At 37.1% G+C, this 60,948-nt stretch overlaps 5 protein-coding genes and 6 non-coding genes across 12 annotated transcripts; 2 read left to right on the top strand and 9 right to left on the bottom strand.

Moving 5' to 3' along the window:
* Positions 1-368: 368 nt before the first annotated feature.
* map2k1 (mitogen-activated protein kinase kinase 1) lies at positions 369-17,076 on the top strand. The gene is made up of 11 exons (XM_051869727.1): positions 369-777; positions 10,166-10,376; positions 11,153-11,299; positions 14,566-14,643; positions 14,775-14,826; positions 14,925-15,049; positions 15,279-15,486; positions 15,602-15,666; positions 15,785-15,843; positions 16,255-16,300; positions 16,393-17,076. The coding sequence occupies exons 1-11, from the start codon at positions 695-697 to the stop codon at positions 16,504-16,506; spliced, it is 1,188 nt and encodes a 395-aa protein (XP_051725687.1). The 5' UTR covers positions 369-694; the 3' UTR covers positions 16,507-17,076.
* rpl4 (ribosomal protein L4) lies at positions 17,062-20,975 on the bottom strand. The gene is made up of 10 exons (XM_051869728.1): positions 20,823-20,975; positions 19,845-20,016; positions 19,565-19,671; positions 18,903-19,041; positions 18,483-18,607; positions 18,266-18,395; positions 17,917-18,073; positions 17,603-17,686; positions 17,296-17,416; positions 17,062-17,218 (listed from the first exon to the last, which is right to left on the bottom strand). The coding sequence occupies exons 1-10, from the start codon at positions 20,823-20,825 to the stop codon at positions 17,129-17,131; spliced, it is 1,128 nt and encodes a 375-aa protein (XP_051725688.1). The 5' UTR covers positions 20,826-20,975; the 3' UTR covers positions 17,062-17,128.
* On the bottom strand, positions 17,495-17,563 carry LOC127500384 (small nucleolar RNA SNORD18). The gene has a single exon (XR_007926335.1). It is a non-coding gene; the product is annotated as a small nucleolar RNA SNORD18 (small nucleolar RNA).
* Positions 17,795-17,862, bottom strand: LOC127500385 (small nucleolar RNA SNORD18). Its single transcript, XR_007926336.1, has one exon. It is a non-coding gene; the product is annotated as a small nucleolar RNA SNORD18 (small nucleolar RNA).
* Positions 18,146-18,215, bottom strand: LOC127500383 (small nucleolar RNA SNORD18). The gene has a single exon (XR_007926334.1). It is a non-coding gene; the product is annotated as a small nucleolar RNA SNORD18 (small nucleolar RNA).
* LOC127500388 (small nucleolar RNA SNORA35) lies at positions 18,691-18,819 on the bottom strand. Its single transcript, XR_007926339.1, has one exon. It is a non-coding gene; the product is annotated as a small nucleolar RNA SNORA35 (small nucleolar RNA).
* On the bottom strand, positions 19,413-19,511 carry LOC127500386 (small nucleolar RNA SNORD16). Its single transcript, XR_007926337.1, has one exon. It is a non-coding gene; the product is annotated as a small nucleolar RNA SNORD16 (small nucleolar RNA).
* Positions 20,094-20,191, bottom strand: LOC127500387 (small nucleolar RNA SNORD16). The gene has a single exon (XR_007926338.1). It is a non-coding gene; the product is annotated as a small nucleolar RNA SNORD16 (small nucleolar RNA).
* Positions 20,976-21,303: 328 nt separating the features above from the next.
* Positions 21,304-30,205, top strand: zwilch (zwilch kinetochore protein). The gene is made up of 19 exons (XM_051869725.1): positions 21,304-21,481; positions 21,634-21,673; positions 21,763-21,852; positions 21,948-22,066; positions 22,230-22,420; positions 22,516-22,595; positions 22,680-22,835; positions 22,935-23,006; positions 24,014-24,107; positions 24,291-24,343; positions 24,788-24,890; positions 24,973-25,052; positions 25,140-25,296; positions 25,447-25,475; positions 25,572-25,708; positions 25,958-26,053; positions 26,875-26,990; positions 27,092-27,188; positions 30,012-30,205. Exons 1-18 carry the CDS (start codon positions 21,432-21,434, stop codon positions 27,181-27,183), a joined length of 1,755 nt encoding a protein of 584 aa, XP_051725685.1. The 5' UTR covers positions 21,304-21,431; the 3' UTR covers positions 27,184-27,188; positions 30,012-30,205.
* Positions 27,209-35,600, bottom strand: lctlb (lactase-like b). The gene is made up of 14 exons (XM_051869731.1): positions 35,471-35,600; positions 35,123-35,283; positions 34,954-35,041; positions 34,756-34,865; positions 33,128-33,256; positions 32,942-33,037; positions 32,800-32,854; positions 32,569-32,730; positions 32,221-32,495; positions 31,894-32,020; positions 31,335-31,534; positions 29,883-29,946; positions 27,898-27,942; positions 27,209-27,727 (listed from the first exon to the last, which is right to left on the bottom strand). The coding sequence occupies exons 1-14, from the start codon at positions 35,598-35,600 to the stop codon at positions 27,612-27,614; spliced, it is 1,758 nt and encodes a 585-aa protein (XP_051725691.1). The 3' UTR covers positions 27,209-27,611.
* Positions 35,601-38,149: 2,549 nt separating this feature from the next.
* Positions 38,150-43,564, bottom strand: snapc5 (small nuclear RNA activating complex, polypeptide 5). Of its 2 annotated transcripts, none has more exons than XM_051869730.1 (4): positions 43,546-43,564; positions 40,723-40,838; positions 40,572-40,646; positions 38,150-39,025 (listed from the first exon to the last, which is right to left on the bottom strand). In XM_051869730.1, exons 2-4 carry the CDS (start codon positions 40,810-40,812, stop codon positions 38,846-38,848), a joined length of 345 nt encoding a protein of 114 aa, XP_051725690.1. In that variant the 5' UTR covers positions 40,813-40,838; positions 43,546-43,564; the 3' UTR covers positions 38,150-38,845. The 2 variants fall into 2 exon arrangements, with proteins under 2 accessions (XP_051725690.1, XP_051725689.1); XM_051869729.1 differs by lacking the exon at positions 43,546-43,564 and adding an exon at positions 41,345-41,510.
* Between the last annotated feature and the right edge of the window lie 17,384 nt (positions 43,565-60,948).

The following is a 60,948-nucleotide window of genomic DNA, read 5'->3' as shown; positions in this document are numbered from 1 at the left end:
TCAACCAGGGAAAGTACTACAGGGGGTCCACACTTCACAGAGAAGAATTATCATAAACTAATTACATCATCTGAATAAACAATAATTAGATCAGACAAAAAAAACAACGTGACCAAATTTTATAAGCTTTTTATATTCGGGATCTAAAAGTCTGGGTGTGTAAAGGTTGAAAACTCACAACCTAATATTTTAAAAGGTCTATATTCTGATACATGAACACAAAAGACTGGATGCTGGTTAAAGATTGTTGAGTTTCAATTAGCAGGCAGGCCTATTGAATACAATGCTGAGTAATAACGTAATTCCACCAGCAGATGGGGTCATTGTCCACACGCGGTCATGCTGTCCGGAAGACAGATGTAAATATTTTCATGACGTAAAGAGACAATCTCTGTACCCATCCTCTACTGCCGTACACCTCCAGAAATACTCAGTTTCTCCGTGAATAATCTATTCTTCGAAACAAACCTTCATCCTGCCTGTCAGAGGACCATGCGAGGTTGTCGCTGACAGCATTCTGTCTTTATTTATTTATTTATTGTAAAGCAAACAGCGATTGGTAGGGTGTGATAGGCTATTCATAGCTTATGCATCATTGCTCTGTCGGCGAGTGAGTTGGTGTAGTCTGCGGATCAGATTGCTCCTGTTTGATTTTTTCTTTTTACTGCCGAGAAACCAGCTATTAGGAGTCATCATGCAAAAAAGGAGGAAGCCAGAGCCGATCCAACTGAACCCAATTCCAGATGGGAACGCTATAAACGGAACCGGGGCCACAGAGTGAGTGGGCTACGATGTCATTTCATGTCGAATAAGCTGTTAGAAGTCTTTACAAAACCAGATTTGTTTCATTCATAGATTGTTTGGCACCTTAAGAATATTGTTTGACTCTAACAGGGATACTTAATAGATTTGGTATTGTTTAATCTGATTGTATTGGTATTAGTGTGGATATTTTTGAATGTGTGTTGGTGCTTGTAAGTGTGAACAGAATTAAAGCCCACGAATGAATTGTAAGCTAAAGGTGATTATTAGTTGACTTACATAATACCAAATATGGGTCATTCCGCACTCATTTTTTAAGTTTAATCAAGTGATATTAACTGTCAGATTTTAAACATTGTTTCGAAGCAGTCAGTTGAGTATTGATTCAGTTCAGTTCAATAACTGTGTAAAGTTCATCAATTATAAAATGAGTTTAATTAAGCTATAAGCAGCATTATAGAAGGCCATTATTCAGCTCAATTCAGTTCAGTGTTGATTCAATTCAGTTCAGTGTGTCAATCATGAAAGTCGAATCAGCTAAAGCAGCTCTGCAGAAAACAGTGGCGTCATCATTTTTGAAGTGCAGTCAAATTTACTCTCAAGTCTTTACACGTTAATAAATTGCATTGTGCCATCTCAAGCTAGCTTAATACATTGTAATAAATGTTGGAATATATCTATGAGACTTTACAGGTTTGAGGATCCTCAAACAGGTTCGAGGATACTAGGGTAGACAGTTTTAGTTAACAATACTTCTGTTTTCACTGTATTTTTTAACAAATAAATGCAGCCATGAGCATAAAAGACTTCTTTCGGCCCTCAGTATATAGAGTTATTGAATATGTTTTTTGCTGTGCTTAGAAAAATATCTATTTTAACACATTAAAAGTTATTTATTGTTAGTCATTTTAATGAGGAACGCAAAATGCATGCTGTTCATGGAATGACCCATATATTAGTGTTTTTTAGTATCCATCAGGTGCACATGAAAGTGCAGCATCTCCTGCCACTAAGATCAATGAGAATACCTTATCATATTTGGACAGAGCAGCCAACACAACACCGCTGTCCTCTGTTGTATGTTGTTCAACCATAAATTAGGCTCAAAACTCCAGGCAGTGTTTTGTTGATCCTAGATGGATATTTAAATTAATGTGACAGCATTCTCTGAGCCTCAGTATATGATTATGCAGGATTTTAAACTGACTACCATATAGATACAAGTGATGGCGTATTGATTTGTTTGCCGGCTTCACATCTCCACAGACAGATATGGTGACAGTGACGACCACCTCTGTCTGTGCTACCTTCATTTGTCAGGCCTGTGATTTTTCTCCTCTTGATGCCGAGCCAATGACAATCCTCACGGCCTCAGCCAGTGGTGCATGTCATTGCCTCTTGTTTCGATGAGCTCACTTGAGGGCTCAGACACTTTTCCCTCTTGTAGTCTCTCCATTTGGCATTAAGAGACTATTCATTATTTAAGGATAAAGTTTCTGTCTTGTATATAGAAACTGGTTATTATTTCTGCATAAATAAGAAGTATTAGCAGTGCTATAGTGCTACAGAAGTGATGTTTGTGAGAATGACGGTAAAGTAGAATTACAGTATATTCCTTCCTGAAAAGCAGGACAGGCTTAGGCGAGCTCGCTTTGGAATGTGTGTGTGTGTGTGTGGCGGTGATTCAATCGTGTGGAAGTCAGTGTTATAGAGAGAGGCTCAGTGGAATGTTAAATACTGTGACAACACTTTTTTCCTAGAAGTCTCTGCTTTAAATCTGTCGTGGCAAGCCTATCTCAAAGAGTGCAGTTAATATTATTTTATAAGTTCTTGCTTATCGCTTGGGAAGATCTTCATATTAGATATGCACGATTCTGGATAAATTGAGAATAACAATTTTTCTGAATAGACAACTAAACAAAATACCATGTAATTTACTAGAGGTTCTGACAAAATGTTAATTGCTGCAGTCTATTTAAAATGTATTTAATTAATTTGAATAAATTAATTAAAAAAAAAAAAGTTTGAATGAATGATTTAATGACGTGTTTTATTACTGGATGAATCAGCGTTTTTTTTAACAAATCTCTGCGCAGACCGACCAACCAGAGCGATTAGAGAGCAGGCGTATGCTTTCGAATCACTCTCGCGGTACTTTGATGTCATACATCGTCGATCGGCCTGTGCAACACCGCTTCAAGTTGAATATGGCTGTTTAACGATTAATCGTGATTAACTGCATCCAAAATAAAAGTTTGTTTACACATAATATCTGTGTGTGTACTATGCATATTTATTTTGTATTTTTAAACACATACTTATTTAAGAAATATTTAATATTTAAATAATTTAAGAAATATTTACATGTATACATTGATAATTTAAATTATAAATAATTTATATTATATATAATTTATTTAATTTATAATTTATATTTTTATATTTTATATTTTTCTTAAATATATACATGTATGTATCTATTTATAAATACAAAATAAATATACACAGTACACATACATATATTATGTAAACACAAACTTTTATTCTGGATCTGATTAATCGCGATTAATCGTTAAATAGCCCTAAAGTCAAACACACCTACCGATTCAATGACTCACTCATAAAGACTTCATCTGTGTCATTACTGGATGAATCAGTGTTTTTGAACAAATCTCTTGAATACGGAGCCACGCACATGACATGCAAGAAAAAAAATTGAATCGATTTACTAATTCGGGGGAACGAAATAGTAAATCGTGCACACGTTTTAGTAAATCAAGGGAACAAAATAGTAAATCGTGCACACGGTTTAGCCTACTATTTTTTTTTCTACATGTCATGTCCGGGGCTCCGTACTTGAATGAATGATTCAATGACAAATTTTTAACAGCCACTTGTCGCCACCTACTGGTGTAACGATGTAATCGATACAATCTTCATTTGAAGCGTCAAGTCACTTTCAAAAGGGGATTTACTCTATTTTGATCACTACCGTAGACATCAGTCTTTATATCAAAATTATAAACTTATCCCAGTACTTCTGTGATAATTTGAATGATTGTAACACAGAAATAATGATACTGTGTGGTTGAAAAGACTTTTTGTGAAGCCGTTTTATACCTATATATGATAACTGCTAGCGTCAACGCAAATCTGAATATTCGCTGTGGTCATTGTCAAAGGTTTAATAGACATAGCCGAATCATTGTCAATAAGATCACATGGGTGTTTGAATCGATTAATCGATTAATCGTGCAACTCTATTTCAAATGTATCACCTCTTTCATATGTTTACTAATTTTGTAAATTAAAAGTAAGAATGCAATTGTAAGTGCCTCCAATGAGGAGTAAATTGATGTACTGGTCATAAATATTATCTTAACAGCGATGAAACAATTTTTTGAAGACCGGATGTGATTTTCTTCTTCATCATTTTTGTTTTGGTGGCTTAATGCAACCAATATTCTACATTCAGTATGTCACCACGTACATTACCACTCAAAAGTTTGGGGTCTGTAAGGTCTCTTATGCTCACCAAGGCTGCAATTATTTGATCAAAAATGCAGTAAAAACTGTAATAACATTGTGAAATATCATTACAGTTTAAAATAACTTATTTTCTATTTAATATATTTTGAAAATATAATTTATTCCTATAAATTGTTGCATTCTAATAGGCCGATTTGGTGTTCAAGTGACATTTCTTATTATCAATGTTGAAAACAGCTTAATATTTTTGTGGAAATGTAATAGTAATACATTTTGTGTTATTTACATTAGAAAAAAGTGCCTGACTTGCAATATGTTGATGTTTTTAAAAGGCTACTGTCCCAATTACTTGTAACATTGTTTTATTTACTTGCCAAAGCCAGTTTTACTTGCATTTGGCACTTGGCAATGCTAATTTTGTACACTGCCAATATTGTTTCATCTCTCTTCATTGGCAGCAGTACCTCTGCCGCTATTGTTTCCCATGAGCTCTATGCTGCATTGTGTCTTTTCAAGATAATCAGTAGGAAACCACACAGTGTTACAGTGTTGCACAATCACACCACACACACACCATGGCACCATCTGCTGCTCTCCATTTTACTTAAGAGCACTGCTGGGTGTATGAAAGCTGCTATAGTGCATCAAGAAGAGCTTGATCATTCCTATACATTCCCTACCTGTTCCCTAATTCTTTTCCTTTATTGTGCTTATGTCTGAGTTTAAATTGCTGCTTTACAGGATGACAACACAAATGTATCCACAGGAATGATTTATGGAGTGTATAGTTAAATATTGACCACAGAGCACAGTCTCTGGTATTGCGCACCTCCCCAGAGAAAAATGATTTGCTTCCTCAGCTGATCCCGGTGCACCCTAGTGTTTACATTCACATTCCAAGGCACGACATGTGAAGCAGACCACTTATTTCCTGTGTTTGATCATACTGTATCCACACACATCTTCAAAAACGCTTGGGAAAAAATGGGAAATGGAAGTGAAGTTATGATTCTTTCAAGTACTCTTCTTGGGCCTTCAGAGGCTTTTCTGTGTTTGAATCTCAAACCATGAGTAGCTTTTACTCTTCATTTTTATGCAATTTTTGTCTTTTCTCAGAAAGAATCTGCCATTTTTATGTAAACGTGTATCAAAGGGTAGACTAAATAATTGACTGCGTAGTAGTACTGAATTATTTATTACTTTATAACAAGTGGTTGTAGCACAGCATGCTGCGTTGTCACTACATCCTACATCTTGTATGCATGTATGAATGTATGCATGTGTATGTAATGTTTTTTTGTTTTTTTTTTAATTTAAAGATTCCATTTTCAATTAATTGATTTTATTAATTAATTTTATTAGACACTCTTCTTGATGATGAATTTTAAATCACAGAATCCATTACAATTAAAGTGAAAAACCTAGAATTTCGGGGAAAACTATAACAGAAATTGTCTCCTCAAAACTATCTCCTTATCTTAGCCTGATTCACAACGGTAAGCTTGTAGTAATGTTTTATAATAAAATCGGTACTGGTGGGTTTCCGCGTGAAATTTGAGCATGCAGCCGTTCGTCTTTGCATCCCAGCTAGTAGGCTGTATGGCATGTGAGGATGCTGCAGGTGGCGGATCATTTATAGCCTTTTCTCACAGAAGCTGGAATAATTAAACTTATCATTTTGATGGCAGATTGTAATCCAGAAAGGTCCAAATGACAATCATCAGTGACAACTGGAGATTAACCTGTAGTCAAAAGCAAAAGACGTCGGACTGCGGAGTGGCTACAGAAATTAAAATCTACAGGGAAAGCTAATACACACTAAATACACAGTCATGCAATGCTGATGTTGTTAACATTAACATTTTGAGAACAAAGTATAACCGTAATAATAATTTGCAGGGTTTGACGTGATCCGAGCTAAGCGATCGTTAGATTTAATCACCACTGGTAGTGTGAATTATTGTAGGCCTAATGTTTTTTTCCTCAGTTGGTCAGAACAAAAGTGGCAGACATGTTAACTTACTTGTTCAGATGACATTTTCCAGTGAAAATTCTTACTTTGGTCATACTTTTTTAAGATGTAGAATATTTAAGGAATAATTGACTTCGTGCCATTGAATTCTTAGAAAATAATGCACACTCTGCTTCACGTCGTGGCCGCATTACCACCTCGGGTATGCATTATTTTCTAGGAATTCAATGGCCCGGAGTCAATTATTCTGCTTATACTATGGTTACCACACCTCAAGACACTGTTTTGATGGTGTATTTCAGGACGTTAGTCAGGTTTTTGTCCTTAAAACACTCTTGTGTGTGGGACTGATTAATATGCCGGATCTCTCACGGCAGCACTGTCTCTACTAATAGCGAAACGAAACTATAAGTTTATCTACCTCAAGAATCGTACAGTTATTACCTCGCTAGTGAGTCATTTTACTGATTAGCAGTGCTGACAAAACGTTTCTGTGCGAGTGTGTCTGTACTGACGTTTTAAAGTACGTGTGTGCGTTTGAAAGAGAGCGTATGCTCTTTCAGGACACAATAAAACGTATTTTGTGGCAAAAACCATGACACTTATTTGTCGTTTTCATCCTATAGTGTACTATATTTATTTGCTTGGTCAGTGTCATTGTGGGTTTTGTTTCTTTTGCTGTTGTAGGCTGTAAGAACCTTTTGAAATAACTGAAATCATTTGGTGAAGTGATATGGAACTGTAATGCGGTCAAGACCTGCCTAGAATTACTGAAAATAATTGCACACCTTAGAACGTTGATCAACCAAACAGATTCGAGCATTCAACAGCCCTGTAGTATAAGTGATTCCAAAGTACAGTATCCACACCGACTGACAGCAAACATTAGATTCATCCGTGCTAAGGAGCCGTGTCGATGCATACCCCACGTAAAGATAACAATTCCGCAAATAACTGCAATTGCAGGTTTCAAACAGAGATGGCGACAAAGAGGCAAAACTTACGGACTGCAGCTTTAAATGAGACCGCCTTGATGACGTTTGCAGCCTTCAAATGCGACCTCCGGAGGACAGCCTTTGAAATGAGACTAAGCTAATGGCAACAGCTTTTTTACTTGTACGCGACTGCGTTTCACTTCAGGTGGTTGGATGGAACTGACAGAACGGAAGTTTCTTTCAGTTTTTCTCCTCCGTTTGTCCTAAAACAATATGTCCGTGGCCATCCAGTTTGAAATGTTGACTACAAACATGGTTTTTCAGATTGTCCGTCGCTGCGTTCTCTCTGTATTTACAATTTTTTGCAGCCTTTAGCCTTTGCCTACAATGCGCTGGATCCTTCACTAGAAACTGAAAGTAACTCACTCCTGCTAAATGTTTACTCTTTGAATTCTTGTACTAGTTGGAACCGTTATGACTAAAAGTTTGCTAAGAAGTATTTCTAACTAAAGCAAGTGGGTATTTGACTCTGGTTAGCGTATCTTCAGCAGACTGGTGGGAGTGGCCTTGGATGGAAACATGCCCAGTGTATTATGGATGTTGAAGTTTTCCTACCTATTTGGCAAAAGGGGAGACAGCAGCTCTCTTTCTCTGTCCTCAGGTAGAACTGATTTCAATTTTTTTTCTCCGCCTTTTGACTGTATAGGCAGCCAAGTTTTATTTAAACCCATTTTGCCAGCGTTGAAGTATCCTTCTATCATTTGAGTTTTTTGTGATGTATTGATGAACAATGTTGTTGTCAGATTTGCTGTTTTGCATTTTATAAACCAATTTATGTTTTGAATTATATCATGTAGTTGTCATTGTTTCTTAGAAAATAAGTTTTGAATTTATTGTAATATAATACATGAAGATAATTTTCAGATATTACTGTGGAATGAAAAATGAAATGTATCTTTTTTGTGGTGGGGCCAATAAAAATGTTGGCATGGCATCGGCAAGTAAAAATATGAACTAGCTGCTGGTCTGACAATTCCAGCAGAAAAGAAATCTTGCAGTGGAATCACTCTGGATATGGAGTCATTGTTTGCCCTCCTACATGCAACACAAGTTCTTGAGTTGTGAAGTATTTTTCTCCACTCTGGCATCTTCTGCGTCCTTCACCATTATCACGTCTCCACCACAGCATGTCCACGCCACCCACTTACACCCACACAGCAGCCTCGTAACCATGGTTATAACTGGCCTTGCTGTCAAAAATGAAAACACTTCGCCCCATTCTGCATATAGATGAGACAAAGACATCCTGGAGTACTTGTGCTGCTCTCATCCACCTGAGTCGTGCCGTCTGTTCTGGAGCAAAGCTTGTTGCGATATGTTGTGGACTGATCAGCATGCTTTGATGTAAATTTATGTGCAAGTGTCACTTGTTGTGGCCTGAAACATTGTTCAACAGCAGGACAACGTGTTTTCCATCTGAATTGGCTCGATGCTTAAAAGCCCTTGAGGCTCATGGTGTCCGTTGGTTCTGAAACATTAATTTGAAGATACAGCCGCATCACAGATGTTTGCAACATGTGTGGCACCAGAGCGTTGGGGATTTTTTTCCACTGAAACACAAGCTGCAGGAAAGATTAAGTTTAAATAATTCCTAATTGGTATCAACATCTGAATCATAAGACTTTTAATTGGTTCATTTGAAAGCAAAAAAGATCCTGTTTCTGGATTGACCTAAAATCCACCTGGTAAATGCAGTCAAGCCATGGTGAAGAACAGAGTGTTGTTGGAGGAGATGCAGAGGATGGAGAGCAAAGGGTCATGGAAGTTCACTCTTCCAGCAGAAAGCTAAGGAAATACATCACCATGACAACAGGGCCAAGGGAAAGGCTCGCATGCTTAGAGGAACTCCCTGTTTCCTCAAACAGAGCTTTAGGAAGAAGATGTTATAAAGCCCTCATACCACTTACGCACACATTTTACAATAGTGTATTCAATATCCCTACAAGTTTTCTGCCTTAGGGATGGGAATATGTTTCAGCATGCAAGAGTCTGGATTCTTACTGATCACAAGAGAGGAATCCTTGTCTTGGCATATTAATGTATAACAAAAAAGCAGGAATAAGACTGTAGCAGTGTTATTTTAGTATTATTTGTTCATATTTTTAAATGGCTTTCATGTTTATATTTTCAGTTTTTGTTTTAGTATGTTTTAGTAATTTTATGTGTTTTTGTCATTAGGATTTTTTATATTTCTATGTAGCTTTAATTAATTTTTATATAATTTTTAGTGTTTAGTGTAATTTTAGTACTTCAACTTATTTTATTTTAGTTGCACTAAAAAAACCTCTGGGTTAAAAACAACCCAAGTTGGGTTGAAAATGGACAAACCCAGCAATTGGGTTGTTTTAACCCAACGGTTAGGTTAAATGTCTGCCCAAGCTGCTGGGTAGTTTTATTTAACTCAACTATTGTTTAATTACTGTATTGCTTGCTTAAAATGAACCCAAAGTATGTAGGAAATTAACATTTATTAATATGTTTAATAAATTAAAATTAATAAACAATAAACATTTATCAAATTGCTTATTAATACACTCTAAAAATGCTGGGTTAAAAACAACCAAAGTTGGGTTAAATTTGGACAAACCCAGCGGTTGGGTTAAATGTTTGCCCAACATGCTGGGCAGTTTTATTTAACCCAACTATTGTTTAAAAATTACTATATGGATGGCTTAAAATGAACCCCAAAAAAGTTGGAAATTAAAAATCAGACACATAATTACTAGAGGTAACAGTAATAATCAAAAGGTGAACGTTAATTTAATTCTTCTTCTTTAAACTTATCAATAAAAGTTCATTTATTAAACATTAATGTTCTGGGGGCATTATGAAATGAAATCATATAGAGGACCCCTGCACATCCTCATGACTGTGTTGAGTTGTAGATTTAGCCATTTAGCTTTGACATTTTCGAAATTAAATTAATTTCTGTCTGTGTTTGTGTTAGAACAAATCTGGAAGCTTTGCAGAAGAAGCTAGAGGAACTGGAGCTGGATGAGCAGCAGAAGAAACGCCTGGAAGCTTTCCTCACCCAAAAGCAGAAGGTTGGAGAGTTAAAAGATGATGACTTTGAGAAGATTTGTGAGTTGGGTGCAGGCAATGGAGGAGTGGTCTTCAAGGTCTTACACAGACCCTCAGGCTTCATCATGGCCAGGAAGGTAAGTTACGGTAAAGCAAACTTTATATTTCAGTTTCAGCTTCAAGTTGCAAGAAAGGTCTCTGAAGTCCATTGATTGTCATTTCCAGCCTTGAATCGATCGGATGCCGTTTTAGAGCTGCTTGCCCCAGGAGGCATCAGCTATTCATGTCATCATGTCTTTTTATAGATTGGAAGAAGTTAGACATTGCAGCAATAAGCCTTGACATTCTGTTCTTAGCATGCTGAATGGATACTGTGACATTTATTGCACATGTAATGCATATAGTGAAGCTAATTGCAGTTGAGTCAAATGACACTTTTCCTAATAAACTTGTCCAAGAAAAGACATCTGCTTTTTAAGCCAAATTACCAGTAGTCCACTACATACTGCGATGAAAACAAATGGTTCTTAATATAAGAGCTTCCGAAATGCAGTCAGCACACAAACTCCAAACAACTCATTTACAGCATACAAAAAACTGACAGTATGCTTACAGAGAAGGAACTCCTCCTTATCAGCTAACTGTATAATGCAGACATCCTGGCAATTACAGAGAGAAGCTCTGCCTGGTACTGAAAGAAATGATTGAGGCTTCAGAATTATGCTTTGCACTGCACTTATAAAGACAAAATTGCAACATGGTAAACATCAGTATGAATGTAAAACATTAATATAAAAATGTTTCTTCAATTTCAGGGGTTGATTTTTATTAAAACAAACTGATTTCCACTTTTTTTCTTTTTGTAATATAAAGGTCACATTAAAATAGGCCTGTTTTTCTTATTTTCATGCAGTTGATCCACCTAGAGATCAAGCCAGCAATAAGGAATCAGATCATCAGAGAGCTGCAGGTGCTGCATGAATGTAACTCTCCCTACATAGTGGGCTTCTACGGGGCTTTCTACAGTGATGGAGAGATCAGCATCTGTATGGAGAACATGGTACTGTGTCCTCTCTTAGTGTCAAACATTATACAGAGGAATATGAGAGTTTATCTGTCTAATATATACACTACCGTTCAGTAGTTTAGGGTCAGTACGATTTTTTGAAAGAAATTAATACTTTTATTCATCAAGGATGCATCAAATTGATTCAAACTGACAGTAAAGACTCTATTGTAACATAAGATTTCTATTTAATAAATGCTATTGGGTCATTCCATGACAAATCAACCAAATTTCGGAAACTTCCCCTGCTCAAATTTTTGATTTTGTTCATATATATTCTTCAGAAAAACAAACATAAATAGCGATGAAAGCCAATATATTAAATGTCACAGATGTATATTGAGGGCCTTTAAAATGAAGATACCAAAAGGAAATATTAATTTATTATATTTAGATAGGCCTATCTTTAATACAGGGCTTTTCACACTGCGATTAACCCCGGGTTATCGTCGTTCTAAACACTGCGTTTCACACTTGTAATTTAGATGCGGGGTTAGCACCGCTTTTTTACCCCGGGTTATGAAACCCTGCTCTGGTGTTAACTCCGTATATCTGTGCAAAACTTGAAATGATGCTGTGTTAGAATGTTAAAACTAGATGCTTAGCAACCGACAACCAATCGTGTGCTTTATATTCACGCGCTTTGGGCAGTCACGGAAACACCACGCGATGTATAAACAGTCGTTTCTGTGTATGATAAGAAAAATGTCAAACGGCGATGGAAAACGCGACAATTGGAGTAAAGAAGAGATTTCATTCTTACCTTTATAGTTTGAAAAGTTTACTCAGAAAAAAACTTGATATTACAGTCAGCAATGTGTAAAATGAGGACACGCAGTGTCCCTTAAAGGGATAGTTCACCCCAAAAATGAAAATTCTGTCATTATTTACTCACCCTCAGGTTGTTCCAAACATGTATACATTTTTTTGTTATGTTGAACACAAAGGGAGATATTTTAAAGAATGTGGGAAACTGAACAGTTGTGGGGCACCATAGAGTACCTCAGGGATGACGTGTTTTTGTAGGCCAACCCGGAAGTTAGCGGCGCACGGGTTCCCTCGATCGAAAGCCAATGCATTTTTCCCATAGACTTTTGGTAAATCGCAAAAAATAAGCTCTGTGTTATGACACTTACATGTTTTGTCTATCAAGATAATCTTTACAAGTTAACACAACATTTATATATTTTGAAGCCTAAATAAAGTCGTCAGATATAAAAAGCTAACAGTAGGCTATAAACGGACTACAGCACACCATGGTTGCGGATCAATGTCACCACCACCAAGCTTCCTCAAACTTTATTTAGAAAACAACTTTATTTAAAAACATGCTCGCTGATTATGATCTGCGCTGTGTATGAATACTTATCCACTTTTTCATGAGAAATGCTGTCTAAATGTCCTGTTTTCATGATGACGTCTAAAGTCCCCGCCAAAGGAAGTAGTCCCTTTTAGCAATTTGTTAGCAACCGCCATTTTTAAGACACAATAAAGGTTTAAAAAATCACAAGCGGGTTATAACTGGTGTGTTTTATGTCATAGATCAAAACGTGAAAAAATTTAGAGGCTTTGTTAACCACAGACCTTATTTCAGGCGATTTAGCAAAAACCCATTCAAAAAACCCATTGACTTCGGGGCGATGGAACCGGAAGTCCTAAAATGCTATCTCGCTTCCGGGTTTTGCCTACAAAAACACGTCATCCCTGAGGTACTCTATTGACTTCCATAGTATTTTTTTTTTCCGACTTCCTATGGAAGCAATCAATGGTGCAGCCTGGTTACAAACTTTCTTCAAAATATTTTCCTTTGTGTTTAACAGAACAAAGACATTTTTACAGGTTTGGAACAACTTGAGGGTGAGTAAATCATTTTCATTTTTGGGTGAACTATCCCTTTAATGTAAACAGGTCACGTGCTGCGTTTGTCTAGTCAGTGACACTGGCACCGCAAATATGCAGATAAGCACTTTATCCCTGGGTTTAGGAATGTGCAGTGTGAAACGTCAGTTTATGAATACCCAGGATTAACTGTTAACCCTGGGTATACTATTAGCAGTGTGAAACGTGAATAAAGATAACCCAGCCCTTACAAAAGATCATTGCAGTTTTTACATATAGAAAACTGCAGTTTTTTGGACACGAAAAAACGGAAATATTGCAGTATAGCTGCAATACAACTGCAGTTTTACTGCTGTTGAACTTCAATGTACTGCAGTTGTACTGTGATTATACTTCATTATACTGCAAATCTATGGTTGTGCTTAATTATAATGCAGTTATACTACTTTGTACTGCAGTTTTACGGCAGTTGTACTTCAATATACTGCAGTTCTTTTTTTGTAAGGGAGGATTTTGTTTACCAGGGGCTTAAAATGACCCAGGGTTAACTATTTCAAGTGTGAAAAGCCCTTTCCTGATTTACAGGTATGCAAACTTGAGGCAAAAAACACAAGAAGTGCTTTTTTCTATTTTTGAACTGTCACTGTTGGCATATAATGAATCCGAGATTGCTAAAGTCAACAGATTTTACTAACAGGCCTACCAATCTAAAAATAAAATAATGATGCTACCATCTTTCTAAAGTCATTTTTACACCCCTCTAATTTGGCTCCAAATCTCAGGTGAAAATTGTCATTTTGACCCCCTCTACAAAATAGTGGATTATTCAGTAAATACACATCTGTGACATTTAATATCTTGGGTTTCGTCACTATTTATGTTTGTCTTTCTACAGAAAAAATATTAACAAAATCAAAAATTTGAGCTGGGTACCTCTGGTTGAGTTGACACAGAATTACCCTGTTCTTTTTACTTTCTATTCATCAAAGAATCCTGAGAAAAAAAAATGTATCCTGGTTTCCATGATACCAAATATTAAGCAGCCCAACTGTTTTTAACATTGATAATAATAAGAAATGTTTCTTGAGCATTAAATCAGCATATTAGAATGATTTCTGAAGGATCATGTGACACTTAAGACTGGATTAATGATACTGAAAATTCAGCTTTGCCATCACAGGAATAAATTAAATTGTAAAATATATTAAAATAGAAAACAATTATTTTAAATTGGAATAATATTTCACAATGTTACTGTTTTTACTGTATTTTTTGTATCAAATAATGCAGCCTTGGTGAGCAAAAGAGACTATATATATATATAGTTCAATATCCTTTCAGTATCTATACACTGCCTTTGATTTTATAGGTACAATATAAGAGTAACTGCTGAATATATCTCCATCAAAAAAAATTTTTAGGATGGCGGCTCCCTCGATCAGTCCCTGAAGAAAGCAGGCAAGATCCCAGAACAAATACTGGGCAAAGTTAGCATTGCGGTCAGTATCTCTGTAAACTATCTCAAAAATATCCTTGATATCTTGTGGACTGTTTCCAAAAAATAAGGCTGAAGTACAATGCGTAATGTTTTCTGTTTCTGTTTGGACCCGTCTTCTTTCCATTCATGCAGGTGATAAAAGGCCTGTCCTACCTGCGGGAGAAACACAAGATCATGCACAGAGGTGATTGGTGTCACGCTATCTCAAACGGTCATCTGTTCATTTACTCTTTCTGTTGACACAGTATTTACTGAAGGAAAGACCTTGTCCTTTTCTTGCAGATGTAAAACCATCCAACATCCTGGTGAACTCACGTGGTGAGATCAAGTTGTGTGACTTTGGTGTTAGTGGACAGCTCATTGACTCCATGGCCAATTCGTTTGTGGGCACCAGGTCCTATATGTCTGTAAGTTTACATTCTCAGCAAAAAAACAAAAAAAAATTATAGATATATTTCTACCATATTATTAGGTTCTAGATCATTTGACAGTGTGATTACTGGATGTTTGATTTGGAGTATCTCAAGGCAGCCATCTGTTTGTTCAGGCTGTTTTTCATCATATCTCTTCCTGAATGATAATGTTAATTTCCTCTTTGTATGATCCTCCTTCCTATTTTTCTGTGTCCATCTGTAGCCCGAACGCCTTCAAGGGACTCACTACTCTGTCCAGTCTGACATATGGAGCATGGGTCTCTCTCTGGTGGAGATGGCCATCGGACGCTTCCCTATCCCACCACCTGATGCCAAGGAGCTGGAGCAAATCTTTGGTCAGCCCCTCGAGGGGGACCCCTCCGCCAGCGAGGCCTCCCCTAAACCCAGGCCCCCTGGTCGACCCGGCAGCTGTGAGTGACTGTTTGCCATCCTCTCTGCAAGAACATGTGACTGATCAATTATGCTCGAGGTGTAAATAATCATCAGAAAATACAGTGATTTTGTTTTATCTGTTTGTCTTTTTAGCATACGGTCCAGACAGCAGACCTCCCATGGCTATATTCGAGCTGCTTGACTATATTGTCAATGAGGTAAGCTTAAAGTGGTGCTCATAAGATCATTAAACAGCTTTATGGCAGTGAATTAATTAAATGAAAGGATTTATTGGCTGCTTCATTTAGGCTTAATGGAGCGTTTTTCCTTTTTCAGCCACCTCCTAAGCTACCAAGCATCTTTGGTGCAGAATTTCAAGACTTTGTTAACAAATGGTAAGCAAAAATGTAATGTTTGCATTTCGTTTTATTTCTGTACCTCACCTATTAGAGCATGACACTAGCCATGTCGTGGGTTAAAATGCTGAGTGCACTCAAAACCGCTTTGGATAAAAGCATCTTCTAAATGCACAAATGCTTCTTCAGTGGAGCTTGCTGCGCCATCTAGTGGTTGAACTAAAAATCAGTTTGAAATCTGTTGCCGTACTACGGAGCCTCTAAATGGACATGTAAAAAAATGAGATGGGAGGTAGAATTCTATTTCTTTAGCTTTCGCTCGCAAAAGTATTGTGTTCCTTCGAGAAACTTTGCGGAAGAGTTTTGCGTCCCATCTCATATTTCGTCTATCACCAATATTTTGACATTCTTCATACTTTATTGCTCATTGATTTTCTTTGTTTTGCTCAGTTTAATCAAAAATCCAGCAGAAAGAGCAGACCTCAAGCAATTGATGGTAGGAACAATGCTTTTCTGTCAGTCTTCATATACAGATATTATTTTCTATTGCAAGAATGCACCTCATACATCTAACAAATATCTTTTCAGGTCCATCCCTTCATAAAGAACTCAGAGGCAGAGGAGGTTGACTTTGCTGGATGGCTATGCAGCACTATTGGGCTAAACCAGCCAGCAACTCCAACTCACAGTGTGGGAATGTGAGAGCAGCCATCTTTTTCTAAGCCAACCATTTAATGTTCCTTCACACGCAACATCTCCAGTTCTACCCTGAGGCAAACAGCTGCCTCCTGAATCTACCCCATCTTATTTTAGATGTTGTCTTGAGTATTAACATGCATACTGCTGTAATTAACAACGCATCAAACCTCTGATATAGCGCTTGAAATCCGTTCTGCCAAATATTGGTTTGATACTTTTTATGACAAAATCTAAGTGTAATTTTGATTGCAAAAGCTATCAAAAAGCTGATACTACACTGCGCAAAAACTTAAATGCAAAGGATCCCCCCCTTCTAAATGTCAACCTTTTTTACATTTTCAGCTACCCCTGAAGTGGTTACATCATTTCATTGTTATAATTTGTGTTCTGCTTTATTTCAGTATGGTGAATGTGCAGTCTTTAACTCACAAAGTGAGAGAAAATCAGTCATTTAACTTATACAAACTTGTATATTATAATAAGAGATTTATTTAACAAATGACAACTTATGGAATGTGGCAGTGCTTAAGTGGTATGCAGTGGATTAAAAAGGACAGATTTATCAATTTTCAACAGTTGTTTTATTTGAAAAGCATTTCTGAACTCCATAGTCTGTTTATGAGCCTTAAGCTTGAGCCGGAGCAGCTGCAGGCTTCTTGGCCTTGGTCTTCTTCACAACCCTCTTCTTCTTGGGTTTCAGCATCTTAGCCTTGATCTGCAGAGTTCACAGGTTTAGAAATTGCTCAGCTAGTGATCAGACAATTAAGACTTGTTGGTCATGAGGGTACTTACGTCAGGGTTGTGTTCCAGGATAGCACGGCGACGTGCAGTCTTGGCGTAGGGGTTGAGCTTCATCATCACTCTCAGGTTCTTCAGAGGGTTCTTCTTGAACACTCTGCGATTAATCTTGAGGCTTCAATTGTATAAAGAAACTTGTTACAAGACTTGTATTGTAGATTAAAACAATAAGCTTTTGTGACTTAAAGCAAGATGGCTCAGAACTTCCAATACAATCATTAATCAGAAACACGGACCTGAAGTAGGAATCTCATCATTGCATGATGTTTACAATATGATAATCAAAGTAACCAAAACTTACTTAGCAGGACGAAGTGCCTTCTGGACTTCCTCACTCTTGATGATTCTGTTCAGATCTGTGTTGTTCATTTTGTGCATGGGCAAGCTAGAACATGACAAAAGCAGTAAGTCCACAAGCTTATGTTTAATATTTACAAATTTTATATATATCTAGGCGTGCATTTGATCAAGTGGGACTTCAGACACCATATGTTGACTCAGAACTTTTAATGTTATCATTGTGTTCATAAACACGGACAAAGTGTAAGCTCATCACTGTTGCACCAAGCACAACCAGAAGAGGATAAGACCGAAAGGAAAGGGAAGGGAACTCACTTGTAGTCCACTTTAAGGGTGGAAGCTTTGCGCCAAGTGCCGTAGAGGTCATCCAGCTTGCGGAAGGCACCCTCGGTCCAAATGCAAAAGCGTCCGACGTGTCCACCTGGAGCAAGCTTTAACAGGTCCAGTCTGCTCACAGACTGCAGTGTTACGCCTGAGAAGAGATATTTTGTAGTTAATGATTTTACAACTATCTAGAAAAACATGAAATACTTTGTTTTCAATTAGAGTCAGAACTTCCACTAAGATCATAGGATTCATAAACACGGACCATGAAGTGGATATCATCATGTATAAAGTGTGTTCATGTGAAGAAAAAGGTCAAATACAAGATTACTTTGCGTACCAGGGATATTTCTGAAAGCTCGTGTCACACCGTTGTCTTCATTGAAGATGATGCATGGTCCTTTACGCTGGATACGCCTTCGGTTCCTCATCTTACCCTTACCGGCACGCATACGCTGAGAGGCGTAAACCTGGAGACCAGAAATAAGCATCAAAAAGATTTAATTTTGGTAAACTGCAACATTTTCAGTCAATATCAGAGTTTGAGAGTAGCTCACCTTCTTGATGTCATTCCATGCCTTAAGCTTCTTCAAGAGAAGCACAGCTTCCTTAGTCTTCTTGTATCCTTCAACTTTATCATCAACGACAACTGGGACTTCAGGAATCTCCTCAATGCGGTGACCTGAAACATTTGACATTTGTTACAAGTCAGGGAAACCGAATAAAATCAAATACAAGTATGGTCATTTTTAAAATATTCTACATTACTGTTCTCAGCCTTCGAAAGGGAAAAACCAATAGCTTGATTCAGCCCTTCTGCAAACTGAAGTCTCTTTTGCACTGAATTGAGCAGAATGCCAATAGGTGGCAACCCACATAAAACATACAGTGCATACAGGCACTCTGATTACATGGACCCCAGGGAGACCCCAACTTGTAAAAAAAGAAAGCATCATGAAGGACTTGTGTTCACTCACCTTTGGCCATGACCAGGGCAGGCAGAGCAGAGGCGGCCAGGGCAGAGCAGATGGCATAACGCTTCTGGTTAACGTTGATTCTGCGGTGCCAACGGCGCCAGGTCTTTGTGGGGGCAAACATGCGACCACCACGACACATCTACAGTGGAGTCAAGGGTCAACATTTCACACTAAACATGTTCACAAAGGCTTTCAGAACAAAAACATCTGCAGGTTTTCAATTTGCATTTTTTTTTTTTTTTTTTATAAACGAAGAGCTGTTCTAATCTTATTTTTACACTGAAGAAAACTGGGCAATGTAAGGTCTGTGCTTTTCAGTCATATGCCCAGAGCAGCTGCTTTTGTTAAGAGAGTGAATAGCTAAGGAAGAATAACAAAGAATAGCAACCACTGTATTTCTGCTTTTCTATAAGGTCAGTAACTGTCAGAGAGTGATTTTACATGTTCATTCAGCCCATCTACCATTTTTGTTGGTGTGAACAGGCCTTAATACTTAAATATATGTGAACTTGCTCAGACTTGCTTTTTCGTCAACCTTCCACACCAGCATGAGACAGCAGGCAACTGTCGCTGTGCGTAGAGTAGGACGCAAATTACACCATCACAGCAAGGGTTGCTTACAATCAAAGATTTGACAAGTAAATAGAGTTAGTTCAGGATACATTTCCGAAAGCACCCTGTCCGGAGCGGTGGGTGCCACCACCGCGCACACGGGGGATACGGGCCACAGCTCTTCCTGTGCCCCAGGACTCGGCGCTGGTCTGGTGACCTGAAACAACATTTTTTTTTAGAGTTATATTTGATCATGTCATACCGTAGTCAAATATTCCAGAAACAGACAGGCTCATCAGGACTTCCAGCATCATCAGGTGTCAGAAACACAGACCAAGGTGGAATATCATTGAAGTGACATTTTAACTATGGGTTTAAAACAACACTCACCAGCCAGTTCGCTTACAGCATAGGGCTGGCGCTTGTTCTTGCGCATGTTGGTGTGCACAAAATTCACAATATCAGGGCGGATGGGAGCCCTGAACACTGCAGGCATAACCACATTTTTGCCAGTGGTCTCCCCTTTCTCGGAGTAGACCGATACTAACGGTCGGGCGCAAGCCTAAAACAACAACAAAAAGACTTATGAATAACTTCCACATATTACCAGGTGTATTCATCAGTTAGAACTTTGAATCTTGCTCAGTCTTTGTTTTCATCAACCTACTGTGCCAGCATGAGACAGCAGGCAACTGTCACTGATCACAGAGTAGGACGCAAATTACACCATCATAGCAAGAGTACCACATTCTTTTTTTAGGGGGAAATATATAGTGCAAAATATTTACTCTAAATACAGTGAAACAATGCTGTGGAATAAAATAATCGTTCAGGCTAAATAAAAATTGCGCCATCATTTACTTACCCTCAGATTGCTCGTATCGTATGACTCTAATATTTGTTTTTGTTAACATGAGGATGAACAAACAACAAACTGACATTATAAAGTGAACGATTTCTTCAATACTTGTCTAATGCAACCCAAATTTGAAGCATCTGCGCTTAAACATAAGGCTAGGCCACAACACGCAAGTTGACATTTCTAACAACGTCCCTACATAAGTTGTCAAGGCTGTTGAAGTATATTTAGAATACAAACTGAGTTTTTTTAAAAGGAGAAAAAAAACGTTCTTTATAAGCACGTCTGAATTTTGGAGTCAGCTGCCAAATTATGACTACACGTGTATACACGCCGCACTGGATCAAAATGGCTGCCGAGATTCGCTGTAGTGCGAGCATATTAGCTAACGCCTAACATTTCATCCAAAAAACAACAACTTGTGGCCTACATGCACGTAAAACAATGAAATGAAGAACTTTTATTGAAAACACGCTCAAATCGGGGGGAAAAACATCAATTGTGCTCACCATTTTAGTAAGTTTTCACGGCACGCCAGGAACCACGCTCCTAACTCAACGGCGGCCACGGAAGAAAAGGAAGAATGAAGTACTACACCGGCACTTGCATATCCATCCGACACATGTCACTTCCGCCCAAGTCAGTGGTTTCATTTTAGCCAATAGCTTATTTTATTAATATGATCTGGATTTAATTATAAAATTATTTTGAATCATTTATTATTTTAATGACAATGACAATGAATTGAAATAAGATAACTGCGATAAAATTCTAAACGTGGCAGTATATGTTTTGGCACTATTTAAGTTGTGGAGGCTGGCGGATGGGTCATATGGAACTACTTTCAGTAATTAATTCAAATATTTTTAAACGTTTACATTTTTTATTTCATTCATTGCGTTTTAGATTAAAATTATATTGATTTATTTAAAAAAAAAAAAAAAAAAACTTTTTCTTGTTTCTTGTTTAACAAAAATAGGCGTGGCAAAAGAGGACGTCTGCGTCGTAACCCTGGTGACGTACATTTGGCGCGCTGTAATCAAATAGTTTTGTGTCGTTCAAACGGGGAGAATTTGTTAATTTTATCTATATATTGCTTTTGTTTTCAAACGAAGGGAATGGGGTCCAAAATAGTTTCAGACGCCAACGCTTTTGTAAAATTTCTCAAGTGAGTAATTGTCGTTATCTTTTCTACTGCAATTGAACTTGAATAACTGGCAGGTCTGTCATGTTTTGCTTCGTACAGTATATGTTATTTACGTAATTCATGTGTATTATTCATATTTATTTCCTTTCATATTTCTTTCCTTGCCTGTTTAGGTTGTGTCAAGATGAAAGTAAAGACAACTGCACGTATATGGTAAAGTTAATGTGGATGCAGATGTAACGTTATAGAGAAGACGCTCAGTCATACGTGTTGAAAATAAGTTGTTTGTTTGTTTGTTTGAGGATGATATTTCAGTACTGCTGGTGGAGAAGGAAGAACTTTTGCACGACATAATCAGTGGAAATCAGCCTATCTTTGTCTGTGAGAAAACAGTAAGTCAGTTTGTGATTGCCCCCTATATACATATTATGTGCTATTCCTATTTGCAGTAAACATTACATAATTGGTGAACTTATTTCATTAAAAGCAACCAAAGTGTGAAGCAGAATCTACAGAAACTACAGCTGACACCAGTGTTGTTGAAGAGATACTTTATAAAGTGGAACAAGATCTGGGGCCTCAGCCTCTCTCGGTCATGAAAGCAAGGTAAAAGAAACTGCTTGTTGCAACATAGTATAAATAAGCAATAATTATTATTATTATTTTGCATTGTTTATTACTGAACTGCATTTATAAGTTTGAGTTTAAGAAAAAAAAAAAAAACTAGCATCGTGATTATGAATAATCATAACTCACTTTCTTCAACCAGGCAGCTGCTGTCGTGGTACACCATGGCTCATAACCCCAACATGCCCCGAGTGGAAGTCTCAGGGCCTCTGCACCCTCTCTGGGTGCGTTGTGACAAGTCAGACCCATGTGCTACTGCCTGGCTTGGAGTAGAAACCTTCTACAGTGGGAACAAAACCAGTGGTGTCAAACTGTATACAGTCTGCTGCAAAGGTAATAGTAAACATGTATTACGTTATGGATCCAATCCAGTAAGATTATTCTTTGTAAACAGAAACAACCTTCTCTTATTTCCCAATTTCCTGCAGGTCCAACAGGAGATGAAACCTCTTTCACCACATTGGATGAGCTTAAACAAGAGCATCAGAATAGACACCATCCTTCTACAGTAAGAAATTATATTTTCTGTATAACTCCTATAGGTATCTCAATATTAGATATCTCTTAAGCTTAATCTGATTTTTTTTTTCAGGTGGTGACAAAAGGCTATGCACAGTTTAACATGTTTTGCTCCTTGAAAGAGGAGAGCATGATGTTTGAGTCTCAAAGCAGTGTTATAGCGAGTTTGACATGGAACAATGTGGAGAAAGTCTTGGAGTGTCCTCCCTTATCTTCTAAAGCAACTCTGGTCAGCACCTATGCCACATTCATTTGCCTGTGACACTTTATTCAGTTAATCTGTTTTGTTTATATTGTATATTGTATATTTTTTGGTTTGATATTACAGAATATCAAAGTTGCAGTTGGAGACATAAGAAGTCCATTGTATCAGACCCACAGAGAGATGGAGTTCCTTCTGGTAAGTAATTATTTTAATATTATTTATATACTATTATAGGGTTTATTTATGTATATTTTTATATGAATTAACCTTTATTTTTATATTTTTATTTTATTTTAAGTTTCAGTAATTTTGTTGTGTGATTTTTGTCATTTTTTTTATTATTATTATTATTATTTTTAAATATTTCTATTTGGGTTTAATTTACTTTAATTTCAGTTTTAGTAATTTTGGTTCTTCAATTTAAACTTATTTTATAATTATTTTATAAAATAAGCCTTTCAAAGTATACTCCATGAGCATGGAAAGAAGCGTTCGACATGTGCGCACTATCTAGTGGATCGAAATCGCATACTCTCTTGAGTAGGTACTTATTTTCAATAGGTAATTACTTCACAACTGCTAAAAACTACATTCTAATCTATATAGAATGAGTGTGTGTGTGTAGTATGAATGTAATCTGGACATACTACATTTGCCATGTTGTCATTATCATGTGACCTTCCAGCATCAGTTTCTTCGCTTCACTGCCATTCACAAATCCTCTCCCGTGGCCTCATGGGATAGTAAAGTGCCCATCGTATGCACACTTCAGAAGTAATAGGTAATCCGGGTACTTTTTGCATAGTCTTTTATGAGTATTTTGAATTAGGACATACATCTTTTGTCACATACTGTTTTCCGCCTAATGTATAGTAGGGAAGTATGTGATTTCGGATGCAGCCTTTGTTTTCAAGCGTTAAGTCACTCAAGTCGCGGAACATGGATGGCCAAAGTATACTTTGGGCTTAAAACTTAAATATGTTGTTTCAGCTCTATTTCAATTAACAAAAACTATTTTAATAGTTTTAGCTTTAGGTAACAATAACAACACTGTTCCTGTATTAAAAAATAGAATTGCAGTAGATTTGTTATAGAAAGAAAAATGTTCTACTCTAATATATAATATTATATTGCTTACATTATAATAATGCTATTATTAAGCAATTTAATGTCATTATTTTTATTTTAAAACACTTGACTAGGCTCTGGCAGAGGGTTTGAGAACAGGAGAAACTGAATGGTTGGAACCAATGGAGACTCAGTCTGCAGTGGACCTGACCAGAGCACTCATAGAGGGTACAGCTCTTGTGATTCCAGTGAGATTGATCTGTGATATGCATACACAGCTGCAGTAAGAAGCAGCAAATAGATATGAATGCTGCTCATTTTCTCTGTCAGTCCTTGAAGTTTTTGCTTTATATTTTTGAGGGAGTTGGATTATTTGCTTGTTTATAAAGCAGTTTTTCTTTCTTATTTTAGAGCTTGAGAACCTTGCTCATGGAGTACAAGGACACACTGGCAAAGTTTCTGAGGTAAACTGATAATGTAATCGGGGCCGGATTTACCTCATAATGTGACATAGGCTAAAGAAACCATACACACCATACATATATATATATGTCTGTGTATATATATGTATATATGTCTGTGTATATATATGTATATATGTATATGTTTTTTGAAGAAAGAAAACACTGTACCAGTTATTTATTTACCTTTCATTGCAACCAAGCAGGGACGGTCCAAAAATGTGTGAAGCAACATTAAAAATTGAAGTGGGGTGGAGTTTTGAGGTTTTACCAACAGTTCGGCCCATAATATAATATAATATAATAATTGACAGTTCTCAAAAATTCTCCTTTTGTGTTGTGTTCCACTGAAGAAGGAAAGTCATATGGATTTGAACAACATCAGCGAGAAAACAATGACAGAATTTTCATTTATGGATGAACTATCCCTTTAATTGTTTATAACAGAAACAGAAAGCTAAGACAGATGCTGCTGCAGCCTTCAGCTCGATGGTAATTGAGAGAGGAGACCTGGATTTTACAGAACAACTGTGGGAGAAGATGAGGAGGAGTAAATATTAGCTTTAAAATTTTCACAAATACAGCAAAACAATTTCACTGTAACTAAATTTCTTACACTTTTTTTCTCCTAGGTGTAACTTCGTATCAAGACATAACAGAATGCCTGAAAATTGTTGTCAAAGCAGTGAAACTTGGTAAAATCAAACCATGGGTACGTTCAATGCATTGAAGATATTTTTTGGTTAAACATTGTATATATTTTTAAAATGATATGTAATGTGGGTATTTTTTCCCTTAGATCCACAAAGACAGCAGTAGCACTCTCAGTAAGCTGATCCTGCAGTCGTACCAGCAGCAGATCGACACCATGCCTCTCACTGGCCTCACACCCGCTAATATGCTGCTAGAGTTGGGCCTGGACAAGATCAGGAAAGACTTCATCAACTATCTTGTTGGTACATTAACTTTCCAATTTCAAATGTAGCTCTTCTTTGGTTTATAGTTCACTTCATCTGCTAATTAGCTGAAAGTTGTTCATTTTTAGATGCTCAAAAGTACTTTGAGAAGCAGATTAAAGACTTGATTCTGACTTTATTCTTTTTTAGGAAAGGAACTTACAACTCTCAACTATTTGGTAGGAAACACTTTTGATTTTTTTTTTTTAAAGGTTTAGGTGAATATTAACATTAGTGTGCTGGAGTGGTTTATGCATTTTGTCTGTAATTTTCAGAGTTACTACTTGGACACAGAGGTGGACCTGCAGGAGCAGGTGATAAGAGTGAGGAAACTGCACCACCTGCTGGAGATCCTGGGCACCTGCAGTACTTTCCTCAGTCTTCCTCATGACCGCCTTTTCCTTTTCACTCAGTGAGCTTCCTGCCTTTTCCATTAATGATATATTAATCAAATGGTGATTCAAAATGTAGATAAATAATATACCATTTTTCACAGGAAATTGTGGTTTATGATTTAGAGTGCGCTTTTTCTATCAGAGAACACTGCAGATCCCTTGATTGCAATAAGGATGGTGCATTGAAAGAGATTAAAATAGAGAAAGAATGAATTTCAGTAGCTGGGTCTTGGTAAATGTGTTCTAACCATGGTATTTGATGTCAGGTCCTGTTTGCAGTACTATAAAACATCCAACTATGATGAGGACCACGTCTTCCAGTTGCAAATTAAGCCTGCCCTCATTAGCTACTTTTATGAAAAGTGAGTTGATGCTTCATTTCTTATGAGCTGCCATATTCTCTCTGTATTACTGATTACTGTATGTAATCAGATTACAAAAATGAAATGCTTGCAATTATATTAAATAACTTTTTAAAAACTCAGAACTAAAAAATATCCAGAATACAGTTATATTTGTATTGATTACATGATTAATTAATGGCTAATTTGTCTTTTTTATATTTTAAATTTTCCTTTCTCAAAAGTTTTATGGAATTTTATACACAGACTGGCCACTACTCAGGTGACTATAATTACATGAAAATTGAGAAGCCACACAGCATAAACAAATAAAATATTTAAACTTTTTTTTAGTTAGTGTTTTATTTTGATTGTTTTTATTTTAAAATTATTTATTAATTATAATGAACTTTATTATTTAATTAACTTTTCATGAATCTATGAACCCCCTGCAGTTCCTTCCCAAATCCTAGTTAGAGAAATGTTTATTGCACTTCATGTTGTTGATGAAGTAAAAAATGTAACCATTTTTCTTTTTCTTTGTATTTTTTTTTTTTTTTTTTTTTTTTTATCAATATGGTACAAGATTATACTATTCAAATCAATGTTATAAACAGGTGAGGACAAACGTAATCAAAAAGTAGTGTGATTATATTATACTAAAATGTGTAATGAAATATATTACATTGCTAACTAATTTTTATCATCTAATTTGTATTCAGTAATGGACTACAATTTGTATGTAATCTACCCAGCACTGATTACTTTGCCATTTGATGTAGGATGCACTAAACAGTGTAATGACATTTTATAAGTATGAATTATGAATGTTATTCTCTCAGGGAGCAGCCATTCTCTTGGGGCATGGATGTGTCCAGTGGACAGGGGTCTAAGGAAGTCAAGACAGCATTGTACCTCAGTGACAAGCCCCTAGTAGACCACATCAGTTTTGACTTAGGTGAAGTCACAGGCTTTTATTTTATTTATTTATTTTATTTATATCTTTTGTTGTTGAGATTGAAATATGAGATTTTAACTAATCTTGTCACACACATGCAGATGTGCCCCTGGATGAGTCTGTCAATGGAGAGTGTGAGAAGATGTCTTACTACAGGACCATGGTGAGCTGTAGCCTCATCAGCTTCACTTAACACCGGTAAGACTCCATACAGTGGAAATGTCCTCAGAGAAAATGTCAAGAAAGAAAGTTCATATTCATACCTTTATTTATATAGCCCTTTAAATAATAGAGATTTTTTTCAAAGCAGCTTTACAGTGATAACAGGAAAATGATGCATTTCGGCTGTTGTTCAGCTGAAGTCAGTTCAGTGTTGATTCACTTCCATTTGTTTATTTGTTTAATGCAATAGTTTTAATTTGTGGTGTTTTTTTTGTGTACGATACTGTTCAAAAGTTTTTTTAATGTTTTTGAGAGGGCCAAAAGTTAAGTAGTGTACCTTTTAAAATTTAGCATAGTATTCTTAACCTCAACCTCCCTGCCTGCAAAGAGTATTAAATAAAAAACAAGGGCAAATCTTTTTTTTCTTTTTTCTTTTTTTTTTCTTTTTCCTAAAGTGAGCTAGTTACGTTTGCGCAATAGGAACATGAGAAAGACAGCGCTGATCAAAATGCAGAGGGTGCACACTGTGGGAACCACAACCTCGGTCACCATCTCCATGTGGCTGATTAAAGGATCTGAAACATATAACACAAACATGTTTATCAGCCCAAACATGTTGGTGTAGCCAAATTTTCACACTGCTTTTGCATAACGGAGCACTCAAAGGGTTAATATAGTTCTCTTCTAGCTGTTGGGTGGGTGTGTGTGTGTGTGTGTGTGTGTGTGTGTGTGTGTTATGGCTTACCATGAATAAGTCTTAGAATATTGGCAGCCGTATTCCGCTGTTCCTCTAATGAAGAGAGAGAAATAATCTTAGGACGGCATTAGGGCACATTAACCCTTTGAGGACTGCTGTGTAAGCTCACAGTAAAGCGGCACAATTCAGTCAACTGGGTTATTTGAAAAAGGACAACATGTCATCCACATCAAGCATCCTTTCAGCATTAAACTTAGTTTATACACTAGCTGTTTTTTTTTTAATATTATACAGCACATACAGTATGAAGCTGCTCTTTTTGATGAGAAACATTTCAGTTTGAAATATGAGAGAATTAGCAAAAGCAACATTTTAAAGTTCTGATTGAGAAGATTTTGAAATCTTAATAATCAGATGATTATTTGCTGATAATGAAAACCTTGGCAAAGCAAGCTCTGATTAAAGCAGCAATTTATGTTCCATACAGTCCACACACTGTCAGTTGTGACTTTTGCAGTTGCTCCTGATGACAACAGTCAGGTTCCGCAAGTAAAAATCCTATTCATTTTCTCCATAGAGAAACTGACTTTTACCAATAACCTATAAACCTTTAAAGACAGACCTACTGTGAGCTACGAGGTTATTAATTGATGGTATGTAATGGTATATCTTTTTCTTGAAGCCATCAGCCCACATTATTTCAATGTATTTTTTAACTAATCCCATTTAACAGTGGAATTCATGGTGAAAAAATATATTACCCAGGATTCTGTGAAAAAAATAAAAAAATAAAAATAAAAATAAAAAAATAATAATATTCACCAATATGAGAATTGAAACAAAAACTCTTTAGTGCCACCCACTCCCATGAAGCACTGTAATGCAGTAGATACAATCTCCCTACGCTCTCAAACTATTTAAATATTTGTGTGTGTGTGTGTATATATATATATATATATTACACACTACAGTATATTACATATGCATATTTTGCAATAAACATAAAATATATGGTTTCTATGTTAAAAGCTGTTAAGTACATGGTCTTGTACCTTTTGTCTTTTTGTCTGCCCTTTCAAATACTTTTTTTGTTTCAAATCAAAGTTGTGATTTACCTCATAGCTGTTTGGTTTGGTTCGTGACTTGTAACTCTTTAACAAAGACTTAAAAAAAAAAAAAAGATTATAAATGAATGGGAAAAATACTTTCAGAACCAAGGCCATTGAAAAAGTGAGAGAGCACTGTTGCACTCTACAGTATATGGAACATTCTAATGAAATAATGTTTCTCAGTGTACTGCTCCTTTAAAGTTATATGTACTTCAATAGCTGATCTGGCTCTTTCTTTATGGTAGCGTTTAATTAAGAATATACTATATACATAGAGCCAGTTTAACATCATTCACTAAAGCTTGTAGAATATGGCCTCTGAAGATTTGAGATATTTCAGCTTCTCAAGATCAGAGCAGGCCAAAACTGGAGTTGCTTAATGTTCTTTTTATCCAGCTACACCACACAATCATTTTGAGGTTTTTTTAACGGCACTGTCGGAAGTTTGCCAAACCAAAAAGAAAAGAACAAGTTTCTTCTAGATGTACCCTAGTGTCTAAACTTCATCATGCACTGGCCAAACTTTTGGCATCTCTGCATGATCTTTATTTTCCTTGGATTTTCCATCTAGCTGGAGGGGCAAACAAAGAAAAATCCTGTTAGAGGTTTCAGCTCAGTCTCTGTTTCAGACCTCCCGAAAAGTTTTTGTCGATCCATTCTCATGGTAAGCATACCGGGTCCCTATGGACACTAGTGGCTAAGTAGAGACCTCATCAAACCACAAATGAGGTTAGCATAATAAAACAGGGGAGATCCAGATGAAGGCAAGGAATGTTCTCATGAACTGTTAAAGGGGAATTTGTACCCATTGAATTTGTTCTTGATTAAAGGCTACATGATTATTTCTTTTAGTCTGTGATCAACAAATGGAATTTTTCCTTGTTTGCCCCGGTTCAACTAAGTTAGAATCAATGATCCACTGACCTGCAGCCAGGAGATGATTGCTGGTGGAGCAAGTCTCTGTAGCTTTCCTCTTCCAGTTCTCAACCTGCCGATGATGAGGATTCAGGACATATGGTCATCGTCTCATTTAGTCATACTGTTCTCTTACAGATGGAGGTTTGCACAGATGGACGCTCCTTTCAAGATTCTATTCTGATTCTACTCTAATCTGTCCATTTATGTGGTATTTAACTTGACTGTTTAATTATGATAATTACACCACCTTTAATACATAATGTAAACAAGTATATATATATAAAAAATATATTGTTTTGTATCATCTGAAAATAAACATTTGGAACATGTCCAAGGTAATGATTTGCAGTTTGTTCAATATAAGTAAACAGAAAAATAATTAGAAAATACTATTTATATGGTAATTACATTCTAATCTTGGGGGTTCTCCAAGACATTTTTGTTGGTAGATAACCAAATGAGGTTGTTGCCATATTTCTCCTAAACAGCTATTTAATTGGAAAATGTTCTCCGCAAACATTTCATTGACTCTAAATAGCACGCTTCGATACCAAAACAGATGCTCTAATCCAAAACGTCGCCACAGGTGGTTGTCAAACAATCTGGAGCTGAATCAGTTCGTTCAAAATGTTAATCAGCACTTTTCTTAAAAATAACTTTTATTATGGTATAATGACCATATATAATTATTTCTCAGTCTCTTTATTGGAATATAACCAGAAAATACAGGACATTTGTATGCAGTATTAAAAAAAAAAAAAACAGAAAAAATCAGAAACAAACGAATTCTATAGGCTAAGGTGACAAGTATTTAGTGACCTCCCCGTACACTTGAGCAATAGAAGGAACCGTCTCTCTTAAACCTAAATGGAAAAGGACTGGAAGGCCAAGAAAACTTTCAAAATCTGATGAGAAGTTTCTCAGATTTTCTTCTTTGAGAAACTGGAAGAAGTCCAGGAGGTCACAATAAATCAGGGGTGTCCAATCCTGCTCCTGGAGGGCCACTGTCCTGCAGAGTTTAGCTCCAACCCTAATTAAACACACCTGAACCAACTAATCAAGGTCTTACTATAGGCTAGAAACCTCCAAGCTGGTGTGTTGAGGCAAGTTGGAGCTAAACTCTGCAGGACAGTGGCCCTCTCGGACCGAGTTTGGACACCCCTGCGCTAAATACTGATTTTTGCTTAAGGAAGCCATTTTGTTCTGATTTTTTTTTTTTTTTACATTGTGTGTATATATTTCCTGTATTTTCTGTTTGTATCATAATAAAGACTTAAAAATAAATATGGAAGGTCATTAAAACTTTGCTAAAACAACAAATCTGATTGGTGGCCTAAGACTTTTGCACAGTACTGTATAAAACTGACATTTTATGTTAAAAGCGAAAACCTAAGGAGAAGTAGGTAATTATAACCTTTTTAGTAACTCATAATGGACAGATCAACAACATAGATGTACCTCTCTTTGATTGGGAAATCCATTATACTTAATGATGCGTTTGTAGAACTGAACAGAGGCCTTGGGGAAGCGAGGTTTATTTTTGTTCTTGAAGTCTACGTAGTACAGGCCGAACCTCTCTGAATAACCCTCATCCCACTCAAACTTGTCCAGCAGGGACCAGGCGGTGTAGCCCTTCACATTCACTCCATCCCTGATAGCTGCAGGATAACAAGAAATAAAATATTTGTGATAATTTGTGACAATTCTGTCAACGTCATGTCGTTGCAAACCTGTATGACTTTCTTCTGTAGAACACAAAAGAAGATATTTTGAAAAAAAAAAAAAAAAAAAAAATTTTGTCCATACAATGAAAGTCAGTTGGTCCAGTATTGTTTTGGACCACACTGACTTTCATTACATGGACAAAAACAGTTGAAACATTCTTCAAATGATCTTGTGTTTTCCTCTGAAGAAAGAAAGCCAAACTGGTTTGGAACAACACGAGGATAAGTAAATGATAACAGAATTTCAATTTTTGATTTCTTTAAGGAAGTTCATCCATTCATTGATTAGTTACCTTTGAGCATCTCATTGATATAATCCTTGTAATACTGTATCCTCCAGTTATCACACAGTTCTGTGCACATCATCTTCTCTGAGACCCCGTTCTCAGTGATGAACATCATGGGGTTCCCATATTGAGTCTTTAGAAAGTTAAAGAGCAAGTCAAGAGTTTAAAGATTATATTTGATCTGATCATACATATACATATATTCTTATAGTATTCTTAACATGATACTGTCACAAAGACAATAGTAATAAAGATATATTTATGATTGAAACAAGATTCGTCATGAGAAAATATGAAACCAATGGCTTTTAAACAACAACAGCCGTTGAGCACCTTTATAAAGTTGAGCAGACGGCGAAAGCCCCAAGGAACCGAGTACAGCCACTCCGAACCAGGATCAGGCCAACGTGGGTCGACCAGCTCCGCTATATCCCGATCTGAGAAGTAGGAGGTGCCACGGTTGGGAGGGAAGCTCTTTTGGGTGATGTAGCGTGTCGTGAAGTGTCCCACGCCAAGGAAGTCACAGGTGCCTTTGATGTAACTCTTCTCCTGAGAGGAAAAGGTGGGAAGGCGAGACGTTCCCAAGCCCTTCTGTGCGCTTTTCCTCCCTTGGATACAAAATTGGCATTAATATGCTGAATTGTGCCATTCTTGACCTCGCATATATTCAACCAACAGTACCTATGAAATCCTTCATCACTTGAGGATAATCTCCATGGAAGATGGGTGTAGCAAACCAGCCTATGTAAAACTGCACATATCTCTCTGCAGCCTCAATGTCCTTCTGGTTAGTGATGTCCACAGGCTCTCCCCAGTCCCCGGACAGTGAAATACCCACCATACCTAGAGAAGAAAGCAGCCAGGGGGTTCAGGGGGTGTCATTTTTAATAAACTAACATACATTTCTCATACCTTTTTGTTTGCTCCGCCACTGAGAATCGTAAGTGTGCCAAACCTTAGCATGTGCCTGTTAGTAAACCAACACAAACAGTATTGCATATGTTTCCATTATGAAATACTGGGGTACAATATTCTGTCAAGGGAGCGATGTTACCTTAATGATGTGGTGAGCTGCTCTGTAGGCCCCAGTGCCCCTGAGCTTCAGTCCTGGAGCATGTTCTCCAGTTTCATATCCTTCCACTGCCACTGACTGACACACAATGAGCACATTAATAAGCATATCCTTTTCACATGTATTTAATTTGCTGTTATTAAGGAGAGATGAATAGAGTGAGCATACCCATGGGTTATTAAAAGTTATCCAGTATTTCACACGGTCCCCATATCGTTCAAAGCAAAGGTTGGCAAAATCATTGAAATAATTAATCATGCTGATGTTCTGCCATCCACCATATTTCTCTTGCAAAACCTGTCCAAATGTACAGACATGATGATAAATGGTAAAACTTTCCAAAAAGGTTACAGACTGATCCATTGTTACAGCAGGCATTGCAGTGGATAGGTTCAATTTAATTCAATAAATGTCCAAATCTTGACAGATATTGTTGAAAGATATGTCAAAAATTAATCAAACTGACTCTTGAGGAACTGATTTTAGGTTAAATGCTGTATAAATGTTTCACAAATGAAAACAGATGTGAGGACAGACGAGAACAGTAAGGTGTGCTCACATACATTTGTGAAATTTCGGAGCATTTTCATGGGCAAAAAAGGTCTTGTAAACTAAACATGTAATATCATGAGTTTTTGTAGTCTATAAGGAGACAATAACGGTATAGTTTTTAAAAATTTGCACTTTGAAACACTTTGTATTTAAAAGTTTGCGGTTTCAGGCCTCCCAAAAAGCCATTGTCATATAAATGAATGTTTAGTTGAAAACGGTGTAGTATAAACGCCCCCTACGTCACTTTCACACCAAGCAGCTTTTTGGTCAATGTGGGGAATCCGCTTGACCAACTTTGCGTAGGGAACTTTTTCACGTTCATGTGGAACTCCCGCTCCCGATGCGCACACTAAATTTAATCGAGAAACGGTAAATGTGATTGTGTCTTAAATAATCATTTTAGGGTACGTTTAAAATTGTTAACAACGTTAAAAATGGGAGGAAAAAATTCTTTGCGTTTTTCACGTACAGACGACAAAGTTGTCAAGACGATCTCTGCTCACATGGATCCGCGAAAACGAATAAAATGCAGTATTATTTATGCCAGGCCAGTAGTTGGCGATGTCACTTTGTAAAGAAACACTACAAGCCTATATAGACTTGAACAAGTAGTATGAATGCGCACGGTCACCATTTTCACAAATTTGCATTTTTGTAGTTACATGGTAACAGTATCTTTTTCAAAAACGTGCACTTTGAATCCCATTTTCAAAAATTTGTTTTCAGGCCCCCAAACGCTGTTGCCGTGTAAATGAACGGCCAAAATGCTTAAAAAGTTTTCCGGTTTTTAGTTTTTCTCAATTTCTGAGAAAATTTTGCGGGCAAAAAAAAAGTCAATTTAGTAGCGAGTCTAGTGAGCAATGAAAACCAAGTCTCTTTCTGAACACAGGTGAAATCTGCTTTTTTTATCCTCACGTGAAACTCCAGATTGCACAGATTCCTTGATTTCAGCCATGAAATTTCACTATCACATCTAATTTTTACAATTTCTTTTCTTTTTTTGGCATTATTATTATTATTATTAGGCTTAAATATTATTTTTTCATTGGTGTGTCAGGTGAACAATCAAAAACGTCAAAAAGGTAGGTACAGAAGGTACATGCTTAACATTCTCCTTTTCATTTGCAAAAAAATAAATATGTCGTTTAAGATCCATTCATTAAAACTTTCTTTAGAGTTTAAAGAAATTACACAATATGATATTAAACACAATATTAATAATGGATATATGCAGGAGTACACACCTGTGGCAGGTCCCAATGATACAGAGTCACAATGGGAGTGATATTGTTTGCAAGCAGCTCATCAATAAGAACATTGTAGTACTTCAGTCCTTTCTCATTCACATGGTCAGCTGCAAACACACAGAAGTGAAAGTCAAATTTAATGGGAATTTATAAATACCAAATGTCCTACCTGGAGCCAGCAGTACAGATACTTACACCTGATACCAGTTGGCATGACCCTGGGCCAGGAGATGGAGAACCGATAATGATTCAGATTCAGCTCTTTCATCAACAAAATATCATCCTATACAACAAAATGAAGCAAAATGTTGTTGCATTTCACAGCTGGGACATTTCACAGCATGACAAGAACCAACTTAGTCACCTTGATTTTGTAGTATCCCTCACATGAAGAGTCTCCAGTATCATTCAAGAACGTCTTTCCCTTCTTATGAGTGAACACATCCCAGATGCTCAGTCCTTTCCCATCTTTGTCCCAGGCTCCTTCTGTCTGATAGGCTGAACTGCCGGCTCCCCACGAAAATCCTGACAAATGAAGCGAAACAGTAAGGAACACATCTTAAACATTCTTCAACACTGAGTGTAATTTGAAGTCTCATTAGTCAGTTCACTTATTTAACTTGTATTATTGATATCCATGCAAATCTGTTGATTTCCCAAGGTCCTTTGTGGCTGAGAAAAAGGGATCCGTATGGTATTAGTGGGATCATACCATTTGGAAAAGTGCCATAATAGAAGGAGTCGTGGTTGTTCGCTGACCAGTCGAAGTCCTCAGCCGCAGACAGACACAACACCAGCACAAGCACATGACGCGCTCGTCCAAAGCGATGTGACAGCATCATATTCCAGCACTCATCAGCACCACACTCTCCTGATATGAGAGGTAGTTACCCTTTCACAAGACATAATTAATCACTATGAGTAGAAACCATGTCTTTTGCCAAGTAATCAAAACTTTTTTTCCAACTTCTAATAAAATTTCAACACTCATACTCTTGATTTGAACATACCTCTCACAGAATCTTCATCGATCCCTGATGGAAATGTCTTTAAAATCGATGAAAACTATCCAACATCCAACTCTGGGTTTTGAAAGTTACCATACAAAGTCTGTTACTGTTCAGCCTGGGTGGCAAAGCACTGTGCCGGACTAAAGGTGGTCCCATGACCTCAATGAAGACCCAAAAGCCTTCCTATTGAGGGTCAATGGACTGTGATCACATTTTGCAATGGTGGACAGATCTTTTACAAACGAGGGTTTCACTCTGTAAGCAAAGTTAATGTTGGAGAGGCTGATACTCTTGTGTTTACTATAACAATGACAGCATATGGTGGAATAACAAACTGACCCAAAATATTACTCTGCAGGTATCTTATTCTGACTCTAATATTATTGACATGGTTTTAACTTCTATTTTCCATTGAAACTACATTAGCAGGTAATGAATGAAAATTAAAATTGAATTAAAAATTAAAAGATTTCTATATAAAAATATTATATATATATATATTATAAAACAGTTAGTTCCTGTCCTTGATTCTGATTGGTCAATAGCTGTGTTTTATTCAAGATAAAACACGGCTATGACCGCTTCACCCAACAGTTCTGTGTATCACTACACAACACCCTTAGCAACCACTCTTAGCAATGTAAACTGTATGTTCTCAATTGATATTGTTCATTGAAGCTTACTGTATTATGTAGAAGAGTGTTGTAAGGAAGAGATCGATTGAGCGAGTTTATTACCTGCATTCAAATTTAGCATTTTTCTTCAGGTCAGTCCTATGTTCATAATAAAAAAATCTGTTTAAATGCCCGATGTATTATCCTGCCCTTTTAACAGTTAAGGGGTTTTCCCCTGACTGACAGCGCTAGTCAAAGCATTTGTCAGTTGCGTCTTGTTTCTTTTTTGAAAACAATTCAGTCTTTTCAATGTAAAAGTCTTCGCTACTGACTGACACACTCATAAAGACAGTCTTTGCCGCCATCTAATGGCGTAATAATGTAACTTCTGTTGCTGTTCACGGTCAGGGACTATTTTTTCCAGCGGAAGGAAGGCTTTTAGAAAAAGTTTACTTCATGAAAGTTGCATTGATATATATTTGTATTGTGTGGTAACCCTTTTATATAAGCAATAAGGTACTCGAGGCTAGTGCTGTATCGTGAATAAGTCACGGCTGACTTATTCATAAGCCGTGACTTATTAACGATATAGCACAGCCTCGAGTACCTTATTGCTTACATATAAAATATTAACTAAAAATTATAAATAAAATTAAAAATAAATAAAATTGTTTTCTAAAATCCACTTTATATATATATCTGGTATATATATATATTTGTGAATTTAGTATTTTTTCATGTCATTACATTGTTTAGAGCATAAAAAACAAATGGGGAATTTTTTTTTTTTTTTTTTGAAAAAAGATATTTTATTCATATGTTATGGTATGTCCTCTGTAATGGACACCAAGACTCGGTTGTTTAAAAAAAAAACATGGGATTTTTTTTTCATTCACCAATCTATTTTCAGGTTTTATGTTGTTTTTTTTTTTCCAATCAAACTTTGCATAAAGATGATACTCAACTATGTTATGAAAGATATAAGGAATGAATTGATATACCATTTTACTTTATGCAATATGTGGGTAAAATGGCCATAAATACACTATCTAATTTGCATATCAATGTGTTCTTGGGGAACATAATGAAAAAAGAAGTGTAATAAGGGGAGTAATAATGGGCAACATTTTCATAATATCTAATATTTAATATGAATACTGATATATAATTTATTTCCCTATTTACTTGTCTCCCCCAAAATGCATGATAAACATGCTTTAAGTCCTAGTGTCCTCTACAGTGGACATGTATGAAATCAAAGCCCTGTTTTTTAACAGAAAGTCATATTTTGATAAGAAACCCCATAACATTTTCCTGAGATGTTGATTAATGACAATTTGAAAATTAGTCAGATTTAAATAATTTTGATCACTAAATGTCAGTCATTTTAAAGACCAAGGAGAAGTTGTTGTCATAGTGAAACCTCCAAATATTTGGTATCTCTAAAAGGCCCTGAATGTCCTCTTTACAGGACATCCAGAAAACTGTGACATGTATGGTGTCAGAAAAATTTACTAAAATATAATGTCCACTAAATTGGACAAAAGTCTATTCCTGGGTCCCAGGAGGTTATATATTTTTGTGGCATCATTTTTCTCCAGAGCTGCCCCTGTTGTAGTACATTGTTAACAACTGTTTAGAAAATGCTGATAGTGTTTTTACTGCATTGCAGGTTCATGCCATGGTTGGGAGGGGGCAGAAGTCTGTTGTCACAGAAACTCAGTTATATCAATAACACTGGCCAAAAGAGGAAATGCAGCTGTCTGATCATCTTACTCGCCTTTATTAGCATGTACCTAGGGGTTAATGTAAAAATGTCATTCACACATCATACATTTACATCAAGGCAACACCAAAACACCTAACCAAACAACTTGCATAACTCCAAGTTGAAATCTATTACGCTGAGCACCTTCAAAGATGTTTTTCTCTAAGAAAACATAGAAACTCTCTGTACATTAACAATGAAGTACAAAAAAGTTATAATACTGGCTCAGCTAGAACAATTGTCATGCCCATGCATACACAACCTATTCCACACACTCAGTCTAAATAGAAAAAATACCTCTGCGAGTTCACAACATGAACATGTACATACATAATACTTATCATCAGCTTCATAATCATAATGCATTCAATCTGAAATCAATACAATACAATATTAAATAAAGCCTATACAGTACAGCATCACTTGGTAAACGCCATGAAATAGGATTGGTGCAATCTTTAATTTATATGTATTTAAAAAATACATAAAGTGCAGGCTTGGCCAACAGCACAGTTATAGGAGGAGTTGTATTTGTGCTACACATACTTCTGGAGAATTTTATAGATGGTGAACCAACAGTTTATCTAAAGCAACACCAATCTAAGACAGAGAGACAGTCTCTTTCAGCATGCCAAATGTGCAGATTACACACCTAAACACAGGAGTAAATGATAATGCTCTCTTTGCAGGCACAGTCAGTAGTTGTCATCTTCATCCTCATCTTCTAGCACCATATCAAGATCATCATCTGCATCGTCGTCATCTTCCTCGTCCTCTTCCTCCTCGTCTTCTTCTTCCATGTCATAGTCTGTTTGAGCACCCAATACTAGTTTGGTCTGGTTGATCTCCGTCTCATCATCCAGGTTGACTTCCACCTGTGCATGACAAATATAAATGTAATAAAACATCCTTTTTTAAAAGAAAAAGATCTGAAAAATATAAAGATCCTCATATTTAAAGCCGACCTATAATGCCTCTTTTACAAGATGTTATATAAGTCTCTGGTGTCCCCAGTGAAGTTTCAGCTCAAAATACCCCACAGATCATTTATTATAGCTTGTCAAATTTGCCCCTATTTAGGTGTGAGCAAAAAACACACAGTTTTTGCATGTGTCCCTTTAAATGCAAATGAACTGCTGCTCCCGGCCCACTTTCCAAAAGAGGGCGGAGCTTTAACAGCTTGCGCTTCAGTTGCTCAACAACAACAAAGCAGGAGAATCTCACGCAGCCAAAATGACGATTGTCAGTAACGGTGTTCAGCCTTACATTGTTCAAACCGGAGTCGGACACTGATGGAGAGACTCAGGAAGAAGTTACAACTTTTAGAATGCAACTGGACGTTTCTGAATAGTTAGTGGATAAATTTAGGTAGTTGCTGTGGAGTTGATTCAACTCATCGACTAGCATGTACCGTCATGCAAATTTAGCATTGAATTGACCCTCGTCTGTCAAGCAGTCCGGCGTAAAATGACGGCATGGTAACAGCACTCTACTACAACAACATTTCCTCTTCTCTAAAGCAGCCCAACATGACCTCACCCCCTTTGTTGCGTGTTCTCGGGGGCATTTACAATTACATTTACTCATTTGGCAGACGCTTTTATCCAAAGCGACTTACAAGTGAGGAATACAACAAGCGAGTCGTCATGACGAGGCAAATAGACACAAAAAGTGCTCACAATACAAGTCTTAGATAATGCTCAGAGTATCATAAGCTACAATAGAGAGGGGTTAGAGGAAGTGAAAGGATAGGTATAAATATATATATATATATATTTTTTTTTTTTATATTAAGATGAGGTTAAGTGCTCACGAAAGAGATTATTGAGACCAAGACTTTTGAATATTGCCAGGGATTCTGCATTCCGGATAAAGGCAGGAAGATCGTTCCACCAGCAAGAACCAGCAGGGTTTATGTAAATTTTAGGTTTAGTGATGTCACCAACCCAGGACGAAGCTCGCTGTAGTCCCTGCCAGCTGTTTGCTGTAGTCCTTAAACACTGAGTTCTTTAAAAGAAAATGTCTCCCTTTGCATTGAACTTTGAGCATTGTAACTTTGCAGATGTTGTTTATGCTCTAACAGCAACATTACACACTAACTAAAGTTAAAAAAGTGAAATCATAATCAACCACCCCTTTAAGAGTGTGCGAGCTACTCTTATGATGCTTTTTTGACCATTATGGAGCTTTGCTGTATAAATCATTATTCACTTTCATTGTATAAACTTGGTCATAGTGTGCCTAGAGTTTCACGAAAGAAAGAAAATACTTTGGGGGAGCAAAATATTTTGTATATAATTTATTTATATTCTTATTTTTGAGTGTACAACTCCTTTAAAATAAATCACCAGTGTTTAGAAGAGTGTAAGAATAATGTGTTCTTATGTCTGAATATGTGGTGTTGTCCTTTTGTTTATTTACCTCAGGGACAGGGGCTTCATTTGGGCTTTCTTCAGACTGAGCATTGATCATTGACTTCAGGGTCCCCTCCTCAAACTGATGAACATAAACAAAGACAATCAGTTTTAAGCTCAAAGATCACAATGAAATATCTACATATGTTTGTACTTACCTTAAGTCTGTTGAGCTGATCTTGCAGCATGACTTTTATTTTCAGAAGAGTCTCCTCTTCCTTCTTGAGCTCCTGAAGGCGACTCAGCATAGTGGACGAGTGTTTCTACAGCATTACTGCACACAAAAGCACGAGAGATGTCTTTCGTTGCTTAATTACAGAACATGGCCTCGGATTTCAGAAACAAACATGTATTGCTCTATATCAACTACTAATTACAGTTAAACAATGGTGAAATTAATTGTACAGCCTGCAAGATCAAATCGTAGTAATCGTGCTTGCTGTTTGGATTAGGAGTACATCATGTTCCTGATCTCCAGTGGTTTACAGGCTGATGTTGCCTTTCTCTGGGAATTACGCTGTCATTCCATTAGTTATCGTGCAAAATAGTATTATTCAGACCTTTAACATACATATAAATAATGTATCATCTAAACAGTTTATTTTATTTACATTTTCTTATGTAAAACAGTGTCCGAACCCATCTTAGAATAATGTACCGTGTACAGTCAGCTCATTTAGCAAGAATGCTAGCGGAAATAAATACAGTTACAAGCAATTTATTTCTTTAAGCATCACTCAGTTCTTTTTTTAGCCTCGTAAACCAAACGACGTGACTTACTTTATTGGTTCAACACGCTCTGTGGAACATGCATGATTTCGATTAAACTGTTTATTTTCTTCTCAACTCCACAGTTGTAGCATTCTGAAGAACATGTCACGCGCACTTTCAGCACGCATGCGCATAAAGCACGTGAAGAGCCAGGAGTGCCGCAAGTCTGAACTGACCAGAGTCCTTCTGTTATAGTTAGCTTCTAATATATGTAATAGAAATAATTATATATATATATTATATATATATATAGAGAGAGTATAAAATATAATATAGATAAGTATACATAATGTCTGCGCATCATTATAATTACAATAATTATTACATGTAATATATTTATTTGTTTGTGTGTGTTTATATGTATAATAGTTAGTTTTTACATTTTATTTTTAAGTAAATGTATTTATTTTATTATTTATTATTAATTAATTTTAATAATTTATTTTTAAATATATTTTATGTTCTTATTTTATGTTAATTTTGTTAATATTGTTTAGGCTATATAAAACAAAATGGCAAATATACATGATAATGTTGTCGGTACATTATGTTGGCTTGGTTACAACTTCTATTATTATTATTATTATTATTATTATTATTATAGGCCTATTTAAACTATTTTGAACTTTCGGACTAGGCTTTCTCAAGCCAACATAAAAGTTTGTTTACAAACTTTACTCATCTAGTTAAAATAATTGTAACATTTTATATTTAGTAATACTTATATATATATATATAAATTTCTTTTTATATATTTATTTTTTGTTATAGATATTATTTTTAAAATATTTTGTATTTCAAATTCATATTTTATATGTATACAAGTGTTTATATTTATCTTTTTTAAATGGCACTCAATCACACCTCATCCTTTACTGACAATAAGCAGCATATCACACAGCATATTATGCAGGACACCGAGCGCATTAGTGACGCCATGTGGTCAATTTAAGGACAGGCACTACCATAAAAGATTAAATGTTTGGAGACACATCAAAGTAATATTAAACAGTATTCATATTCATTCTTTTTATTTATAGATAGATAACTAACCCTTCTATATAGATAGAGAGAGCTAGTAGAACAGAGAGCATAAGGTATAAATTTACATCTGTCCCTGTGTACCTGCTGTGCTGTCCTCACCTGCATATGGAGATGTTTGAACTGGCAGGTGTCAACTTTACAGCACCAGGAAGCTTAATGCATTGCAAATGTAATGCCGGTTTCGAGTCGAGCACACAAAACACAAACCCTGCTTCTCAGATGATTTGCACCACATTAAACATCTGAGCTGATATTATCCTATCATTGTCTGCATTTGTCTATAGAGTCTATGCCATTAGAGGGCATTGTTCTTTTATTCAACTGCCTGATCTAATAAAACCTTCAGTGTCAGCTTGAAAGCAATGGATGCTCAGAAGGGCATCCAAGATTATTTCTTGGGAACATTATTTATTAGGACCGTTTTATGCATCACACACAAAACATATTATGCACTGTACTTATGCATGTTTTGCATTAGATGACTGGAATTACTTACAAGACATAAAAGGAAACCTTGTGTGATATACACACAAACTCAAAGTCTTCATGCAACCTTTCTGAGGGATTTAAGCTACTTGCAGGTACCACCTCAACACATCAACCTGTTCAGAAGACATGCACGAGTTTGCACGTGCCCAAACAATTCCCAAAGAGGGGACATAAAGAAAAACGCTCATTTAAAGAAAACTTACATAAATCACAGATGGAACTCATTGATGTGAAGAACATCTAAAAGCTCTCTTAATCAGTCTCTCAAAACGTTAGGAGAGCCCATTAGGTTCTTTTATAGGATTCCTTGACTAAACCCATCCAGATGTGTACACTGATACACAGCATGTGAGCACCACTGGACAGTGTAGAGCCAGTCTGAAATATATTCCTGTGTTTCAAGCATAAATCATGCTAAAATATTTATATTATGATTTTTTAAATTATTTTAATCATCATTATTTTTAGTTATTATTATTAGTAGTATTAGTATTAGTAGTGGTAGCAGTAAAACCCATCCAGGTGTGTACATTGATAAACACAACATGTGAGCACCACTGGACAGTCTAGATGTAACATATAATCCACTGAAGGCGAGTTGAGATGAGAACCCAAGTACAGTTTTAACAATGGTGAGAAAGTAAACAGAATCTAATAATAACTTGACAGAAACTCACCAACAACAGGTTACATCGACAGAGCTAGACCAGACAACGGAAACACGAGGGCTATTCGAAGGACTAATGACATAAAGTAATGAACACAATGAACCAATCAAAACATGACATGTGGGCTGCATCCAAAATCGCATACTTCCCTACGAAAAACAGTATGTGACAAAAGAAGTGTGTCCGAATTCACAGAAGGCCACTCGTGCCACACTGCAACTAAATTCGGTTGTCAGTTCACCTTTCAGTGCTTAATCGCGTTCTGTACACACAGGCTGCGTCTGAAATGAGTAGGTACTACATTTGATTTTAAATTTACTTCACAACCGTTGAAAAAGTATGTTCTATATAGTACGAATGCGTGTAGTATGAATGAATTCGGACGTACAACAAGCTTAAAATTAGTGACCGTGGCAACACAGAAGGAGCGCGCTCTGTGTGAAACAGGCTGTACAAGCATAAACAAAACACGACGCCGCCGTCGACGACTGTTTAGTTAAATGGCTGAAAATAACGAGTGTTTTGTCACTGTATATTACTTTGGTCACAATAACGGATACCAAACACGCTAGACGCCAGAACGTCGCTATGGTTTCCAAGCTGTCAATCATCAGATTTTCGAGAGCGAGTCGTGTTCCGTACACGCATGTAACGACAATTTAGGGGATTCACTCCCGCATTTAAATACGGTTGTCACTCCTGAAACTTACAGTGTGTAAGTGGCCATAAAAGAGTAGGCAAAAAGTACCCAGATGACCTACTACATCCGGCGAGATTCTGAAGTGTCCATACAATGGACACTTTAGGCCCTGTCCCAAATGCCACCCTAAACCCTCGCATTCTTCCTACGAGTCCACACTTTCGTGACATAATGCTGCTTCGACTGTAAGGAAGATTTCTGCTGCGGAGCTCGGCCAAAGTGCGTATCGAGGACGCATATCGACCGCAAATGGGGCGCTCGCGATCACCCTTCTGAGACCTAAAACTGACAAATGGTACATCCTACGGTCTCGTGGACTTAACGGACATGTGCATGAGGCAGCCATTGCAAGTCCACAGGACCGAAAGTGCTATGAAGTGTGCCATTTGGGACAGGGCCAAACTATCCCATGAGGCCACGGGAGAGGATTTGTGAATGGCAGTGAAGCGATGCAACTGACTCTGGTAGGTCACATGATAATGACAACATGGCGGATGTAGTATGTCCGGATTACATTCATACTACACACATTCATACTATATACTTACTCAAAATTAAATATCTACCGAAGAGAGTATGCGATTTTGGACGCAGCCATAAACAGATGGGAAACAGTGATCACATGAGGGGAAGGGAGTCACATGACACAAGACAGTAACCATGACTATCGGTGCATTCCAAACGGGATACATTGCACTCCGAAGGGCACTTCAGAGTGAAAACAATCATGGCTGCCATATTGAAGGGTTGTTCCAAACCGAAGTGCTCAAAACTGGCCACCTCAAAGGGCCCTTCGGAATGAAGGATTTCGAAGGGTACAACTGATGGACACTTCAGGCCCCCATGATCCTTTGCACAGGGAAGTTGTTTGACGTCACAGAATAGGTACAGGAGGTTAGGAGTTTGATTTTACCTATAAATGTATATATAGTATTTTTTTTATACTACTGCAATATTTATACGAGTTAGATATGGTACATTATTATGGTCAAAATGACATTGTACTTCAACGAAAATACTTTACAGCTTTACATCAGTCCATTCAAATGTTTCCAATACAAAGACACAATATACATTATATTTAAAGTAAAAGACCGGCAGTAGCTTATAATGTTACTACAGTAAATTAATGCGTATTAATACAAAGAGTAAACCAGGGGAAAAAAGACGAAGGCGCCTCCTTGATTGTCTTGTTAAGATGACGCTGAAGTGCGTTCCAAAAAAATTTTTTTTTGATCCCTACACCCTTCATCCCTTCGAAGCTCTTACTCCGGAGGGTAAACCCTTTGAAGGGATTAGGGCATAGGGATGAGCCCTTCTGAATGGAACGCAGGGCCAGACAATATACAAAATAAAAGACATGAAAACTTGAACTGAGAACAAAAACCTAAACAGACATAACAGTAGAGAACTAGACACACCTGTCGAAAGTTTGGAAACATTAAAATTGTTTCCATGTTTTTGAAAGAAGTCTCTGATGCTCACCAAGGCTGCATTTATTTCATCAGAAACACAGTACAAAAAACAGTAATAATGTGAAATATTTCAATTTAAAATAGTTGTTTTCTATTTTAATAAATTTAAAAATGTAATTTATTCCTGTGATGCAAAGCTGAATTTTTAGCATCATTACTCCAGTGTTTAGTGTCACATGATCCTTCAGAAATAATATGCTGATTTGCTGCTGAAAAAACATTTTTTATTATTATTATCAATGTTGAAAACAGTTTTTGTGCAAACAATGATACCATTGTGGTAAGATTAAAAAAAAAAAAAGAGAAATTAATACTTTTATTCATCAAGGATGCATTAAATTGATCAAACATTTATGTTACAAAAAAATTCTATTTAATAAATGCTTTAGTAAAAAAATAAATAAATGCAAATAAATGCTTTTCAGCAAACTAACCAAATCAGAATTTTAGAATGATTTCTGAAGGATCATTTGACTCACGTTTAGTTTTGGGTTTTGTTTCATGTTCATGTTTCGTGTAGTCATATTATGATATTTTTTATTATTTTAGTATATAATTATTTTAATTATTTAAATGTTATTATTTTTATTTTATATTTTAATTATTTAAAATAAACTTTGCACTTTAGCAAGGACTGGGCTGGCATTACGGCATGATGCATTTTGCAAACTGTTCCGATTACATCATTGTGCACTTCGTACATGATATACGAGTATATGATATAATTGCCGAGAAGGTGCTTGCGTGAAGCTCATTCGTGCAAGACTCTCCTACTGATTCTTATCAGCTCCTCAATCGTTGCTTTCAATCTCCACGTATCTCACGTGAGGATGGCACCAGCAGACATGTTGTGGCAGATGTGGCACATCCAGATAAGCTTTTTTGGGCCAGGTGAAAGCCAAGGCAGTGTCTGTGGCAAAGAGACAGCCTGGTGCTGCAATCCACAGGTGAGGTCAGTGGGTTTAGTGAGTGCACAGAGCTTAGATGATGGTCACCGGAGACATATGAGGCTCTGATAACACAAACCTGGCCAAGTTCACCCACCTCTAATGTCACATCTACTCTCTTCCTGGCCAGACATCCAAAGAGGGCTTAATGCTTGCACGGTGTATGCCAGACTGGTCAGAAGGATGTAATTGGAGCGCTCCGTCAGTGCATGGGGAGCCCATAGTGCTGCTGCCTGCTTCTTTTGGGGTCAGAGGGGAAATGGTGCAGGGCTTACACAGCTGCCAGTTCCAGGCATGGGAGTGTCTACAGTCTTGTGAATGAGAATGTGAGGGTGATTCTCACGGAACAGAAAAATATTTCACTCTAAAATCAGAGAAGAAATAAGACATTATTTTTTTGCTTAAACTAATTTGCTTACAGAAAGCCTATTTTAATAAAATAAAATAAAATGGTATTAAAAATAATTAAATAATTAAAAATGATACAAGATAATATAAACATATTTGAATAAATAAGTAAAATAAAACTCGTTTTTTTTAATAATTATTATTTTAGAGCATTAAGCTTTTAATGATATACAATCAGTATAAAATATAAATATAAATAATATTAATAAATAATTATTTAGTAAAAAATAGTAATATAAAAGTAATATAAATACATTTTAAGATTACATTTCAGAGCATTAAGATTTTTTAATAATATGAAATCAGAGGAAAGAAATAAGAATTGTTTTGCTTAAAAGTCCCCCTGTGGTGAAAATCAAGTTTTTAATGTTGTTTATATGTCTATCTGGTGTTTTTAATATGCTTTAAGCCAAACCATGTGCAAATTCATAAGTCAACACCACTGCTGAGTATTTTCTCTTTAAAACTGCCGTAAACCAAAGACAGTCTCAAACCCGCGGTTTCAAATCGCTGATGTTTCTGACATCACAAACTACCTTGTAACCAATCACATCAACGTGCCGCCGGGCTTTAGCGTATTATTAACTGACCGAGCAAGGGACTCTCAGGCCCTGTCCCAAATGGCACACTTCATGTGCACTTTCGGTCTTGTGGACTTACAATGGCCCCTGAGTGCGCGTGTCCGTTAAAAAAGCCCCGGGTATACTTCAGCCGTCCGTGTTCGTGCACCGTCCGCATGACGTAATTTTCATCATGCAGAGGGTTCGCGGCCGGCCGCACACCCCGTCCGCGTGGTCTCGAAATGCAACAGCGCATGCGCAAGCAGGACAAAAGAGTCCACTAGGTGGCAATACGCACAGTACTGAGCACAATGTGCAGTTGTCGAAGAAGACGGTTTAGTATACTTTGAAAGATGCGCGGACATGACTGCGCGCAAAGCGCGTCCGGGTGCGGAAAGTGAAGTTTACCCGGGGCTTAAGTCCACAAGACCGTAGGGTGTCCCATTCGTCATTTAAGCTTAAAGAAGGGTGCTCGTGAGCGCCCCCTTTGCGGCTGCTATGTGTCCTCGATGCGCACTTCTGCTGAGCCTGCAAGACTGTGGCCCTGTCCCAAATGGCACACTTCATGTGCACTTTCGGTCTTGTGGACTTACAATGGCCGCTGCGTGCGCGTGTCCGTTAAGTCTACAAGATCGTAGGGTGTCCCATTCGTCATTTAAGCTTAAAGAAGGGTGCTCGCAAGACTGCGAGCTTCGCAGAGGACTTTACCCGGCAGTCAAAGCGGCATTACGTCGTGAAAGTGCGGACTCAGAGGAAGACCGTGAGGGTTTAGGGTGCCATTTGGGACAGGGCCTCAAAAGAAGGTTATCTTGTTATATTTTTCTGTTGATATGAAAAATCGGGTAGATTTAGCAATATGGAGTATGTAGATTTAGAATATTACGATGTTTTGATGAACTATATGTCTTTCTCCACTTACGTTCTGAGTTGTTCAAAGCGTTTCTAAGGATATTGACTGTAAGAAGGCAGCTGTCTGAGTCGCGAAAGGGAACATGGTTTGTGTACCATTAGCAACACATTATTAGCTGTTTGATAATGTAGTCAAGCAAAACGCTAATCATATTAATTACCGATATGTGTCCAACGTTGTAAAAAGCGATACCATTGTGCAGCGTTTACCTCATCTGTGCAGTGGATCTCATCTGAGCTTGTGCGAGTGAGTGGAGGCGGGGCTAATTATCATATTCACAGATTTGTGTATATTAAAAGAGGCAAAGATGTAGAGTTACATTCAAGCTATTTTAAGGCATTAAGACTTTTTATTCACAGGAAAAAAACTTTAAATATGTAATTTTGGTGAACAAAGATGAGTTTTAAGGGATAAAATTATTGACTGCAGGGGGACTAAAGAAACTGAAGACTTTTTTAATAAAATAAAATAAAATCACAAAAAAATAAAAATATATTTGATAAAAAGTTTATAAAATAATATACAATAATATAAAAATATTTTATAGAAAAAAAAATAAAATTTAAGATTACATTTCAGAGCATTAAGAGTTTTTGAAATAATATAAAATATTATGTTAAATTGCAAAGTATTGCACAACCTAATATATTGCATATTTCCATTGTATAATTAAAAATTATATAGTAATATAATAAAACGATTAATCGCGATTAATCGCATCCAAAATAAAAGTTTGTGTTTACATAATATATGTGTGTGTGTGCATATAAATACACACACATGCATGTATATATTTAAGTAAACACCGATAATATTTGTATTTATATATTAAAATAATATATAAAAATCAGTGTGCGGACATTATTTTTCTTTTGTTGTCTGTTTGTCCTGCACCTAAGCTCAGTTTGGGTTTTGGATGTGCACACCTTTTTTGTATTTTTGATTCTTAAATAGGGAAAGTAATACATAAACATGCATTACCCTAGTGAGAAGTAGAGGTAAAATATGCCTAATTGTCCTTAAAATAACATCATAATGAACTAAAACTTTTATTTTATAACAATTTTTCTCATTATTAAGGGATGAAACATAATATACAAGCCAGACATTTCATGACAGGCTTCTTGAGATATTTAGGATATTTTCATGGTGGGCTTAACTGTGGACTCTGGCTCAGGGGACTAATGTGCTGCATATACCAATCTGCACCCCGCAGAGCCCCCAGTTGCCTTCTCCCTGTCATCACAGGGGCCGGGTTGCTGCTGGCCTGCATTTTCTCGCAGTGAGACCTTTCCTCGAGCTGGCTGGTTGAGTGCTGTGGGGGCTGCTTCAGGCCCAGCACTGCTCTGTTTGAAGGTGCTGTATGACTGAGGAATGCGGAGCTGGGCCTGCTGTTTGAGGGGCCTCACAAAAGGGAAAGGAGGAGGGAAAAGGGGGGAAAGGGAGTTGGATTGAGCCAGCAGGATTGACCTTTGGACAAGTCAGGAAGTTGTGACTCAATTTCACAAAGCAACAGTGATGGAGGGCTGAAAAAAGCAATAAAAAAAGATATATATATATATATGGCAAGATAGAGAAGAATTCACAAAAAAGGAGGAATGGAGTGGCCAGTTTAACATGGGAATAATATTCTTTTCATTGTTCTTTATATCAAATTGGTAACAGTGCCAAAGTATGAGGTCACTCTTGTCAAACAATCCATTTTCATGCTCTCTGCATTCTCATTCAAAATATGTTTATTTGTAGGGAAGAACCGACAATGTATACAATGCCGTTACACAAAATCAGACCCAACATGCCGTTTACCATTTTTCATGCTGCAGCACTTTTTTCCCACAAAATCTATTCTATAAATGAAAATGCACCAACAAACAAAACCATAATGTCCAGGATGTTACTCCTTGAGCCTATAATGGTGGAAGGAGCCCTGTGCTCCAAGGAAAAGGAAAAGTGTGTGTGGGGAGACTTCAGACTCTTTGTTTTCAAAGCTCCGTCTCAACCTTCACCTTTCCCATCCGTTCACTCTTCCTTCTACACACATCCAGACACGCACACATCTGAAGTCTCGGCATATACACTGCACGTAGGCCTATACAACTACGTGAACACAATTGTCCTCAAAAGACATTGGCCGCTATTCTGAACTGGAGAATTAATTCAATAGAAACACTGCCGCCATACAACCACAAAGTAAAGCATGATTCCTGTATTTAGGGGGGAATTCTATTTTTTCCCAATTTTCGGTTTCACTTTCAAGGTGTGGCCTTGCGTTCCCTCTGTGGCAGTGTTCAAACACAGTTTACAGACTCAAGGCTGCAGTTCGTGTCTGTGGAAGTGGGCGAGTGCGGATGTGTGAACACAGTGAGGTTCTTTATGTGAGCTGCGATTTTCGCACCAAATGAATCACCTGCTTTGAGTTCCCGCAGTGGGTTATTATGACATCAAAGACCTTGATTAATAAAAGAGTTTCAGATCATCATCAGAGCGACCACAGAAATGCGACTTGGTCAACAGAGTGGTCTGTGTCTGTCATCACTGGCTCTCACAGGTTACTTACGAATCAAGAGTCCCGCCATTAAAAAAAGCAGATAAAACAAGCTTACCTTCTCCCAATGACTTAACTAGACAGGCTTTTTCAGAAAAAATGTTAGAATGTATCACTTTTATTTAGGAATTAGTATGGAAATCGCAAGGAATCAATTTAGATTTCAGTTCTGTTACAGCTCCATTTATAATTTTTAGTACATTTTTTAAGGAATGAATAAATTCCTGATAATAATATCAGCATTTTATTTATGTGTTTCATGTGTGCCTCAAATGTTAACTGTGGATCAAAAATAACTCCCAAGATTCCGCTCCTGTGAAGTGGGAATTACCATGCTGGAATCAACAACCAAACTGATCTGATCAGCCTTACGAGTAGCTGCCACTGTACCAATCTGCATCAATTCACTTTTAGAGCCGTTCAGCTTCAGGAAGTTATTCTGCATCCAAATACTGATCTCCTCTAGACAACTACACAAAGTTATTAATGAGAAATGGACATCAGGGCTAGTGGTAATGTAAATCTGAGTACCATCTGCATAACAGTGATATCCAAGACCGTATTTCCTGATAATCTGCCCAAATGGAAGCATGTACAGTATCTAACAGAAGTGAGTACACCCCTCACATTTTTGTAAATATATCTTTTCATGTGACAACACTGAAGAAATGACACTTTGCTACAATGTAAAGTGTACAGCTTGTATAACAGTGTAAATTTGCTGTCCCCTCAAAATAATTCAACACACAGCCATTAATGTCTAAACTGCTGGCCACAAAAGTGAGTACACCCCTAAGTAAAAATGTCCAAATTGGGCCCAATTAGCCATTTTCTCTCCCCGGTGTCATGTGACTCGTTAGTGTTACAAGGTCTCAGGTGTGAATGGGGAGCAGGTGTGTTAAATTTGGTGTTATCACTCTCACTCTCTCATACTGGTCACTGGAAGTTCAACATGGCACCTCATGGCAAAGAACTCTTTGAGGATCTGAAAAAAAGAATTATTGCTCTACATAAAGGCTATTAGAAGATTGCCAAGACCCTGAAACTGAGCTGCAGCACGGTGGCCAAGACCATGCAGAGGTTTAACAGGACAGGTTCCACTCAGAACAGGCCTCGCCATGGTCGACCAAAGAAGTTGAGTGCACGTGCTCAGCGTCATATCCAGAGGTTGAGTTTGGGAAATAGACGTATGAGTGCTGCCAGCATTGCTGCAGAGGTTAAAGGGGTGGGGGGGGTCAGCCTATCAGTGCTCGGACCATACGCCGCACACTGAATCAAATTGGTCTGCATGGCTGTCGTCCCAGAAGGAAGCCTCTTCTAAAGATGATGCACGAGAAAGCCCGCAAACAGTTTGCTGAAGACAAGCAGACTAAGGACATGGATTACTGGAACCATGTCCTGTTGTCTGATGAGACCAAGATAAACTTATTTGGTTCAAATGGTGTCAAGCGTGTGTGGTGGCAACCAGGTGAGGAGTACAAAGGCAAGTGTGATTCAAGACAAGTTTTGATTCACTCAGAAGAACCTGCTCAGAAGAATCATTCGAATTGGATTAAATTAGACGCGCTGTATGTTTTTGATTCATTACAAAGAACCAGCTTTTAAGAATAATTAGCTTGGAAATCGCACTACACTGGACGTGCTGTACAGGTGCTGGTCATATAATTAGAATATCATCAAAAAGTTGATTTATTTCAATAATTCCATTCAAAAAGTGAAACTTGTATATTATATTCATTCATTACACACAGACTGATATATTTCAAATGTTTATTTCTTTTAATTTTGATGATTATAACTGACAACTAAGGAAAATCCCAAATTCAGTATCTCAGAAAATTAGAATATTGTGGAAAGGTTCAATATTGAAGACACCTGGTGCCACACTCTAATCAGCTAATTAACTCAAAACACCTGCAAAGGCCTTTAAATGGTCTCTCAGTCTAGTTCTGTAGGCTACACAATCATGGGGAAGACTGCTGACTTGACAGTTGTCCAAAAGACGACCATTGACACCTTGCACAAGGAGGGCAAGACACAAAAGGTCATTGCAAAAGAGGCTGGCTGTTCACAGAGCTCTGTGTCCAAGCACATTAATAGAGAGGCGAAGGGAAGGAAAAGATGCGGTAGAAAAAAGTGTACAAGCAATAGGGATAACCGCACCCTGGAGAGGATTGTGAAACAAAACCCATTCAAAAATGTGGGGGAGATTCACAAAGAGTGGACTGCAACTGGAGTCAGTGCTTCAAGAACCACTACGCACAGACGTATGCAAGACATAGGTTTCAGCTGTCGCATTCCTTGTGTCAAGCCACTCTTGAACAACAGACAGCGTCAGAAGCGTCTCGCCTGGGCTAAAGACAAAAAGGACTGGACTGCTGCTGAGTGGTCCAAAATTATGTTCTCTGATGAAAGTAAATTTTGCATTTCCTTTGAAAATCAGGGTCCCAGAGTCTGGAGGAAGAGAGGAGAGGCACACAATCCACGTTGCTTGAGGTCCAGTGTAAAGTTTCCACAGTCAGTGATGGTTTGGGGTGCCATGTCATCTCCTGGTGTTGGTCCACTGTGTTTTCTGAGGTCCAAGGTCAACGCAGCCGCATACCAGGAAGTTTTAGAGCACTTCATGCTTCCTGCTGCTGACCAACTTTATGGAGATGCAGATTTCATTTTCCAACAGGACTTGGCACCTGCACACAGTGCCAAAGCTACCAGTACCTGGTTTAAGGACCATGGTATCCCTGTTCTTAATTGGCCAGCAAACTCGCCTGACCTTAACCCCATAGAAAATCTATGGGGTATTGTGAAGAGGAAGATGCCATATGCCAGACCCAACAATGCAGAAGAGCTGAAGGCCACTATCAGAGCAACCTGGGCTCTTATAACACCTGAGCAGTGCCACAGACTGATCGACTCCATGCCACGCCACATTGCTGCAGTAATTCAGGCAAAAGGAGCCCCAACTAAGTATTGAGTGCTGTACATGCTCATACTTTTCATGTTCATACTTTTCAGTTGGCCAAGATTTCTAAAAATCCTTTCTTTGTATTGGTCTTAAGTAATATTCTAATTTTCTGAGATACTGAATTTGGGATTTTCCTTAGTTGTCAGTAATAATCATCAAAATTAAAAGAAAAAAAACATTTGAAATATATCAGTCTGTGTGTAATGAATGAATATAATATACAAGTTTCACTTTTTGAATGGAATTAGTGAAATAAATCAACTTTTTGATGATATTCTAATTATATGACCAGCACCTGTATGTCACTAAGAAGAAGTGACTCATAAGAATCATTCCCATGGGAATTGCACAAACTGGCTGTGGTGTAGCCTATGTTTTTGATTCACTAAGAACCGACTCAGCACTGTAGATTCAATTGCGGTGTTCCTAAACCCTTGAAATTTGGTTAGTTTACAATGCATGCTGGCATTGTCGAGACGACAAACGACTGATGTGACTGGATGTTAAAACGAGCTTTTAGTTCTAAAAGCATCACTCAAATGTAGGCCTAAGTCAATGACAAACTGTCACACTAAACAAACTGAGTGTGGAGGAGAGCACTAATCAAAGCAGCGCAAATGACGCATGGTCATATTCTGGCAATAAGTCTATATGAGCAGCGACCACAGTAAAAAAGGCCAGTTGATTTAGGCTGGACTAAATGGAGAGAGCTTCTTTATGTTACAGCCGGGAACGCCTCAGATCACACATGTGGTTTGTGTGAGTGTTTGGACTGCTGCTGATCTGATGTGGTTCAAGAAGGAGAGTGAGGGAGAGAGAGCCTAAACTAGTATCCAACTGGAGCACTGCTCTGCCACAGCTGAAACTTTTAAACTAACTGACCACCCGTATGCAGCAATCCTGCTCTAGGAGGCCTGTTTCAGAGGAGCTGGGGGGAGTGAAATCCCAAGCCCCTCTCAGTTTTGCCCTGTGGAGCTCTAGTGTGGTTAACTTACACATTCATCCAGGCCCATTTCCCCTCATCTGCTTGTTTTCATGTTTTAGACCAGCTCACCTTTAGTGGCATTTCGTGTTAACGTCAGAGCCGCACAGCACACAAGACATAATTCTTGCTGTTTTCATTTGTCATTGTTTTCCTTTCTTCCTTCTCTCTCACATCAATAATTCATTACAAGTCCGTTTTTTCCTTCCCCTATTCATGTGAAAGCCCTTTAATTCCAGATAGCATTCTGCACGGCTGAGTGGAGCGCTGAAAGATTTTTGGAGGGAAATTTTAACTCTATTTATTCTCTTTCTTCTGAATGCCAAAGGAGAGGAAAGGAAGAATTAGGAAACTATAAAACATAAATCCACCCTGGGAAAGGGTGAGAAAGGGTCTATTTTGCTAAATGTCAAACAGCAGTCAAAGGTCAGGTGCCTGTCCTTTGTAAGTTTTCTTTAGAATGTACAAATGCATAGTTTAACAAAGATTTTGAATTGTAAAGTTCTAAGAAAAAGAACTTTCAACAGAACAGAAATTAAAAAAAAAGAAAAATGTCATTATTTATCCACCTTCATGTTCTCCAAACATTTATAGGCCACCAACAGACGGCAACAGACACTTCTTCGGGTTTTGTCGGATCGGTGTGTTACCCTTGTCGGAGTCTGTTGGCATCTGTCAGAGCTTGTTTTTGCCGACTGAACATGCAGAATCGGATTTAGAATGTCTGAGATGTGACATGTTGCCGTTGGTCTGCATCTGTCGGTGCGGTGTAAATTGGCCTTATGATGTTCTTTCTTCGTATAAATAGTACATTTTTGAAAAATATCCTGAACCTCCCCTAATGAGATATAATGGATCAGTCCAATTAGCAAAAGAATCGTTCAGACCATTTTGTGAACTGGATCCAATGATACATTTATAAGATTCGATGCAAAAGAATGATTAGTTCATGAATTCATCATCTCTGCTTTTCCCATGAGCACATCCATTTTTCATAAAAAGCTATGGCTCGTTTGGATTTAATGTATGGTCCTTTTTCAAGCATGACAACCTCAGTCCTAATTCTTTTATTATATTGAAGAAAAATGGCCAGGATATTTATCAAACATTCACCTTTTGTGCACAATGGAAGAAAGAAAGTCAGGCAAATTTGGAATGACATGAGGTTGAGTAAATAATGACAATTTTCATTTTTGACTGAACAATTAATGACTTAAAAATGTATACTACTGTTCAAAAGTTTGGGGTTGATAAGATTTTTTTTTTTTTTTAAAGTTTGCTTATCAAGTCGTTGATTACAAATACAGTAAAAACAGTAATATTATAAAATATTATAATTTAAAATATTATATATATATATGAACTTTTAAACCATTTAAGCGCGCCAAAAGAGAAAAAGAGAACGCCCTGTCTGTGAATGTTCTGTCACACACACGACGCACAGAAAGACGCGCGCCAGTATCGTGCGCATGGACGGCTCGCCAGAATCGAGTTCTCCGTCACGCTTAAACGAACAATAACACACAATAATGCCAAAAATATCGGTTTTGTCGAGTATCCTCTTAAGAGCAGCCTTGAATGAGTTAGATAAAGTCTTAAAATGAAAGTAAAGAGCTGTGAGAAAGTGGGACGCGTGTGAGATTCACGACATGTGCAGCAGCGGCAGCTCTTAAAGTGACAGCAACCAATAATGCCGTCTGTCATTGAAGATAATGAAAGAACAAAGGTAACAGAAAATTACTCACTGCTCTTGACTAAAGAACTTTTGTAGCTTTAATAATGATTATCTATATTTAATTTAGGCTATAAATTATGCAGTGCAGACTGTTTGGTAACTTTATTCAATTTCTGTATTTTTCCTGTTAGACAGGTAGGAAGGGCACAGGTAAATATGGGATTTATTATGGGTTTATGTGAGGATTGTTCTAAGTTCACTTAAAGTAAAAGTTGTTATATATTTTTGAAGCCTAATAAATGTAAAAAATTATAGCTTTCAATTACACTAATGTTGAATGGCTATAATTCATGTTTAAAATTGGGGAAAAAAATCAATTTCATGGAGACATCAGTAGCAGTATTAGTATGTGATACTTATTTAAAATAGTATTTTATAATAAAATTATATTAAAATTAGTATTTAAAATATACTGTCTTCATGTTGCTTCTTTATGTTGTTTTAATTTGGAGATTAACTGTTAAATTATTACATTATAAAATATATTAAAAACTTATAAAAAACTTTAGTGTTTTTAATTGCAATTAATCGTGATTAATCACAGAAAAAGTTAGTGATTAATCGAGTTAATTTTTTGAATCAAAAGTTTGGAAACATTACTATTTTTCATGTTTTTGAATGAAGTCTCTTATGCTCATAAAGGCTGCATTTATTTCATAATAAATACAGAAAAAACAAGAATATTGTGAAATATTATTACAATTTAAAATTATGGTTTTCTATTTTAATATGCTTTAAAATATAATTTATTTCTGTGATGCAAAGCTGAATTTTCAGCATCATTACTCCAGTCTTCAGTGTCACATGATCCTTCAGAAATTGGAAGTTGTGCCAACTTGAAAAAATAAGGCAACCTATCATACTCAACTTTTTAATTTTTTTTCTTTCTTTTTTTTTTACAGTGTAGTGTATCAAACCCTAGTGTATCAGACTTCCTCTGACAATATAGCTGCTCTTATCTAAATCAAATTCATACATTCCTTTTAGTGGGACCACTAGGTTTTTCTCTCTTCCCCATTAACATTCGTCACATCTCCTTGTGACATGGCCTCACTCCTGAAGCAGTAATTCCCCTAAAACTCATGCACACACTCAAATTTGAAAATAAAAAAAAATAAAAAATTTAAACTCAAATTTTCTCACTTTAGAGTTCCAATGGACTGATGAAAGGTTCAACAATGTCATGAACTAGCAAAACGCAGTGCACTATTGATGTAAGGACTAGAGGGACAAATAAGCAGGAGAACAGAAAGGTGTTAATTATACAGTGCTGACTGAAATTATGAGGTTGAGGGAAACTACTAAAGATGGAAAAGGGTTACTGAGTGTTGTGCGTCATACCTGAATAACTTCCACTGGATGTAAGGTAGAATAAGGGTCCGTATCAGGGCTGGAAGGCCTGCATTGACTGTGTGGTTTGAGTCTTTAAACTGTAAATTTCACAAACAAATAATCACCAATAATCTTTGTTTTTTTTCTACAACTTTGAAAAATCATTTTTTACAGTGTACAGGGGTAATAGTCTGCATTAGCTTCAGGGAGAATGTGTGAACACACTGACAAAACCATTCATTTACAAACACTTCCACACTGAGGTCTAGCACCTGCAGCCCAAGTGCAACCCTGATGAACACACAGCTGTGTGTGAACAGTGTAACAGCGGCATTGCACACTTTGATCGACACGACACACAGGCAGCCCTGAGCTGCAGAAACATCACACATCTTGTCTGATATTCTGCATGTGCAAACTGTGAAATTCCAGCCGTGCGAAACTCAAACCCGTGACAAATGATCAGCCAGGGGAATTCCAGTGGGTCCGTTGCCATACGGCAGGGTGTGTGTGTTACAGTAGGTCCGTTTGGGTTCTGTGTGGATTCCTCCCAACCGCACACACTGATCCAGTGGAGAACTTGGCTCTGAAGCTACAGGAATCCATTTTGGATTATTATATTAATGTTAAGCCCCGAGGGGTGGGTTGCTGAGTTAACACTGACCTTTAGCAAGTCCAGGAGACAACTATTTCACTCGCTCGCTTATAGACCGCAGTTAAAGTCAATGTGAATTGCTTTTGCAACCCATTTACCTTTATCTTCTGTAATGTGACATATTTATGAGTGAAGTAGGATATTCAACAAGAAAATCATAATTTCATCCACTGGAAATTGATTAGTGAAAAGTGGGAATGAAAAAGAAAAGTCATTTCAGAGGAAGAGCAAGTTAAATATGTTTATATTTACATGAATATTCCATCAATCCATTCATTTCACAACTGGAAGTAATGATAACTTGATTCAGTGGTTGATAAAGTAACTGCTCTGATGGATTCAATGAGTTCATCACTCGGTGAAGGAGTCATCAGAACAGGGCCGTAACCACCCTAGACACTGAGGGGGACAATTAGAAATGGCCAAACTGTCCTGCTGCACTTCATTATGTAGCACTCTGTATGTTGTTAGGATGACAAAAAGGTTTAAAAGTTACATTTTTAGTCTGGTCAGCAGTCTAACAGCACACGTCAATGTCAAAATGATTTAGATGGCCAATCAAATCAAAGGCGGGCGTTCTGGCTTTTGCACACTCTTCACACAGACAAGTGCGTCAATCTATCGCTTAATGCCATTGTGGAGACTATTCTTTCCAGTGAAATCACAAAACAAAATGCACACAAACGTGTCCCTGCTCTTGATATACAATCATTGTTGAACATATATATATATATATATATATATATATATATATATATACACTATACTAGGGCGGATTAGAACCCAGAACCTTTGTCACGGTTAACAAAAATTTTACCTCCAGACCACTAGTGAATTCAAAGACTAATTGCGGTTCTATGTATTTATTCACTAATGCGATGAATCTATATTGTATTCTAGATATTGTACAAATTAAACTATCATTAAACATGAGTTCTCAATGGACTATTGATTTGAAATTAATTTCTGGACATCATAATGTTTTTTTTTTTTTTTCAACAATTGTTATTGTACATATCTGATATAGCTTTGTCTTAGCAAGCCCTTTAGAATAAGACCAGAAACATGCATTAAAATAAGTAAATTTTGATTATGAATTACAACTCTAGCAACTGTTTGCCAATTTACCCAACCAACATGATGGAGGATAAGCCACATTAAAGGGATAGAATGAAAATTCTGTCATCATTTACTCACCCTCAAGTTGTTCCAACCCGGTATAAATTTCTTTGTTCTGCTGAACACAAAGAAAGATATTTGGAAGAATGTTTGTAACCAAGCAGATCTCGCCCCTATTAACTACCATAGTATTTTTCCCTGTTAGTAAACGGGGGGCGAGATCTGCTTGGTTACAAACATTCTTCTAAATATCTTCCTTTGTGTACAGCAGAACAAAGAAAAATGATTACAAAATTTTAATTTTTGGGTGAACTATCCCTTTAACAAAATTAAAACCTGCAGACAGGGAAGGAGAAAGATTATTATAGGTTACAGATGATTACTTTATGATAGTATGCGTTAATGCATTCAGAATTCAATATGCAATACATTTTCACTCCAATCTGTCATCACTATTGGAATGCTTGCATCTTAAAACCTAAATACAGCGCCGTAAAATTTTTGTACGGTATGCAATAATGTCAACATACATTCAATGCCACAGCGAGCAGCATAATCATACGCTGTAGGTGTGAAACCTGTAAAATGTCAATTTATTTCCAAAGTCCATTAAACAAAAGCAGCACTGCGCAACTCAAAAGCTGATGTCATTTCCTGCCATTTCCCTGCCTGGGCTGTATGCCACCAAATACCACTTTCCTAAGCCATGCTAAAGTCAAATGAGATCTCTAAATGATTGAGTCTTTTACAGCTCATTTCCAAACTTCCATTCACTCATGACATTTTCAACAGCTTTACTCGCTGCAGCCCTTCCCTCACTACCTCCCTGGTACTTGTGTGACTTTGACTCTTCTAATGGATTGATTTAATATAAAAATATGGAAAAATAAATTAAGTTCATGTGCCTGGCTGAGCAGCAGATGACATGTAGCCATCCCAAAACCAACAGTCGCCTCTCTCCAATGAGTACGGAGGTATTTCTGGAGCCGTGGGTCTATTCTGTCTCTTTTCATTTCACTCAAACAAAACTGGATGTTTACATGGTCAGAAAAATGTTTTATGCTTTCTCTGTTTCTGGTCAC

This window comes from Ctenopharyngodon idella, chromosome 18 (assembly GCF_019924925.1).
Source record: "Ctenopharyngodon idella isolate HZGC_01 chromosome 18, HZGC01, whole genome shotgun sequence".
Lineage (NCBI taxonomy): Eukaryota > Metazoa > Chordata > Actinopteri > Cypriniformes > Xenocyprididae > Ctenopharyngodon > Ctenopharyngodon idella.
The sequence above is the reverse complement of the archived record's forward strand: the minus strand, read 5'-3'. Positions and strand labels throughout refer to the sequence as shown.

Coding starts and splice junctions, on each gene's coding strand:
- rpl4 (XM_051869728.1), bottom strand. Junction 19,042..19,564: donor GACAGGGTGCTTTCGGAAAT/GTATCCTGAACT, acceptor ACTCCACTGTAG/ATGTGTCGTGGTGGTCGCAT. Junction 17,687..17,916: donor ACCCTTAAAGTGGACTACAA/GTGAGTTCCCTT, acceptor GTCATGTTCTAG/CTTGCCCATGCACAAAATGA.
- map2k1 (XM_051869727.1), top strand. CDS start 695: ATGCAAAAAAGGAGGAAGCCAGAGCCGATCCAACTGAACCCAATTCCA. Junction 15,487..15,601: donor CCCTGGTCGACCCGGCAGCT/GTGAGTGACTGT, acceptor TTGTCTTTTTAG/CATACGGTCCAGACAGCAGA. Junction 16,301..16,392: donor CAGACCTCAAGCAATTGATG/GTAGGAACAATG, acceptor ATATCTTTTCAG/GTCCATCCCTTCATAAAGAA.
- snapc5 (XM_051869730.1), bottom strand. CDS start 40,812: ATGCTGAGTCGCCTTCAGGAGCTCAAGAAGGAAGAGGAGACTCTTCTG. Junction 40,647..40,722: donor ATCAGCTCAACAGACTTAAG/GTAAGTACAAAC, acceptor TATGTTCATCAG/TTTGAGGAGGGGACCCTGAA. Junction 39,026..40,571: donor ATGAAGCCCCTGTCCCTGAG/GTAAATAAACAA, acceptor TGTCATGCACAG/GTGGAAGTCAACCTGGATGA.
- lctlb (XM_051869731.1), bottom strand. CDS start 35,600: ATGATGCTGTCACATCGCTTTGGACGAGCGCGTCATGTGCTTGTGCTG. Junction 32,731..32,799: donor GTGGCGGAGCAAACAAAAAG/GTATGAGAAATG, acceptor TTTCTTCTCTAG/GTATGGTGGGTATTTCACTG. Junction 27,943..29,882: donor CAATCATCTCCTGGCTGCAG/GTCAGTGGATCA, acceptor TCTCTTCATTAG/AGGAACAGCGGAATACGGCT.
- zwilch (XM_051869725.1), top strand. CDS start 21,432: ATGGGGTCCAAAATAGTTTCAGACGCCAACGCTTTTGTAAAATTTCTC. Junction 25,053..25,139: donor TTGGTAAAATCAAACCATGG/GTACGTTCAATG, acceptor TTTTTCCCTTAG/ATCCACAAAGACAGCAGTAG. Junction 25,297..25,446: donor CTTCATCAACTATCTTGTTG/GTACATTAACTT, acceptor ATTCTTTTTTAG/GAAAGGAACTTACAACTCTC.